Consider the following 72,089-nt stretch of genomic DNA (forward strand, 5'->3'; position numbering starts at 1 on the left):
AAGGTTAGTTATGAGATTAATTCTAAATACAAACTTAGTCACACATTCCATTGGATGATGGTTATTATTTCACCCTCTATTATTAACTATTAGTTTCATTATGAATGGAGAATTTAATTTTATTTTAACGCACTATTAAAACTGAGTAAAAAAAGGTAAAAAAAAACATAACAATTAAAAGAAATTTCATTATTAATGAAGAAATTTAATTCAAATTATTTTCATGAACATTGAAAACATATAAAAAGATAAAAAAAAAACACATTGATTAAAAGAAATTTCATTGTCAATAAAAAAAGATAGATGAATTTGTCTTAATGAACGTTGAAACTATCCAAAAAGGTGAAAAAATCACAATAATAAAAGGAAATTTCATTATCAATAGAAAAATTTAATTGAGTTTGTTTTCACGCATCATTAAAGTCACGGATTTTCATGCACCGCTGAAACAACTTAAAAATGAGAAAAAAAATCATAAAGATCAAAAGAAACTTCATTATCAATGGAGAAATTTGACCCAATTTATTTTAACATACTATTGAAACCACTTAGAAAACGTGAAGAAAGTCACAACAAACAAAAGAAACTTTATTTTCTATGAAGAAAGTTAGCCGAGTTTGTTTTCATGCACTGCTAAAATCACGTAAAAAGGTGAAAAGCCACAAATATCAAAAGAAGTTTCATTGTCAATGAAAAAATTTGATCGTTTTAACACACTATTGAAACCACCTAAAAATCATAAAAAAAAGTCACAACAATTAGAATAAGCTTCATTTTCAATAAAAAAAAATTAGTCAAGTTTGGTTTCATGATCACTAACACATGTAAAAAGATGAAAAAGCCACAAAAATCAAAAGAAGCTTCATTGTCAATGGACAAATTTAATCAAGTTTTCTTTCACATATTGTTAAACCACGTAAAATGATAAAAAAAAAAGTCACAAAGATCAAAAAAACCTTCATTGTCAATGGAGAAATCTGATCGAGTTTATTTTAACACACTATTAAAACCACAAAAAAAGAGATGAAAAACCCAACAATAAGAAGAAACTTCATTTTTAATAGAGAAATTTAGTCAAGTTTGTTTTAACTTATTACTAAAATCACCTAAAAAGATGGAAAAAAAGTCACAACAATCAAAAGAAGCTTCGTTTCAATGGAGAAATTTAGTCAAGTAAGCTTTCACGTACCACTAAAATCACGTAAAAAGGTAAAAAATCCAAAAAGATCAAAAGAAGCTTCATTATCAATGAAATAGAGTAAAAAAATCACAACAATCAAAAGAAACTTCAATGTCAATGAAAAAATTTAATCAAGTTTGCTTTACACACCAATGAAATCATGTAAAAAAGTGAGGAAACCACATTAACCTAAAGAAACTTCATTGGCAACACAAAAATTTAGGTAAGTTTATTTTAACACGTCATTGAAACTGCATTAAAAATGATAAAAGTCACAACAATTAAAAGAAGCTTCATTTTCAATGGAAAAATTTAGTCAATGAGTTCTCTTGCATAGCTAAAATCACATAAAAAGGTGAAAAAGTCACAAGGATCAAAAGAAATTTCATTGGAAATGAAAAAAATTGTTTACTTTTCACACCAATGAAACCATAGTAAACTCCAACAATCAAAAGAAATCATTGGCAATGCAAAAATTTTGGTAAAGCTTATTTTAACACGTGCATTGAAACCATGTTAAAAAAAATATGATAAAAGTCACAACAATAAAAGAAACTTCATTTTTAATGCAAAAACTTTGTCGTTTGTTTTCGTGCATAGTTAAAACCGCATAAAAAAAATGAAAAAGTCATAAAGATAAAAAGAAACTTCATTGTCAATAAAGAAATCTAATCAAGTTTACTTTAATACACTACTAAAATCTCATAAATAGAATAAAAAAATCATAATGATAAAAAAACTTTCGTCAACAAAAATATTTAATCAAATTTTGCTTTACACATCAATGAAACCGCATAAAAAAAAGTGAGGAAACCACAACAATAAAAAAAACATAATTGGCAATCCAAAATTTTAGGTAAGTTTATTTTAGCATACCATTAAAACCGCGTTGAGAAATATAATAAAAGTTACAAAGTAAAAAAAATTAATTGCGAATAGAGAAATTTAATCATGTTTATTTTTAAAGCACTACTAATTCTAAATAAATCTTCATTTGTGGATATATATTAAAAAAAAAGTTTCTATATAGTATTTGTGGATATATATTAAAAAAATAGTTGTTACATTATACCAATTTTAACGGAAAGTGTATAATTTTCTTAATAAACACTACAATTAGGAATTTTGGTTTCTTCATTGGATCCGAAACTATTTTCATAAGTTTTGGTTTAAGGTTAGCTATGAGATTAATTCTAAATACAAACTTAGTCACACTTTCCATTGGATGATGGTTATTATTTCACCCTCTATTATTAACTATTAGTTTCATTATGAATGGAGAATTTAATTTTATTTTAATGCACTATTAAAACTGTGTAAAAAAAGGTAAAAAAACGATAACAATTAAAAGAAATTTCATTATTAATGAAGAAATTTAATTCAAATTATTTTCATGAACATTGAAAACATATAAAAAGGTAAAAAAAAAGCACATTGATTAAAAGAAATTTCATTGTCAATAAAAAAAGATAGATGAATTTGTCTTAATGAACTTAAAACTACCCAAAAAGGTGAAAAAATCACAATAATCAAAGGAAATCTCATTATTAATAGAGAAATTTAATTGAGTTTGTTTTCACGCAAGTCACGTATTTTCATGCACCGCTAAAACAACTTAAAAATGAGAAAAAAATCACAAAGATCAAAAGAAACTTCATTATTAATAGAGAAATTTGATCCAATTTATTTTAACGCATTATTGAAACCACTTAAAAAACGTGAATAAAGTCACAACAAACAAAAGAAACTTTATTTTTTATGAAGAAAGTTAGCCGAGTTTGTTTTCATGCACCGCTAAAATCACGTAAAAAGGTGAAAAGCCACAAATATCAAAAGAAGTTTCATTGTCAATGAAAAAATTTGATCGTTTTAACACATTATTGAAACCACCTAAAAATCATAAAAAAAAGTCACAACAATTAGAATAAGCTTCATTTACAATAAAAAAAATTTAGTCAAGTTTGGTTTCATGATCACTAAAACATGTAAAAAGATGAAAAAGCCACAAAAATCAAAAGAAGCTTCATTGTCAATGGACAAATTTAATCAAGTTTTCTTTCACGTATCGTTAAAACCACGTAAAATGATAAAAAAAAAAGTCACAAAGATCAAAAGAACCTTTATTGTCAATGGAGAAATCTGATCGAGTTTGTTTTAATGCACTATTAAAACCACAAAAAAACGTGAAAAACCCAACAATAAGAAGAAACTTCATTTTCAATAGAGAAAATTTAGTCAAGTTTGTCTTAACTTATTACTAACATCACCTAAAAACATGGAAAAAAAGTCACAACAATCAAAAGAAGCTTCATTTCAATGGAGAAATTTAGTCAAGTAAGTTTTCACGCACCACTAAAATCACATAAAAAGGTGAAAAATCCAAAAAGATCAAAAGAAGCTTCATTATCAATGAAATAGAGTAAAAAAATCACAACGGTAAAAAAAAAAACTTCAATGTCAATGAAATTTTTTAATCCAGTTTGCTTTACACACCAATGAAATCATGCAAAAAAGTGAGGAAACCATATTAATCTAAAGAAACTTCATTGGTAACACAAAAATTTAGGTAAGTTTATTTTAACACGTCATTGAAGCTGCATTAAAAATGATAAAAGTCACAACAATTAAAAGAAGCTTCATTTTCTCTGGAAAAATTTAGTCAATGTGTTCTCCGCATAGCTAAAATCACATAAAAAGGTGAAAAAGTCACAAGGATCAAAAGAAATTTCATTGTCAATGAAAAAAATTGTTTACTTTTCACACCAATGAAACCATATAAAATAATGAGTAAACTCCAACAATCAAAAGAAATCATTGGCAATGCAAAAATTTTGGTAAAACTTATTTTAACACGTGCATTGAAACCATGTTAAAAAATATGATAAAAGTCACAACAATAAAAGAAACTTCATTTTTAATGCAAAAACTTAGTCGTTTGTTTTCATGCATAGTTAAAACTGCATAAAAAAATGAAAAAGTCATAAAGATAAAAAGAAACTTCATTATCAATAAAGAAATCTAATCAAGTTTACTTTAATACACTACTAAAATCTCATAAATAGAATAAAAAAATCATAATGATAAAAAAAACTTCATCATCAACAAAAATATTTAATCAAATTTGCTTTACACATCAATGAAACCCCATAAAAAAAAGTGAGGAAACCACAACAATCAAAAAAACATAATTGTCAATCCAAAAATTTAGATAAGTTTATTTTAACATACCATTAAAACCGCGTTGAGAAATATAATAAAAGTTACAAAGTAAAAAAAATTAATTGCGAATAGAGAAATTTAATCATGTTTATTTTAAAGCACTAATAATTCTAAATAAATCTTCATTTGTGGATATATATTAAAAAAAAAGTTTCTATATAGTATTTGGCTTAGCCTTCCTTTAATGGCCGAATGAGTTGTGTCACCGTCACACAAATGTCTGAAAGTAACTATTCTACTGATACATTCTCACCAACCATTTTAAAAAAGTCTTGAGTGACAGCCAAACCAAAGCGATCTCACAGCAGAGACAAATAATAACAAGAGAGAGAGAGTACAACTAAATTTAAAACCACACTATAAAGAGAAAGCAAAGCCAAACCAAGACACAGTCACAAATGTAACCACAGTTGAAACGTAAACACATTATTATTTCTTTCTTGTTTTGCCTATTACCTTTGGTTTCTCTCTGCTATAATATGTTTTTTTTTGTCAGATTTCGATTATTCTCTAAGTCCAAGAATTCAGTTCAATAACCCTTCATCATTCAAAGCTACTTAACTCATTTCACAGTTCACACACCATCCTAACCCAACCAAACGAACCTTTTTTCTTTCCCATAATTTAATATTTGAAATATACTAAGCAGCACAGCACAGTAACTGTTTCTTGCTCACTGGGTTTCCGCAATCTACATGCATTCAAATTGCTACTAGCCTCTGCCAATGACCTCGTGCATTTAACACCCTAAACTTAAAAAGCTGGTTAATTTAAGGGTAGTAATAGTACTAATAGTAGTGTAGTATATTTAAGCCTCTGCCAAATGAGTTAAAAGAAGCTGCTTGCAATTATGAAACTTTACCTGAGTGAGTGGTAAAGCCGCAAGAACTGCCCCATAAGGTGGCTCTATTCTGCTGTTTTTATCTTTTTTCCCTCGTTTCAGAAGAAAAACGAGATAAGCACGCTGCTTTAATTTGGAAGGAGTTACAAGGAACCTTCCCTTATTTGCTGCCCCTTTAAGCTCTTCTTTCTCAATTATAAATCCGCAAGAGAAACCAAACCCTTTCATCACATTGCTCAACTTTTACTACATATTAACTTGGTATGTTTCAAACACCAAAGTCTCTTCTTCTTCCCTTGTCTCAACTTTAGTTTTAGCTTAGTTCCTAACTCAGTGTTTATTTGTGTGTGTGTTTTAACAGATTAGAAAAAAGATGTTACCTCAGAAGCAAGCTGAAGAAGCCATGATGTCAAGCCTCACTCAAACGATGGAGCGGGAGGAGGGAGAGGAAGTGATAGGGGAGACCTCAAATTTTAGCTTTAAAAATGCTCTCTGGCATGGTGGTTCTGCCTACGATGCTTGGTTCAGCTGTGCCTCAAATCAGGTAACAGTATGAGTCATGAAATTCCTACAAACATGCTGTGGTATGGTTATGCAAATAACATAACCATACTCCTTAAGCATGTGGTTGGTCCATGTTTATAAAATAACATAAATTGGGAGATATCAATAGTTTAAACGGGTCTTAATACTTTGCTTGATTATTTTCTGGCTTAGTAGGAGATAACTGTGCATGTGGTTTGGGGCTGGAAATGTTTTGCGCACGTTGCAATATAAATCATAGAGAAAAAAGTCAATGCAAGTATTCTGATTCGTGGGTAAAAGTATTGTTTCCTCAAACGTAATTTTGGACCTGAGAACCAAACATGCACACATATGTTCACCCAAAAAAATGAGTCAAGAAATTCCAGTCTCATGATATGAAATGAGAATCTCAGCTTGTACACTGTTGTGGTCTCTTCTAAAGCAGGAGAAAGTAAAAAAAAATGATTTTTTTTTTCTTCTTCTTCTGGATTTTATGATGTGCAGGTTGCTCAGGTTCTGTTGACTCTGCCTTACTCATTCTCTCAGCTGGGAATGGTTTCAGGCATCATATTCCAAGTGTTCTATGGCTTGCTTGGGAGTTATACTGCTTATTTAATTAGCATTCTGTACATTGAGTACAGAAGCCGGAAAGAGAAAGAGAATGTCAGCTTCAAAAACCATGTCATCCAGGTTAGATATCAGACAACAAGTGAAAAACTTCTTTTTCCCCCTTTCCACCCTATACACAGTGCCATTTTGTTTTTACTCAGAAATATGGAACAAGTTTCACTTCAATTTTTTTTTCTTTTTTATTTTGCAGTGGTTTGAAGTGTTGGAAGGCTTACTGGGTCCATACTGGAAAGCTATTGGGTTGGCCTTCAACTGCACTTTTCTCCTCTTTGGATCTGTCATCCAGCTCATAGCTTGTGCAAGGTCTCAATTTCCTCTTATAACATAATTGTATGTTCTTTTTTTAATTCGAACCGACTATAACTTGCATGTTTGGATTATATTCAATTTTTCCATAATCTATTCCAAAATTACGATGAAAGTCAAAGTAATAAATAGTTATTTTCACTTTTTCAATTTTCCATTATAATTTTGGGGTCAGAATGTGTTTAAACCCTCACACCATGTTAGTTAGAATGTCTAGAGCACGCTCAATAGAAAACTTTGGTTTGTACTAGATGTGTATCTAACATATGAGATGTAGTATTATAAAAAAATTAACCCCTCAATTTTATATATGCTTTAACTTGTCGTTATATACAGTAATATATACTACATAAATGACCACTTGGACAAGAGGACTTGGACCTACATATTTGGAGCTTGCTGTGCCACCACAGTGTTCATCCCATCATTCCACAACTACAGGATATGGTCCTTCCTTGGTCTTGGCATGACCACCTACACTGCTTGGTATTTGACCATTGCAGCCATTGCTCATGGCCAGGTAAGCAAAACCAACAACCTTAATTGTTTTTTTCTCTCTGGTGGGGTTTCTCCCCTTTGAAATTGTTTCAACTAAACTTGCTTAAAAAAAACTTTTTTCATCAATTTATAGGTTGAAAATGTGAAGCATTCGGCCCCAAACAAGATGGTTTTGTATTTCACAGGCGCCACCAACATACTCTACACTTTCGGCGGGCACGCCGTCACAGTGTATGTACTTTTTAATATTTTTTGCTTATAATGTTGGACAAAACAATCATGATATTGTTCTTTATTGTCTAGGACAGGCATCAAAGATAATTGGAGAATTTCACTGCACGGTCCCTTTCCTTTCTTCAATTGCAGCTTTATCCTGCATTCATTCTAATGACCCTTGGAAATAAGACAAACATTATATGTAGCACTTTTGAATAACCATAACGATGTTGTCTTGGCTCACGGTTATACTCTGTAATTAGTAATAAAAAATTTCAAACCCAAGTTTAACTTTTTTCTAGTTAGTGTGAAATTCGATATGTGGTGTTCGGATCTTGCTTGCTTTCCCCCGAAGACTCCATCAATTTGATAAATTTTTTATCATTTAGAAGTATAAAAATAATAAGGTAGCGACATTTTACCCCATGGTACGTTCTACTTATTTATTTCACTTAAGTGAAAGGTGCAAGAGACACAAAAGTTCGAGCATAAATACACACATTAATTATGTTTGTTTGTCTTTCCAGCTTTATCCACCAAGAATTGTTCGATGGTCCAACTAGATAAATGGTGCCAAAAAGCGTGTGTTTACTGTTTGGCATTAAAATGCACGATTCTTAATCTAACTTGGAAATTCTCATATGGGGAGCTTCTTTTTCTTTTTAGTACTACATACTTCATATTTTTCAGTAAAAAATATGACAAAGTCTATTTCATGTTTCTTTTTTTTTTAACAAGGGATCCAAATTTTGACAGTGGAACAAGTTATACAGTAAACATTAATACGGATCATGTGATATGACTATTGCAGGGAAATCATGCATGCAATGTGGAAGCCTCAGAAGTTCAAATACATATATCTTTATGCAACAGTTTATGTGTTCACCCTCACTCTACCATCTGCTATTGCCGTTTACTGGGCCTTTGGTGACCAACTTTTGGATCATTCCAATGCCTTCTCGCTCCTCCCTCGCTCTGGCTGGCGTGACATCGGTGTCATCCTAATGCTCATTCACCAGGTCCATATATGCATTTCCCTTCCTCATTATTTGGTTCAAAATCAAGACTATTACATGTTTTTGGTCTCGACTAATTTTCACGTAATGGAATTTTCAATTTACAACAAAGAGTTAATTAAACTCGCTTCTATGTCACGTGAAGATTAATTGGGATTATAGTGATATAGGTTAGGATGATATAATACTTTCTCCTCCCAACAAGTTTGACGATAAACTAATATATGAAAAAAATAATATATAAATAATTACCTAATCCAATGGCAAAATAACTCTGGTTTTAGGTTGTTATTAGTTACTAACTGATAATTGGTGTATTCCTATGTAACTGGCAGTTCATCACATTCGGGTTTGCTTGTACGCCATTGTATTTCGTGTGGGAGAAAGTGATAGGAATGCATGACACAAAGAGCATATTTTTTAGGGCACTAGCGAGGTTACCTGTGGTGATACCAATATGGTTTTTGGCCATTATTTTCCCTTTCTTTGGGCCCATTAATTCAGCTGTGGGGGCCCTTTTGGTCAGCTTCACCGTTTACATCATCCCTGCTTCTGCTCATATGCTCACATACAGATCTGCCTCAGCAAGACAGGTATATATAAACATAATAGAAGCACGTTCCTTAGAATGAACTAAGACATTGAAATTGTCCTCTTTACGAATGATCTCAAGAAAGGAATAAGTTAATTTATGATGACAATGATTTCTAATTTTCATTTTGTTTATAATAATTTCCAAAAAGTATTTCTTAATTTGAATTTGCAGAATAGCAATTATGTTCATTATGTTTTATGAATTTTTACACACAGTTACATATGTATCATATTCTATATTCTTTAAGAATAATCTTATACACATATCGTATTTGTGGTTGACATTATTGGCCCATGAACAGTTCAAAACACAAGTTAACAATTTGGAGCTTATTTTCTAATTATGGTTATTTTGTTTTGGTATTTTAAACAGAATGCCGCGGAGAAATTGCCCTTCTTTATCCCTAACTGGACGGTGATGTACGTGGTGAATGCATTTGTGGTGGTGTGGGTTCTGGTAGTGGGCTTTGGGTTTGGAGGGTGGGCCAGCATGACAAATTTCATCAAGCAGGTTGACACATTCGGGCTATTTGCCAAGTGCTACCAATGCCCACCCAAAGGCCCCCCCTCCTCCAACCACACCTTGCATAACTGAAAACTATGTTCCTTTATATGTATGTAGGGTGGCATCAGCATCTACCCTGTGGAGTTTGCTGTAATATACTAATATCTTTTATAGTTTTATCTCCATATAGACACATTATTGTGATTGCTGATGTTCCCTAGTGTAGTAAGGCAATATAATATTATTGCTTTTTGGAATATAATATTCATACAACAATCTCTTATAATAGTTCGTACATTACTTCTTTTTTTCTCCATCCCTTTTCATCAAATTATTCTTCTTTTTTTATGATCTATTTGATAGAAAGAGAAAGTAAGAGAAAACAAAGACGATTACCAAAAATTTTCTTCTACTTGATTGGAAAAAAATAAAAGAAAAAGTTGATTTTTTTCTCCATCCCTTTTCATCAAATTATTCATCTTTTTTTATGATCTATTTGGTAGAAGAGAAAGTAAGAGAAAAAAAAAAGACGATTACCGAAATATTTTCTTCTACTTGATTGGAAAAAAATAAAAGAAAAGGTTGATTTATAGAAATAAAAATTTTAATTTTTCCTTCCTTCTATTTTATTTCTAATTGAAATTTTAAACTTTCCTTGCTTCCAATCTACAGTATCTTGAAATTTTAAAAAAAAATGAAAACAATTATTGTATAAAAATAATTTCTCGTTTCTTTAATCATATGGGCTCATCATGAGCATCACTAAAGCTAGCCCTAGCGATTGATGTTTGGCATAAAGCGACATCAAGTAAAGCATGCACAAGTTTATATTATAGCTTCAATTTTTAACAAGACCATGCTATCATTTTTCATCATTATAGCTAACATTAGGCCATAGTGTTGTGCATGATTTTGAGAGTGGAACCTGCGGGATTCTAATTACTCGTGCTATATCTAATTTCATCAAAATAGACTATTTCCGTGATAAACAAAATTCAATGAAAGGGTGGTGCGGAAGTGAGCTGTATTATTTCCAAAATATGTATCAATTTATAAGTATGTTTTACAAAAGTACATATATGAAAGAATAAAATTTGATCGTTTATAATAATTTTATTCACTTCAAACAAAAGTCTGATAAATATATATATATATATATATATATATATATATATATATATATATATATATATATATATATATATATATATATATATATATATATATATGTAATCTTGCTACAAAAGAAACGCATTCCTCTCTTTAAAAACATTAGGGGGGCTTGTAGTGACACAATCGGTGTCACATTCCATATAATATCATGAACTAAAGTAGACAGTGGTATTGGTATGTTTAACAAGCTAAAACAGTGACATTCACTTCTTTACTTGTTTATACATAAGAATTAAATTTACTAAAATGGTATCACCAAAAAAATTATTAAAACTAAACTTTATCACTTCAACCATTTGCATAAAATAGGTTAAGTTTACAATTTTTAAGTAGTGAAAAATTAACTAATTAATATTCCATTATATTTTACCGCCTTTTATTGAAATATAATGTTATTAAAATTATACGTAAAATAGTCACTATTTGATTGTGTATCTATAAATGATCAAATCATGCAAAGTTTTAAATACATAATCAGGATAATACATATTACATGATTTAATAGTTATTGAAAATATACATACATATATATATATATATATAAAATTTATTAGAACTTCAGTTTTTTTTTGTTTATAATCATTTAATTTTATTATTTTTATTGGTTAATTATCATTTTTAAAGTTTAAGATACTGAGTATTAATTAATATTTTATCAATTATACCTTCACATTCACCTAAATTTTAATTATTTTACACATTTATCATAAAATGACCGAGAGTAGAGTAATACTATGGTGTATAGTTGGGTTGGATTAAATTGGATTTAGAAAAATTCATTAATAAATCCAATTAAAAAAATTTAAATTGGATCAGATTTGAGTGATTTTGTTATCCAATCCAATCTAATTAAACCCATTAATGATTGGATTGAGTCAATCAGAAATTTAAAAATTAAAAATTTTAAAACATATATTTTTTTAAAAATTATTTAAAATGTACAATATAATTATATAAAATATATAAATTTGTTGAATAATTTTTTTCATTTTTTTTATTTTTTTATTTTATTATAGGATAAATTGTAATTTTAGTCTTCTTAGTTTTTTAAATCTGTGATTTTGGTCCCTTTAATTTTAATTGTAACATTTGATCCTCTAGTTTTATAAATTGATAATTTTGTTCCTCTTGTAAATTATTAACTAATAATTATAATTAATCGAATTATTAAATTAATTATAAATTAAATAAAAAAATTTAATCATCAAAAACTTTAACAAAAGATTATGAACCCTAATGTAGTGGTGTTGTTGGGGGAGTCGCGCGTGACGGTGGAGGTGGAAGAGGTATAGAGAAGAAAAAGAGCACAATGTTGTGAAGAATTAAAGTTAATTATTTTTATTAAAGTTTTTAATTCATTTATAACTAACTTTATAACTCTATTAATCAAAATTATTTGTTAATAATCTACTAAGGGGACCAAAACCGTTAATTTATAAAACTAGAGGACCAAATGTTATAATTAAAAATCAAGAGGATCAAAATCATGTATTTGGAAAACTCGAGAAACCAAAATTATAATCTAGCTTTCATTATATTCTTATTAATATTTTATTAAGTCACGAATTGACAATTCGAAACCCCATTGTCCAACTCAAATATAATTAGGTCTATATTGGGTTGAGTTGGATTTAACTAAATACTTTTAAAATTCAACCCAATATAATTGGGTTGGATTGAGTCGTGGTTGACCTAGATCCATGAACACTCCTAAATATAGGGATGTTCATCGGTTTGCGTTGACCCATGAACCAACCTAACCAATTATTGGGTTGGATTTTTTAAGTGTTCAGGTCGAATCCAACCTAACTCAATTAAGATTTGATCATATATGGGTTGGACAATGAGTTTAGTTTTTTTCAATCCGATCTGACTCAAACTATATAATTAAATTTATTATTATATATAAACTAATTATTGAATCTAAAATACATTAGCTTTTAGCTCACATAATTTATTAAATTATTAAATTAAATCGCCTATGATTTTTTTCTTTTTTAAGTTGTTATTTTTATACCTATCTTAATTATGTTTATATTTTCTCATGCAAATACAATAATTTATCTCTATCTAAAATAAAAAATATTATATTAGTATTAAAATTATTAATTCTATTAGTCAAATATTATTACAATTTTATCTTTTAAATGCATTTAGTCATTATATGTTTACAAACTTTAGATAAAAATAAATGATTATTTTAATATATTTAATTTTTACAAAATATAAATAATTTTTAAATATTCAAACTTAATTAACTCAACTTGATCCAACCTGTATCATCAGATTGGATCTACAATATTTGAACTAATTCAACCTAACCCAATATTTTAATCAAATTAAATAATAAATTTAGTCAAATTCAACCCAACCTAACCCATAAATATTCCTAGCGAGATTGGAATATAATTGTCATGATACTCCCAACTATTTTTGTTTTTATATCCTGAACTTCATATTATTTGAGGATTCTATTGAAATTATAATAAATGATAATGTAGTATATCATTCGTATGACTTCTTTACGGTGTAATTATTCATATAATTTAGAAAGAGAAAAACTAATCGCTTATTTAACGAGTGAATAACATATTCGGAAATTTATAAAATAAATAACAAATATTTTTGGATGTCTTTGTTGTTGGACCTGAAATTGGGTGGCAAAGTGAATCTATTTACTTTTGAACTTTAAACTCGGAGACCATTCTGAAGGCTGTTGTTTTCTGCACCTTCACGTTGTTTGTTTTTTGTATTTTTGTCGGAATGTTATTTTTATCTTTTAGATTGATAATTCTGAAAGTCAAAATATGTAATCAATCCAAAATATAATTTTACATTCCGAAAATAAAAAAAAGAAGTAGAGGAAGCAACTTGGAGGTGCATGGAACATCAGCCCCGCATTTGCAATATGACTTTGATGAAAGCTTTCGTTTTTTTGTCCAACAAATTAGTGCTTATTAGTGAATAGAGATAATGTAAATAAGATACAAGAAAGTGAAATGCCTATCGAGATTGACCCAGTACAGCACTCGGCACCACATGAGAAAATTTTCATAGTATAGGCTTAGGCTCCTCACTAGAAAACACTACAGCAAGCATCGATGCTACTACATGAGAAAATTTTCAGAGTCTAGGTTCAACACTAGCAAACAAGCATGAATGCCACTACGTGAGAAATCTTTCATACTATATATATAGGTCCTCACAAGCAAACAACAAGCATGGATGCGCGGCAAAATTTCATAGTTACTATAGGTTCCTAACCAGCAAACCACAAAAAAAAATCCATCTCAGCCATTAATCTAAAATTGATAAAACCTAATGATCTAAAATGTTTCCCTTGGTAAGGGGCATAGACACCCTAGTTATTTATTAATAATTGAAATATTATGATTGATTAAAATCTTATAATTTAATAAAGCGTTGTCACCCAGAATTTACTGAGAAATTATATGATGGTTCTTTCAATTAATATGGTTATTATCTGTATATTTGCTTGCTTAATTTTGGGCAAACACTTTTAAAATGTTAAAATTTTTACATTTTCAAACTATGCTTGGGAAGCCTGAGGGCTGAGGTTGCTAACAAGTCTGTATATGGTACAAAATACCATTAAAGCCTATGCCAGCAGTAACAGGCACCAATGCTGGTGGGTCCATTACTCGCTAGTTTGAATGCAGCAATTGTTCTGGCTAGTTTCCGGAAATTGTTGCAGCAATTGGTTAGCAAACACCAAACAGTAAACACACGCTTTGGCGCTTTGCTATAAAAAATCCACGCCACTGCCAAAGCACATACACATATACACACTTAGCAAAATCAATTGGATAGAAAAATATTCACTTAAATCGACACAAACAAGTCGTGATAGTTTTATTACTTTCATATCTCTTACTCTCAATGTCACCTACGGTCAATTTTTAACACATCTATTTCGCAAATTCTCTTATTTTTCATCCACTCCCTCCATAGGCTTATAAAGCAGTCAATTATCAGAAAACAAAAATAAAATAAAAATAAACTACGAAGTGAAGCCTAAAGGCCTAATGCTATCTAGGCGAATTAGTCGAGCATTTACATTGACATGGGATAAATATCTGGCTTATTGTTTCCAGATAATAAGCTCAATTTCCATAAATGGAGGATAAACCTCGGTTTGTTTCAAAAAATGAGCATTACCGCTACAACATATAACCCATCTACTTAAAATCAGAGTGCCTCTCATTACATGAGGTTACATCACTTGATTCACTTCCAAGAAGCTTTACATTAGTACAAGCATGGTTAGCTCCATAAGCAAATCCGCTATGGCTGAAACCAGGATAAGAACGTTGATGCTAGTTAAATATGCAGAATTACCCAGTGTGAAAAGTTTACCTGCCCCGTACACTGGCAGGGGATTGACCACATCTCTCACTGCCAATATCATCATCTACCTCACTGCTATCTAAACAAATGCCATTTTGGTTTACACTCAGTTCGGAACTAGCATTACTGCTTGTGGCATGAGGAGAGCCTGAAACACTAATTGTTCGGCCATGATGAGATCCAGACCTCACGCTATACAAAGAAGATGCTGGAATGTTTGTCATCAAAGGCCGTAAATTGCCAGGAATGGTTCTCCGTATATCCTATTCAAAAGATAAGCAAGCAAAATGATAAGACAAGAATCATCCAACTCAATCAGTTCTAATCAATGTAAGCTTATCATTTAATAATTAATAAAAATCACGATGTTGGATGAAGGTAATAAATAAGAAACATGAATATCTAAATTTTAATACAGCATGCATCAAGAAAAGGCAATTAGCAATTATATGAGAAGAGTAGTGATTTATATGCAGATACGCCATGACAAGTTTATTTGCATCTGGAAAGACAATAAATAGGATGCAGAGAAGATGCGCACCATATGTCTAATAGCCATATCCAAGGACTTCTTTGAAAGTGTTCTTCCAAAACCTGAGCTATCTGGAGATGAAGCTGACCTGCCAGACAGATTACTATGGGGAGAGTTTTTGTCTTCAATCATTGGAGGTGCTAGTTTTCGCATATTTATTACCCTCTCGACCATTTTGTTGCCCATTACAACAGGACTAACATTGTCATTTACTTTGGAGTGCCCACGGTTAACTGCTGGCATGGAGTTTCCACTGATATGAACGCTGCCATTGGAAGCCCGTCCTCTTGAAGGAGAGCATGATTGTCGCCTGGGTCTTCCACTAGAAGAAGGCTCAACAGATGAAGACCGGGAAGTGGGAGCTCCAGGCCTGCCCCTAGTTGCTGACAGTGGCCTGTCAGGTAATGTTGTTCTCAAATTAGGTGGGGCATCAAGTGAAAAACCTGGCATCTCAGATGGCTTCCACGGTCTTGATCTCACTGTTGGTGAAGTGCCACGTGATGGTGGTGCTGCCTGCCTTGAGTTCACAGGAGCCTGCTTTCTTGCTGTCACATGAGTTGGCTGCCTTGATGTCACAGAGGCGGGCTTGGGGCTCAAACAAGCTTTAACTGAAGAAGCATATATACTGGGTTCACTCGATGAAGAGGGTCGCCGGGTTGGAGTAGTTGCTCTTGATGTGGGCCTGGAAGGAGGTAAAGTAGCCCTGCTAGTTGGAGTTGAAGATCTTGCAGCAGATCTTGACAAAGGTGTAGAGGATCTTGATGGAATTGTTGGTTTAGTTGCAGGGACCGGAGTCTCAGTGGCAGAAGCCAAATGCTTAGTGGCAGAAACTGCAGGCTTGATGGTGGAAGTTGTGGTCTTGGATGTTACCATGGATCTAGTAGGTGTCGAAGGTCTTGATGATTTTAAAGATGTGGTTAATGTAGGTGTCAAAGGTCTTGATGATTTTGAAGATGTGGTTAATGTAGGTGTCGAAGATCTTGATGATTTAGAAGAAGTGGTTAATGTAGGACGCCCAGTAGGTGTTGCAGGTCGTGATCCTGGACCCCCTGATGATGAAGGCCTCCTAGTCCCACCACTTGAAGAGCTCAACCCAGGAGAGGAAGTAGGTTGTTTAGATACTAAATTAGTCCTCCCAGCAGGCTCTGATTGATGATTTGCTAACTAGAACCACAAGGAAACAATTTAAAAAGAAGATTGAATTTCTGACACCAACAACCAAGCCAATTCTCACTAGGAGAGACCAGTGACAACATGGATCAATAATGACCATTCGGCTCTATCAAAAAGTAAATTTACAGTAAAGCAATAACGGATCTTTACTTTGAGAATCACTAAAAAGATAAAGAGCAACGCTGTTTTTATCACTAAAAAGTTAAAAAATACTTGTTGAATCTAAAAGTCTCAATACATATTTGAGGCAATGTGATACTTAGATATCAACCAAAGCATGTTATGGAAAATCTGTAAAAAATTCAATATCATGAGAAGCTAATTTCATAGTACAAGGGTATCATTGTAATGAGAGGCAGTATATACTAAAATAATTTCTAGCAAGTCATCAGTAGCCCAAAATACAACTGACAAAACATATTGATCACATGTTAAACAAATCAATTACTTCTGTTGAAAGTCAAAACCGCATTCATCATGCAAACTGCATAACAATAATGATATTTCCAACAAAAGAAGTTTTCTAAAAACCAAAAGTTACAAGGAAAAGAAACCAGACACAAAAGCTTCATTGCCAATAATGATACATCTACCAATTATCATAAAATAATTTACATGGTCTGAAAGCTTCATTGAAAATGCTTACCCTGGATTTTAATGCTACAGGACGTGTGGTTGGAGTACCAAGCCGACTCATAACAGTCTTTCGACTTTCCATTTCCAAAGAAGGAAAAAGGGGAGTACCAGGAGGAGTTAGAAGCCTGAAAACACATTAACTATGCTAAGCACCAATTTGAACTATAATCACTTGTTCTGGTTTTACTTTGTATTTAGAGTCAGCTAGGATAAACTTCTCAATAAACACATAGGAGAAGAAAATGAAAAGAATTAAGGAGGTAAAATGTTAGATAGGGGAACTTATGAAAAAGTAGAGAGAAATTTTATTCTTTTACCTCTTTGATTCATTATATTGTTTTCCCTCTTTTAAGTACTAATTGAGAAGTTTATCCAAATTGGCTCTAAGAAACATTAAAAGGCCATTTGGTTACATAAATGGCTGGTGGACTAAAATAAATTATCAACAATAATAAAAACCAATGTGATGCACAAGCAATAGGAAATAAAATATTTTATAATTTTTTTTTTGTAATTTCAGGATATTTTAATCGGTTTATGCAGCTTCTGCTTATGGGTGGATTTTTAAGTCAGATTTATATTAGGAGTTCTACTGTCTTCCTCGTTAAGGCATTCAAAGGGTTCCTAATGGGTTGGGTTAGTGGTAAGTGTCATGCATTACATTTTAGGAATTGTTTTCTTCAACTTCCTCTAGCCACTATTATTTGTTGTTTAAGGTAAGTGTGCTGGAACTAGAATTAAGAGAAACTTATTAAATAGCCTTTATTATAAGCAAAATTAATTACATTTGACTGAAATATTGAAACACTCAAAATATAATTAGCACTTTATTAATCTTCTCTTTCATTTGATAATAAAAATAATAATAAATAAATAAAAACTATCTCTTAGATTATTTTATAACAGAAAACACGAGATAGAATAACACTTTTCTAAAATGACTGAAAAAAATGAACAAAGGGAATAACTTGCTGGCTACTAAGTGATGACTAGAAATTGTAGCTTAAAACAGAGTAACTTACAATTTTGTAAGACATAAGGCTGAAAAGGTCATCTAATCTAAAAGGCATTAGCTAGATTTATAAAGCTAAACCTCAGCCTTTATATGAAGACCTTTGTCTTAAATCACGAATTCAGAATCATTAAGAACATTCTCAACTCATTCTTCTCTCAGTCCTTCTCACAGTGTTTGGCTGAGACTAGTAAAAGGGCTAGTAAATACAGCAAAGCCCACATAGGTGCGGGGGTTGCAGGGTGTGGTGGGATGTTATGATCCAATTTCAAAGTATGGGACTTGAGTCCGACATTGGAAATATGATTCAAGAATGGGATTTATAAGGCTTGGGGTTCTACAACTACAATAACTAGCTTTTGTGATGACAGTGAAGCGATTCTCGCAAGGTTCTTATCAGATACTAGCAACAATACTCTGTTTAAATTGAAAAGGAAAACCACGAGGAACCTTATTTAATGAGTGTGTGTCCTCTAGAACTCAATAAACCTCAGTAAGTCTCTCCTATACCTGACGTGACAAGGAGGGCCACCCCTATTTTTATTGATTGTAGTTAATTATACAACAAAAACTCCATTATTGCACTAATAAACACAATGGAAACTTGTCAAAAAACACAATGGCAAGAGAAAACATAATGAAGAATATGGAATCAAAATGCTTGCTTACTAGAAAGGGTATCACATACCAGTCATAGTCATTCTTATCATTCTCCGAATTGAGAAAATCATCAACACCAGTCTTCCGCACAGGAGCCGGCGTAGAAGACGAAATATTAAAAATGGGATTAGCACCCCCATTAGACACTGCAACCATGAAACATACAAGTTAACAAACAGAAATTCAAACAACACAATCATTTTCTAGTTCTTCATCCACTTAAAAGTCCTAAACCACATGGCAAACTAACATATACACAACTTCACAAGCTCGTCTCAGTTCACTAGACAATGCAACGAAGCAAATCCTAAAAAAAAAAAAAAAAACTCATCACCATAAAACGAAAATGAGCATAAATCTATACCAAGAGCTGCATCGAACTCCTCGGAGCTGTTAAGAAGAAGATCATTGCGCTCCTTCTCGCGCTTCTTCATCTCCAGAAACAATGCGAGCTCTTCCTCCTTCTCCTTCATCACCGAAGTCCTCAAACCCCCAAATTGCTGCTCCCTCTGCTTCAACGCAGCGTGCATTTGCGATTCCTGAGCCCTGAAACTCCGATTCATCCCCAAAATCCAAACCACACGAACCCTAAATCCCTCAAAAACCCCAACCGAAAAACCTAACCGAGTTTGTTTCTCGTTCACCTCACACACAGAACCAATAACCGTTGTTTCCTACACAGAGAACTCTCCAAGAGCCATAGAAAGAAGAAAAAGAGCTGAATCTCTTCGCGAAGTTCAAATCTCGGCGTGGAATACAAAACGCTCGCAGCTCGAACAAAACGACATTGTCATAAAGAGAGAAGAAGAAAAAAAAACGAAGTGTATTCTAGAAAACGCCAACGTCGCGTGGGGAAGGTGGGAGTGAGAAGCGCGTGGGAGAAGAGGGATCGGAAAACGGGAAGCTTGAGTTTGACGGTGAAGAGAGAGTGGGGAGTGGGAGTGGCGGTGAGTGGTAATAAGAGTGATTGTTGAGAGGCAAAATGGGGAATATAAGTGGAAACGACACCGCGTAAGGTAGAGTTTCCTATCGTTTGGTGCCACGTTTCGTGGTTCGGTGGATAATCACCAAAATGCCCCTCCTCTTAGAATTTCTATTTTTTGAATTCTAGCAACGGTGACTTTGCTCCGAAGACATGCACCGTCCCCAATTTGAATATTTTAATGAGCTTTGGTATTTATTGCTTAAATTAATTATAGAACAAAAGAAAATACTATATTGTTTATATTTTTGAAATGGAAATGTCATATGAAATTGCGTTTACGTTGTTCAAATGTTAGTCCAAATATGTAATCGCTCCAAACACTAGTAATCAAAATACTCAGTTTTCCTAATTTCTTTCTAGTATTAATATTTTTTTCTAATTTTCCTTAGGTGTGAAATGTTCTGGAAATTGTTATTCTATGGTACTTTTTTTTTTAATATATATCTCCTTGCCGTGTGTGGTTAGTAGTAGGTTTTTTTTTCTTCCAGTCTTCTAGACTTTCATTTGAAAGAGTTTTTTTTTTTTTTTTTTTATAATTTGTTTTGGTTTCCGTGGAACTGCACATATTAGTATTTTAGTTTAGTTTATACTCCAGTAAAAGTTGTCTATTGGATAATTTATTCATTATTAGATTAGATGACGGAGTAATAAAATTTGTTATTTATTTACTATTTATTGGATACTTCAAGGTACTATGTAATAATTTTTCACTATGTTTGGAGGCCTAGGAGAGAAACTAGCAAAAGTAAGCTAGTAGCAACAATTGTTACGGAGGAATAAAAAACATGAATATTTTAATAAACTTGATATTTATTGCCCAAATTAATTACATTATAAAAATATTGTTTATTTTTTAAAATGAGAAATGTCACGTGAAATTGTGTTTACGTTGTTTGTGTTAGTGATATATTTAGAAGAGTTTAATAACTAAGGAGTAAAGCTTAGGTCAGGTAAAGGCTGGTATAAGAACCAAGGAGAATCTTAATTATTTATTTTTATTCAGGGACCAAGGAGAGTCTGAGAGGAAACAAATGAATATTTGACATGTAGCCCTTGAAATAAGCATAAAAGACAATCCTTATCACGGATGAATATTTGGCATTAGGCCTTTGAAAAAAGCATATAACAAAATCATTATCTCTGTATTATAAATTTTGTTGGAAACCTCATAATAACCTGTTGCATAGGATTTGCATGACATATTGTACATAGTATTTTTACTTTTAATTTTTATATATGTAATATTTCTATCCTTTTTTATATAATTAAAGTTCTTTATACTACTATTATATATATATATATATATATATAGTAAGATAAATTAAAAAATATATATATCAATTTTAATATAAAAAATACGATAACAAAATAAAATTATAGACACATGTAACAATGCCTGTGTTTTTATTATTCAAAATAAAACATTTTTTCATTAAAATTAATGTAATGCTTTGAACACTTTTAATTATTAATTTTTACATTTTAACATTATATTTTAATATTTTTTTGCTGTGATTTATGTTAACTAATGCTTGAAATAAAATAAAGGTAATATATATATATATATATATATATATAAATACAAAATAAAAACATTTACTAACAGAATAAAATATTTAATATACTAAATATTTGTTAACTACTATTTGTAAAATATTATTAAGATCTTTTAGTAATATAAATGCTAATTATTTCTCTATAGAGTCTAATTAAAAAATATTCATAAACTTAAAAATATTTATTATAGTAAAATATAAAATTATACTATTTAAGATATGTTTTCTAAGTAATAGTTTAAAACATTTATGATATTAAAGGATAAGATTCCTGACATTATTGTTCACCCTTTTATGTTTTATATCTCTTATTAATTTTCATATTTCTGGTCATCATCCTACTTTAAAGAAATTCCAATTAAACATAATTCGAACGTATCAATAAGTTTTACTTTAGGAGGATTTAAGACTTGCCGTGTTCAAGTTTGTACTTAGTTTTAAATATTATTATTGATTTTAACATTTTAAAAGATAAAATAAATTCTTAAAACTTTTGTCATTGATTTCAAAATCTCATTTAATTTTTTTCTATATTTAAAGTTTATAGAAATAAAAATAAATATTTAAAGCTAGTTATTGATTACGTTAAGAATTATCATGAGCAAAAAAAATCCCTGAAATATTTCTTTACATTAAAATAATATATATATATATATATATATATATATATATATATAATTTGTTCATCTTTTAAACAAGAAATATAAAATAAGAGAAAAAAATATATATATATTAACTATCTTCATTCAAATATAACTCATGTAAGATAAAATTATTAATTTTTATAATAATTATTTTAAAAATTATATCAATAATAATGATTTATTGTTGTATAATGATATAAAATTATTTTACCTTAACCATACATAATTATTAAACTCATAAATTAAATTATATATATATATATATATATATATATATATATATATATATATGAATTTGTTAACATAAACATATTTTTTTAATGAGTATATTAGTAAGTTATATAATTTTATATTTTAAGATATTTTTTTAGTTATAATTTACTAATGTCATATTAAAAAAATAAAAATGTGTAGGTTAGAAAAAAATCATATATATATATATATATATTTGGTTTCATCAGAAATTCCAACCTTTATTTACACGTTACGAGAGACTCTTCTTTATGCTAGACCCAACTCAGTTGATGTAAAATAATTTATATTGAGCATGCATAAAAATATTAAAGTCTAGTAAAATTATTACAGTAAATCTTGAACAGTAGTCTCTGTACAAGTGATGAAAATTCTATATCCGATTACAAAGAAACAAAAGTGTAAATAATCACTCTTCTAATCAAAACTTGCTTCATTGAAGAAAGAAACAACCCTCTCTGATAAAGAGCACTATATATATCTATCGGCATCAATGGTTAACCACTGATAGGCGTCGTTATGCCCCCCAAAACCCAAGAAGAAATGGCGAGTAGCAGCAGCAACACTCCGAAGGAAAGCGTGGTTGACGATCGGGGAAGGCGTCGAACCTCTTGTGGCTATTGCAGATCCTCTCGTGACAATAGCATCTCTCATGGTCCCTTTCCATCTCTCTCTCTCTCTTCAATTCAATTCTTTCTTTCTTTCTATCTTTTTTCTCAACTGAGTTTTCGGCTCTTTATTGGATTCGGGGCGCTTCTCGTTTCCCCCGTCAATTTCTTTCGTTTTCTGACAGTTCCCTTCCCCCAATTGAAGAAGTGGTTGGTTTTGTTGATAGAAACAAAGAAGAATCTTCTGCGGAAAACGATGGTGTTTAGTTTTTTTTTTTTTTAATTTAAACGTAAATGTGTCCATCAAATTCGCTTTGCGTAGTTTGTTAATCACTTTATCTTGCCATGACTATGTGAGCTTAGACTATGAATGGTTCTCATTTATTGTTTTCAAAGGTCCTTTGTTGTTGGTGGACTCATAAGGTGGACTAAGCCTGCAAAATCATAAATTCCCCAAGCATTTGTTTTTTGTTTTTTTGTTCACTAAATTTAGTTTTATTGTCTAGTAATGTTATGTGATCGATTGTCTCAAAGCCCCTATAACAACAAGTCAACAACAATAATAGTCTTATCCCACTAGGACAGGGACCCTGAAACAGCTAATTTGATTGTTAACATTTGTGTTATTGATATACATTTTGTGACTGTGAATTTGCACTTGTGTTATGGCCGTCGTGCTAAATGAATGAGGGGGCATATGATCTACATACATACATGTCTTCTAAAGCTTAATGATAGCATCGAGTTGTTAATGCTTAAATGGGATTAAATGTCGTTTTTCTCTATGTTTTGATTGTTTTCTTGCCGAATCAGGACTTGCATTAATGTAATGAATCAGTTTTCTAATTAGTTTGTGTTTTTTTTCCCTCTTGTCATAGGCATGTGGGCACATAGCCTTACAGTGGATGACTACCAAGGTCAGTGCAATTTGTTCTTTGCTTATGCTTCACATTCTGCTTAGTTCTACATTGCTCTGTTTTTTTTTTTTTTTTGCATTATCTAATTTCCAATAATGATGTAGAAAATTCTCGAGGCTTAGATTAGCAAGCCTGATTTTTGCATCATGAAGTGTTGTAGCTATGTGACATACTTTGGAACTTTATATTCTTTATTGCAAATCAAAATCGGTGCTTGTGGTTCAATATTTTCCTCTTTGAAGTGTTGATGTGTGTGTTTAAAGAAGTTTAATAAAAAGCTTCCTGAGTAAGCTTTTAAAAAATTATGATTTTCCCCCAAAAGAAATGTTCCTAACTAAAGTGATTTTTTTATTAATTGAAATGGTGATCTTTGCTTCATGGTTCAATGTTTCTCTCCCTTCTTTCTTGGCCTTCACATTACATAATGTTCCAAACTTCTGTTCTTGGAGAGATGTATAGCTCGTCTCACTTATAAAAACTTTGATTTGGTACTCTAAATGGATTTGCTGGTATGATTTTGTTCAGATTAATTCAATTCAATTCAATTTCATTTTAGTTTCTTTTGCTAGATCTTCTTGATTGTGGCTGGAGAAGGTCTGGATGTTTTCTTTATAAACCAGAGATGGAAAGGACATGCTGCCCTTCTTATACAATTCGCTTGAAAGCAAGTAACTTTGTTCCTTCTAAGGAGCAACTTCGTGTATCTATACGAATGCAAAGGTATGCTTGTTTCATATGATGTTTCTTGAGGGTTTGAGGTACATTTTTCAATAGAAACTGTTGAAATTAGAAAGTGTTAATTTTTGAACTTATAAGTTTAGATTTTTTTTAAGCAGCTTTATAGGCATGATATGAGAGACAATTGACTTTTAACATATTATTTTACAAAAGGATTTTTTTTTTAACCTTATTCTATTGTCTTTTGGGGTTGGGGAAGGTGGGTGAAAATTTGAAGTGCATCAATATATTACCTTAAGATGCTTTTTCTCCTTTCCTTCATTTATTTGTGTGGGAGTTTTCAAGAAGGTTGAGTACATTGTAATTGTATTTTTCTAGTACAAGCAATTCACTTTATTTGATATTTGTAACCCATAAACAATTAAACATGCACATTTTCTCTGTTCTACCTTTTTCATCAACAATTCTATCTGCCTAGGTTTTTAGATGGAACCTTGGATGTAAAAAAAGTCGATGTCACGGAGGACCCAACCAAATCAGGAAACTTCTCCAGTCCTATGTCAGAAGAATCCTTAGCTGCTGGCAGTGAAAACAAGGATGAAGTTGAAAAATCTTTGCATTTATCAAACCAAATTGATAATGTAATACACATCCTCATTGAGAGGGGGGAATTTGCCTCTGGTATTCAATTACCAAAAGCTTCAGTGAAAAGAGTTTCACAGGGAAAAAGGAAGTTACTAGTCAATGGATCAGAAGATCTCTTATATAGTAGCAATATAGCCTTTCAAATTGCAGCATCTATAAAACGAGCACAATCATGTGACAAGGTTGTCAATGATTCCAAACCATCAAGAGTTTGTGAAAAGGAGAATGATTCATCTCCTAAAATTATTGCAGAAAAGCTAGTAGCTTCTTTAGATCCAACTGTGAAAAATTCTGGTTTGTCTATCAGGGCTTGCAATGGACATATCAATTTTTATGCTTCTAGTAAGCAAGTTTCCTTGAACAGAAGTGTTCAAAATGCTCCAGTTCCTAAAAATTCTAGAATGAAGCATTACAGTGGAGGAAATTGTTTGATTGGTCAGGTAAAAAGGCGAAAGCTTGAGATCCGTTTAAACAGATCCAGTTTTGATCCAGAAGAATTTGCTTTGTACAGAAGATATCAGCTCAAAGTACATAATGATAAACCACAAAATGTCACAGAGAACTCATATCGCAGTTTTTTGGTTGATACTCCATTAATACAAGTTTCTCCTACTGGTGGTAGCACAGTTCCTCCTTGTGGTTTTGGCTCTTTCCATCAACAATATCTAATAGATGGCCAGTTAGTGGCAGTTGGTGTTATAGATATCCTTCCCAAATGTTTGTCAAGTAAATATTTGTTCTGGGATCCAGACTTTGCCTATCTATCACTAGGCAAGTACTCAGCTTTTCAAGAAATAGGTTGGGTGAAAGAAAACCAGGTTTATTGTCCTAGTCTACAATACTATTATCTTGGCTATTATATTCACTCTTGCAACAAGATGAGATACAAAGCTGCATATCACCCTTCAGAGCTTTTATGCCCTCTTCGCTATCAGTAAGTTATTCCATCTCAGCATGCTAATAAAAACCCCTTCTTCATCATGCTTGCAATTTATTCTTGAATTTGTAGATCATTTAGTTTGTCTCAAACTCTTGGGTTTGCTTTCAATTATATCCATTCACAGCCTATTTGACTACAATTCTTGGTGTAAACCCACTTGAGGAATAGGTAATGTAAAAATGATTGTTGTGTCTTCATAGTTTTCTGGGATACATATATATATATATATATATATATATATATATATATATATATATATGTATGTATGTATGTATGTATATGTTACATTGGTCTTACTATGATTTTTTCCCTTGAACTTTGATCACTTTTTTTCTGCTCCCCATTTATTATATAACGCTGACTGCAATGCACGATCTCCAGGTGGGTTCCATTTGACATTGCAAGGCCTCTGCTTGACAGAAAACCTTATGTTGTCTTATCAGATTCTTCCATTTTACAAAATGGAGAGTCATCCCTACCTCAAATTACTGACGATGTAATGGGAAGGGATTTTGATGATGTTGGCCAAGAAGATGCAAATGATGTTCCAATGCTTGATGAAGAAGAAATGGTTGATTCTGAATCTGAATGCTCTGATGATGAACCTGACCTAGAAACCACTTCAGATGATGATCCAGAAATTGTTGATGTCAGCAAGGTTTTGCTAGGGATAAAGGGATCTCATGTGAAATACAAGGTATGCTTAATGGTTGGTGAATAAGTACTATTATTACTTACTGCACTTTAAGCACCCGATTGTCCCTAAATACTACCTCTGGTCCTATTTATAAGGAACAAGTTGTAGTGTATTTACATTACAACTTGTTTCTTATAAATAGGACTGGAGGTATTAGCATATAACATTTGTTTCCATTATAAGCTCAAACCCTATTTCAAATAGCCTGAAAAATGCTATGATATAGTGGCATAAGTTTGTTTATCAAGCACCTCTATTATGGTCAAGCAGATAGATATGCTGGTTAAATAAACTATGGACTTACTAAGATGACTTCCCAAACACATTTTTATGTTTTATTTACATTATTCATATATTTATGCAGGAAATGGGGAAAATAACAATGTTATTTATTTTGAAAACAAAAACTAAAGTGAAAATCTGACATTTTTGTAATTAGTTGTAAAACTTGAAATGAAAGCATATAATGTGTTATCAAACCGTACAGGATTCCATGGGGATACTAGTCACATATTGCTTGATTTGGTAGACCTTGTTTAACAACAGCTAACTGCTGCATGAATGTCCCTTTCCAGTCTGACTTCACCTTTGTCTACTTTTTGCTTTGCATATACCGCCCTTTTCATTTCTGAAGGATCTGTGGGTTGTCTTTGATCCTGAGCAGCGGAGTTACTTGGAGTCACGATTGCGGAGATACAGGAAGGTTGTGGGTCCAGCGCTATCCGAGAGAATGGTCCATTCGCTCGGATAATGTTAATGTTGGTACTTGAATTTAATAAGATGCTACTGTTAATCTCCCCAGGAAAAAAAAAAAAAAAACTCTGCAAAGAAGATTCATGTATTCTTCCTTTGAATGGTCTGACAATGTTGGCAATAGCAATGTTGTGAACCCATAAGTTTTTGGTTAATGGACATTTTACATATCTTTTTTTACAATCAAATTTCCCATGCATTTGCATATATAGAATTCGATGTTGTATTTCTTTTCTGGCGTTACTTGCTTGAGTGTGGAATGCAATGGATGTCTTGATGTGTTAGTAACTTCCAGATCTCAGTAATTTTTTTATGCTTTTTTTTATAATCAAACTTTATACTTTATGAAAGCAGAGGCATAGGATTTACCCAAGACCATTAGACCATGAAATTAGTGGAAGAAATGGATTTAAGTTATAGTTTGTTTCCAGGGTGCTTTATTGGTTCTTTTCGTGGCTCTTCGTGTTGCTCATTAGAGTTTGTAAAGGATCAAAATGAATTATATCGGAATTGAGGAATTCTGATTTCTGGAACTCTGTAGCCCAACCTTGTAAACTAGACTAGGCAGAAACGTTGAGGTGCGTCGACCTAATCTCTAAATTGGACTAACAATTTAATTATGTTGAAATGGATATTTAACTAACAGTGACATCCCTGCTATATCTTGCATGGTACAAAACAATTTAATTGGATTGCATTCGTAATGCATAAGTTGCTTAAGAAGACATCTACTTCCTGTAGGAGTAAGTATTCAATTACTTATTAATATTGAAATTCATTAATATAATATTTTGATTTAAAAGTTCTCATAAAGTAATTGAACTCTGTAATTTTTTAAAATTAAACATTATTTGATATTTCATTAATAACAAACATTTGCCTTATCAATTTCTCAATATTTTTGTAGGCACCTATAGGCTATAGGGTTTGAGTAGAATTTCCATCCCTATTTGTGATTATGATGCATTTTAATTAACATCTGATGTTTTAGTAAACATTTGCAAAACTAATTTTAGTCAAACTTGATTTTGAAAAATTAGTTTTAGTTAACATAATATAATTTTACAAAATTAATTTAGTTAATTTTGAAATGGATTATTTAAGTTTTTTTAACATAATATTGGTGTAAAATATATTTTGCCGATAATTAATCGTCATTGAAAAATCTAGTTTATTACTTATAATGGTATCTCGTATCTCAATTATATTTTTTTTATTCACAATGAACTTAATAGCTTAAAGAAATTCAAACCTCCCTCAAATCAACGTGTTAATTACCCTGAAAAACTTAATGTAAATTTTGTAATCTAATACAAAGTTACTTTTTTTACTTCTTATTATAGCGAGATTTTAAGACAATTAATTTCACTCGACAATATCTTAAAGAAAAATTCTATATTTTTACTAAAATCACATTTATTAAAAGACAGAATCAATTTTGATATTTCTCACCTTAGTTTATTTCTTAATCAAACCTAATTAGCCCATATTCGCTTCAGAAAGCTAATTACAATTATAATTTTAAACTTAATACCAAACCCATGAGGAGAAGGAAAAAAAACAAAACAAGAAAGAAATGTTAGTGCTACCAACAATAATCTAGAAAAAAAAAAAAAAAGGGAATCAATAGTAGCTATTCATAAATAGGAAGAATTACTTTCCAGCCCATTATATTGACTTTGGTGGTATTATCTTGTGAACTTGTCATGTTTTCCGATCAAAATAAGAATTTTACCTAATAACCTACGTATTAAAGGTTAGCTCAATTTAATAAGATGAAATTCTAATTTTGATTCTTGAAAACTGTATCACAACAAGAACCTGTAGTATATTGACTTTAGTGGTAGTATTGTAGTATCTTATATCCCACTCAACCACTAATGCACTAAGACACGAATGCCAATATGTGCATATCAATCCGGTTATGTCAGTATACATTCAAGCAATATTGTACTATTTGACATCAGAATTGATGAAAATCCATTTCAAGAAACTTGAGTAAATTCAACCAACAAAGTTTTGGTTATATTACATTTTTTTTTCATCAGTCTTTTATTTCAATACATTTCATTTAAAAAAGTAAGAGAGAGTCAGAGACAGGGCACTTGAAAGGCTTTCTTCATCCAAATACGGTGCTACAAACTGAAAAACAGGACAAATTAGAAGTTTGAATTAGTTTTTTTATATTTAAAAAGAAAACATTATGATCAACAATTAGATGTACTTAAATAGCGTTACTGACAGGGTTTGGCAATATGTTCAACTATGTTGTTTTTGAGAAATTTCCTATATAAATCCACATTCATTGAACAACACAGGGTTAAGGAATGTACAATTGAGAATGGTAGGATGACTAAGCATCATCTGCATCACTTCCACCAACATGTGCCTCATTGCTGATCAAATAATTGCTTCCATCAGGACCTGACACTTTGTACCTGCCCAATAATAAAACTTATCTAAACCACTACATAATACTTAACACTCAACATGACTTCACTTTGATTATGTTATTATCATTTTCTATACACAGCATTTCTACTGACCGTTCAAGCACCGATTTTCCTTCCTTGTACTTCTGGTTTTTTTCATATGCAGTTTCCTGAAAAGCACCACTTGAGTAACTAAAAACTACATAAACACAGGCAAAAAAACCATGATGTTTGAAGGAAGCACTTCCTCATAATCTTACATATTTCCAACCCACAATCGATCCACAACCCACACAGAAAATGTCAGCCACCGTATGTAACCCGGTCATCATCGGTCTGTCCTCCATTTCGCCAACAGAAACATTCACACTGCCAAAGAATAAAAGTTTAAGCTGTATCTGTGAACAGAACCAACTCAAAATTATAATGTGACAGCTTTAAAGGTCAAAGAGTCAAGAGGCCATGAATAACTTAAATGTTTCGGTCAACACTTTTGTTACACATACTATAAGATCCACAATCACCTAGACAGTTCATAAAACTGATAGCAATAATGCAATGGTCTTGTCGTTGGTGTTATCAATGGCAGATGGCAGAAGGCTAAAATTCCGCCACATAAACATGCCACTGTGGCCTATGGCACCGCCATAGCAGGTCTCCCTTCACAAATTGCCTATGGCGGCTGGCAAAAATCTGCTATGCCATTCCGCCATGGCGCCGCTATATAATAACAATGCTTGTCACACAGTTGTGATTCGCATACAACTGTATGATTTCATAAGTGGATTTACCAGCAGAAAACAAGGACAGTGTTGTATATCCTCAAACAAGTTTTTGGACAAACTACATATCAATATTCTCTCTCTTTTCTTCTCCTTTTTAACACCATAGGTGACACAGTACTAGATTACCAAGTTTTATGGTTGATGGTCTTGATACATGGGAATGTTTACTACACAATGATAAGGTGCCCAAAATCAGGATAACTTCTTACACATTATTGAAGAGATAAGCTTTCCCATGTCTGCAATGGAATGTCTGAATATAACAAAGGAAAAAATGATAGTCAGATAACTTGTACTTACTGAAAGCTCAATTTAGAATTGGGGCGTACCAGCAACGAAGTTACGAAAGAAAACATGAAATACTTAATTTTGGAAAAATAAACTATAGTAGCATACATTTTCTTTACAAGATAATGTACTCCATATTACAATCCATTAGGTAGCCTAGATAAGATGCACTTATCAACTGATTGAAATAGACTTTTATCTCATATTACTTATAAATAATAACAGAGGTCAAAGATGCATCTGTGCAACCAAAGTGTGTCTAATTTTAAACATAAGTGCATTAGAGGTAACAAGTTGCAGCACTTGGAGATGCAAATGGAAGCCAATGGCACAAGTCGATTGAGGTCATTCTGCGATCTAGGTCCGTAAACAGGAACCTTGAGTGAACACAACCAATAATTGATCAATTAAAATGCTACTCGAGTTACTCAACACATTCAGTTTTCTACAACCAAGATAATAAATATGGTGTAAATTCTAGTTGCAAAGAAGAGCAACATTACTTGTAGGAACACTCTTCTACTTGTAAAGGGTCAAGAAGCATAAAACTCTACTTCATTTATTTGCATATTTACAAAATTACGGAGAAATCAGATTCAGAATAAAGTCACTTTCCACAGTTTCCCAGTGATATAATATGTTGAACCAACCATGTCTCAACAGAAGGAAAAATCTCTAAAGGACATGTATCGTTTTTCTGTATAAAGAGATCCATAAGTTTACCTACTTTCTTCTCCAACATTTTCTTAAAAAAAAAAATCAGAAAAACACAGCACTGTATTAATGTACTATAGTTCAGAAGTAGATAAGAGAGAAATACCACACCTCTCCATTTACTACTAAAAACAATAAGCACACACACATGGTAATCAAGATCTCCATGAATTCAGGGGCAGGGCATAAATAAATAGCTAAATAAAAGTCTAAAACCACCAAAAGCATGACATGAGAAGTAATATCCATTTCAAAGGTTGTTCTAAGCTTAGCGCATTAAGCTAGCAATTGGGAAAAGAAGAACAAAATCCTCATCTCCTTTAACAAAGTGTAACGATTAAGGTACCACTGAGAATTGTCCATCCAGCATCCACATGTGTAAACATGATTAACTTTGTTTCATAAGTAGCTAAGAGTAAATGAAGGTGATTGCATACAATTATCAAACTTTACTTGTGACACTAATAGTCATGGTTTTAAATTGTGGTTGTGGTGACAATTGTGGTCGCATTAAGAAAGAAGGAAAGGAGGGAAAGATCGTGGGTTGGATTCCTCCTGTTGACACAAAACTAACAAACTAACAATTAATATTTGCCGATAGAAAAAAAAAACCGATGGTGGTCGCGTTGCAGTGAGCCAAAAAAACCTTTACATTGCGGTCAATTGCTGGAAAATGCGGTTGCAATTGCCATCATTATTCGATTGCGGAGTGTCAAAATAGCTTGAGGTTGCGGTTGCGGACCGCAATTTAAAACCATGCTAATAGTTAAATATGTTCCACAATTGTGTCTCTAAGTTATTGAAATGTCTGGTTGTTAAGTCAAAACATCAAATTTGGTTGTAAAAGTAATAGCAAATTAAGGAAACAGAAAAGCATCATCACAGAGCAAGATGATCCATTTGAAGAGATGAATGAAGAAGAAAAGAAGGGAAAGGGGTGAAAATGAAACCCTGGAGTAGATGTCATCGTAAAGCGCAAGATGGGTATGACAGTGTTTGCAGCTATAGATCTTTCCTTCCAGATTCACCACAAACAACCTCCCCATTACTCTGCACAGTAACCAAAAACAATTCAGATAAAGAAGAAGAAGAAAGACGAAGAATGGTTGAAGATTATTTACCCGTGTTGTGTTTTGTCGATTGCTACAATGTAGTTGCAAAACAAAAAAATGTGGTCTTAAAAGTAAGAAGCTGTTGTATATTTGTATTTATTTATTGTGTTTTTTAATGTTTGTATTTTTTGATGATATTTTAATGTTTGTATTTTCATATTTGTTGTTGCCTTTTTGTGAAGGCGATAATGCATATGATGACACTGCACTCACTGTGTAACAAGGTTGTTCATTTCGTTGTTTCTTATATTTTATTTATTTTTTTAACCATTTATTATGCATATTATTTTTTATTCTTAAAAATGAAAGAAAGTATAAAAATTTATAATCCCAACTGATGTTTAACCAATTTAATTATATTCCGATCATTTACGATGCACATACAGCAGCATTCCTTGCTTTACACACCTTAGTTGTTCTTAAATAATATCTTTAATGGTCGATTCACTTGTCATCAATCACCAACATATTATATTTACTAGTTAAAAGGGGTTAGGTAATGCAAGTTTTATTTTAGAAAGGTTAAATTAGTAAGTAGGTTTCTGAATTATTTAGAAATATTTAATTAGATTTTTAAGTAAATAGAAAGTTTGTAATTGAGTTCATGATTTTATAAGATTTTGATAATTGGATCCTATGTTTTTAAAATCACTACAAATTACCATTTTTTAATGAAATGTGGGTTATGATGGATAACATTAAATTTAGGTATTAACGAAATAAACAATAATTTATTTTGCAAACTAAGGATTTGCCAAATTGTTTTAGAACATCAATCTTAAAGGCCCATATTAAAAAAATAAAGGTATACTTTTTTTATCAAAACACTTATTTTATAGCATTAATAAAGGTTATTTAATAATTTATTTTTAAAGTAGTTAGGAATAATTAATAAGGTATTTTAACGAGTCTATGATTTTGTTAACAAAAAATTTAAAGGAGAGGAGAGAATATATTTTAAAGAATAAAATATGTTTATAATTATTGATTAGAGAGGTTATGTAACGTAAAAAATTAAAATTCATAAATCAATCCTTTTTTTTAAAAAAAAAAACAATATTAGCAGAAGTGCAGAACATTGTTGAAAAATTATAAAGAATCTCAATAACAACAACAAAACTACTACTACTACTGCTAATAAATTGACTTCAGAAAAAAAAAATTATGAACCCGTTAATCATAGAAGATATCTGTTGGCATCATTAATATTTGTCCGTTGCATTAATTCTAATTAATTAGAGTTGAATAAGATAAAACCATTTAATGAGATAACAGACTTTTAGCATTTTTTATTCACAAGACTAAAAATTGACGCTATGAAACTAAGCTCCTTGTTATATGACTACCAGATATTGATAGGTATGAAAGTCCTTCCAAGTTATTTTTCTTAGGAAGCTTTCCAGCTGACTTTAAACATAACCTTTTAAATTGTAATAAAAAACATTTAAAGTTTTAAATATTTTTTTAAACGCTGAATTAGCTTCTTTAAAAAACATACTTGGTAAAAGAAAATATAATGTGAGCAAATCAAAGACTAACTTTGTCAAATACACTTAATTCACTTTGCTCATCTCATGAAGACCCGTCCTACCATCATGTATACACAAAGATTCCCACATATGAATTTTTTTAATGCTCAAAATCCCCCTAAATAAACTCTCTACATTTTTTTTTATCAACTATTGAATAAATAGACTTAGGAAGAAAGATTTCTTTTTTTTTTACTGAATCTTAGGAAGAAAGATGGACTGTGTGGCTTATGATAATAAGCCTTGTAGCATTGATTTGATCGAGGTGACTCTTCCCGTAAAAGATAGTTGTATAGCTTTCCAAGTGTTAAGTATTAAGTATATAATTAACCTTATCTACAATGAAGGCCTTTGCTTCCTGCAACCCCCCTTTTTGCTTCCTGCATCCCCCATTAATTTGAAAAAAATAGGCAACGGACAAATATGCCTCACCCTCCATTAACTTAACCTAGCTTCTTCTTCCTTTTCTTCTATGCCACAAACACCTCTTGTTCCCCCCTTCCTCGCCACCCCGCACCCACACACCTCTAGTTCCAATCACTATGATTTGTAAGTCTGTGATTTGTAAGTCTTTTCTATATCGCTTATACTTTCCACCCCTTTCACAATCCAACACAACAAATATCTTTCGTCCAAGTTGTCATTTTGATGTATGTGACCTTAAAATGACAACAACAAAACCCATTCCAAATGCAACATCCCAAGCCCATTTCAATAATTCATCTTGAGTAGAAAAAACCTATATACAAAACATACAACATCAATATGTCAATGTACAATATTTTTAAGGTATTTCAAACAAAAAACAAACACAAAATAATTACCTTTGTAGTCATGAATGCTTTGCTACAACCAACAATTTTCTCAGTCTCTTATTCATAATCTTTATGAATATCTTCATCTATTCTAACGTCATTATCCATGTCAACTTCCATATCCACTTCATCTGACATCTTCCTCACATAATCTTCTTCCATATAAACCTTTGAAAAGCAACAAAAGTAAGTTAATGAACAAAAATTATCCAACATATTCAAACCAATTAATAATTAATAACTAAAATTAATATAAATACCCTAAACCAACCTTCCAAATAAGGCAATCAACAAATGAAAAAAAAATTACACCAGATTGACTAATCCAGAACTTCAAAACAACAATTTCAAATTCTCTGATCCAGAATATAATATAAGTTTTGGATCAGGCAATCCGGAATTGATGATTTGAAGTTCTGGATTAGATGATCCAGGAAACACAAAAATTCCATTTGGATAAAACAATTCACAATTATTATTGCACAATTCTGGATTGATTGATTCATACTAATTAAGAAATGCAGATAATTTCTGGATCAATAAATTAGTACTCGTATAAAAACAAATTCGGATTATCAAATCCATAAATGTTATATTTTTGAATTATTTGATTTGGTACTAATTATTACACCATTCTGAATTCATTGATCTGGATTTGTATAACAACAAATCTGGATTGTCTGATCCGAAATTATGTTACTTTTACAGTTTTAATTCTAGATTTGCTGATTTGGACCTATCCTAAAAAAAATTTCTAAAAAAAATTCCGGATAAGTTAATCCGATTATAATAAACTAACACAAAAGTATAAACAAGAAAATTAACAACTCACCTGTGCAAGTGAACCTAAGCAACAAAAATGGTTACACCGAATGAACAAATTAAGAAGACAATGTTTAGACATGGAGAAGTGAGGAAAACAACCTATGGACAAGTGAGGAAGACAAGATTATTTGGCCATTTTGAAAAATTGGGAGGTGCAAGAAGCAAACAGGGAGGTGCAGGAAGGAAAAGCCTACAATGAATTGATAGGTACTTACTCTTGGCCAAAAAAAGATAGGTACTTGCTTTTTTTCCCTCCTATGGAGCCCATATGACCATTTGTACTTTCCTAAATCATTTGTCCTCCGAAACTCCAAATCAACTTTGATGTTTTTTTTTTGTTAAGTAAGATATTTCTAAGTCAAAAGTTAAAGATTAATTTTTGGAGGTATTAAAATTTATTTAAGGAGTTGACATTTTTTAATAAATATTTTTTTATACACATGAATCAGAAATTAAACTTATGATCACATGTTTAAGAGACAAAATTATCTATCAATCATGTGATCTTATTAGTTTCACTTAATATCAAATATTTATTGAAAAATAAATTTGGATTTTTTCATTACTAACCTTTTGACCAGAGCTGCTACAAAACAAACTTAGGAAAGCCTAGATAAGCTCAACTAGAATTGCCTTTGCATTAGTAAATAACATTAGATCATTCACGAAAATCAAGTAAAAAAGATTACGACCTTTTCGAGAAAGTTGGATAGGATTCTAAAAATCATTCTTCATAGTCATATTTATCAACTGAAGAGTTTCTCAAATCTTAATGCAAAGAACAAGAAGATAGGAAAATAGAAGATTTCTCTTACGAATACCTCTAGATTAGAGGTATAAAATTCTACTAATGCCTCACTACTTTAGAACACTTTCATCCTAGGAATGGAGATGCAATTCTAAATTAGACCTACAAACTTTTGGACCATACCTATATCTTCTAAGGTATCCCGGATGAAGGACCAAATCAACCGACATGTCATAAGGCTTCTCAAAATCAATCTTTACCGCTATCCAACCGGTCTTTCCTTTTCTCTTCCTTGTGAAATGAAAAATCTCTTAAGTGTGATAATAAAGTTATCCAAACTTTGCTTGCCTAAGATAAAGTTATCTAATCATGTTTTACAAGTTACAGTTCATAGCTTTACCATAATGTTCCTTTTGTTTGGATCTTTTATGTACTTATTCAATTACAGAATTGTGAATGGTCATTAATTTAACAGGTATATAATAATTTTTTTTTATTTCGCTGTTTGTTTTTCTATATTATCAAACAACTTCTAAAGTAAAAAAAAAAGTATAAAAATAATTCAAATTAACTCAACGTCATGCGAATTATTTTTCTATTCCATTTTGACAGTTTGCTACGTATCATGGTCAGTAATTTAAGAAAGAAAGAAAAAGCAAATGATAATAAACATCATCCTTTTGTTTTTTGTGTTAATAAGAAACACCATGGCTTCCTCTAAAACCTACCTTACCCAGTTATGCCTTCCCATCGGAGACTTGACCTCGCCTATCTCCCTCTTCTCCCCTCTATTAGGTATCTAAAATTGGGTAAAAAAAACATTTCCTCTCTATCATTGTGTTAATCTCATGAAAAATAGCAAAAATATAATTATGGGAAAGAGAAATGTTGACAATATCATCTTAATCTTTTTTAATACATTTTTTTATTATCGATTAAATTTAATGAAAATTCTAAAATCTTGTAAGTTCTATTTTTTATTTTTATAAATTCTAATCAATAAAAAACGTGTTAAAATAAAATCTTACTAGCACTCTTCTTATTCCAAAGTTATTTTTAATAAGCATAGGTTTCACCAAAGTAGAAACAATTCTGAATATCATACAGAAGCATACAACAGAGTACAAACATACATACATAATTATACGTAGCAGTTTTCATCATCTTTTGGGTGTACAGAAAAGAATTAATAAAATTAGATGAGGATGTGGATAACTTAACCGAGGAGAATGAGAACAAGGTTGAAAGTTTTCATTTATAAAGTTATATTATATTGTTATATGATGTCACTTGTTGAAGGTAGCAAGAAAACTGATTGGGCCTTTTCCTGTCACAGCAGCTTGAATTGCAAAGATGAGGAAGACCACCATGGCTAAGCGAGAATGCTTGATCTCAGCAAGTTGAAGTCTGGCTTTTTCTTCAGGGTCGTTGGCCAAACCCAGAGGATCAAAGAACCTGCCACCTGGGTACAACCTTTTCTCTGGGTCAAGTTCTGCATTTCTTTGAAACTCTATGTACCCTATCACTATCACCTCAATCCAGATCAGTGTGGTCAATGAAAATGGAAGAGGAAGTCCCAGGTAAGATGATCCTTCCACTAGCTCTACCTGAAAATTAGAGTTACAGGAGCCAAACAATTAGAATAAACTTAACATGTTCTGTATGATTTATTTGAGTTAATTTTTTTTGCTCTGTTCAGAGACCATGGCAAGAGGTTCCTAAGAGACGAATTCCAGTTACTACTTGACTATAACTCACTCAAGAAAATTTTACATATAAAAAAAATTAAATATGATTCTTCTATTAAATAGTTAAGATTTTGTGACTAGACCTTCCACCTTTGTGTTAGTCTTATGGATTTTTAATTTAATTTAATAGTTATGCATTTTTCAGTATTTTTCATTAATTAAAAATTATAATCAATACGATTTTTAAAATAATTATGATAAAAATGAACAAACTGCTACTATAGATGATCGTTTGTATAATCATGGAACCGATTTTTGTGTATCTTTCTCACTGAATCAGCTCGTGCTTAATGCTATATGGAACCAATTTTGAAAGAATAATATGTCATTTTGAGTGGTTAATACTGTTCATACAAAATCAATTCTTAATGTAAACTTGTCTAAGACTTATATGTCATTTTGTCCATTTAGGGAATGAGGGAAACCCTACAAAAAGGTGTTAAACGCGAAAAACCAAATATAATGTGGACTTTGTTTTATCGTTCATGGCCACAAGAGTCATCATCATCATCTTCAGCCAGCCATATAATCGCACTACAGAAATTATATTAGTACAATTTTTTATTATAAAAAAGATATATTATGTAAAAAGTGATAGAAAAAAGTGAGTGAGATAAAATAGTTAATTTGGTGAAAAGAAATAAAATGTTATAAAAATAAAATTTATTTATTTTATTAAAAATGTTTTTATTTTGTTTATTCATTGAAAATAATATAAATGTGAGTTTAAAATGATTATTATATAATCAAATAATAATCAATTTAGCCTCTAAATTACATCTCATAATTACCTTAGTTCTTTTTTCAATTAAGAACTGAAATTTTTAGGATTTCATTCAAGTCCTTAAAATTAATCTCCCCCTCATTTAGTTCTCTAAACATATTTTTCAGACTTAATTGTATTTTTGGTCCAGTAATTATCTTGTACAATTTTTTAAAATTATAATTGTGTCAATTGGGTCCTTCAAGTATAGCAAATATGTAAAATCTCTTAGGTTTCAGTTGTGCCAATTCAACGGGTTTCAAAACTGTACAATTTTAGTCTCTTAAATTTCATCCTTGTGCCATTAGACAAAAATTTTACATTTGAAAATTTGTAATAATTGGGAAACTAAAATTGCACAATTCCAATATTAGGGGATCCAGTTGATGCAATTGAAATCTAAGGGACTAAATCACATATTTACAAAACCTAAAGGATCCAATTTACATAATTGGAATTTAAGGGACTAAAATCGTACTATTGTAATACCTAAAAAATAAAAAATGCATTTGAAATTGGTAAGTGGAACAAATGATGCATTTTTAATAGGTTACATGTTCGAGTCCCTTCTATTTCTCTCTTTTGGGGATGCTTGTTTTATGAGATTATCTTACATTTTTTGGAATATAAAAGCAAGAATGTTTAATCTTATATTTGTTAAAATATTTTTGGGTATCTTTCATTTTCAAGAAAGTTACATCCTCATGTCCACATAGTTTTTATTCTCATGCTAATGGGGAGGGAATGTGACAAATTATTTTTAACTCCACAATAACTTTCATTTTTACTTTTATTTTTCATTTATTATTATAAAACTTTAAAAATATTCCTAAAAATGTTAAAAATTATATATATATATATATATATATATATATATATATATATATATATATATATCAAGAAATAACATTTCCTAAGAATCCAAAATAATTTTGTGAAACAAACACTCCTTAGAATGAGATAAATATAATTATTTTCATAAATGTTCTTTAAAACCTAAGATTTATCCAACCTTACCAATAAATGAGATTGTAATTTTTGTTGAGGCTAATAGTTACACATTTATAGTCTAAAATATATAATATATAATGAATTGTGATTCAATGTGAATCTCAAATGTATAGTTTATTTTTTCAATGTTTGAATATTTTTTAATGTATTAAATTTAATCTTTTAAGAAAATATTATATTAATTTGTTGTAAATATCTGGTTGCATTATATGCAAGTCAGTCAGTGGATAACAATAAGACACGTCCTAGGTATGTTACTGTTACCTTCACTGACATGGGGACCATGTTACGTTGTCCGTAACTCATACACACAACACAACAAAACACCATCATCCCACAAAGTAATAAGAATATCAACATCGTCATGCAAATCCTATTGTCCTGTCACAAAAGTTTCAGCATCCAGGTTTCCACACGCAGATATCCGATCACCGTGTCGTTAACGAAAGGAGAATCAAACAAATAAAAGCGTAAAATCATGCTAAAGAATAATAATCACAATTCTCAACCACCAAATGTTCGATAAATTGCCTAATTAAAAACAATGCTGAGTTTCTAAAAAATGGCGAAACCCAAAACAAACAGAGCAAAAGGGTATTCAAAAGCAGAATCTTTGCAAGGAAAGAGACAGTAAAACTGTAAAACGTTACCTTTCCGGCGTCTTGCCATGCGACTCCCGTGAGAGCCTCAACGGCCAAAGCACCGAGAGAACCCAGCATTGCCCACCTTCCATGAATGAGTTCGCACTCACGGAACCTCTGAATCCCGAAAACCTCCGAGTAGGGCTGAAACGGCGTCGGCTTAACCTCGGCGACCTCCACCCTGGTTCCGATCACATCGCCGGCGATGTTCTTCGCGAGGTTCTGGTCCAGCGAGTCCAGGTCGAACTGCAGGTACTCCGCGGGCTTCGCGAACCCGAACGGGTCGAACCCGCGGTCGCCGATCATGCTTCCATCGAGCCACTCCGGCGGCTCCGCATTCGGGAACCACACCAGCCGGTCTCCGGAGGGTTTCACTTTCACTTCCTTTTTCTTCGGCGGCGGCTGCGGCGCCGTCTTCTTTTTGCCGAAGTTCAAGAGCGCGTGGAATCTTCCGTTGTTTAAGGTTGTCGTGTTAACGTTGTTGAGACGGGTGCCGAAAAAGTATGACGTGGCGGCGGCGGCGGTGGCAGTGGCCATGGCGGAGTTTGGAATAGTAGTTACGTGTTTGTGGGTGGAAAAAGTGTGGGAAAGGGATGTATATATATGTAAGTGTGTTTATGTATTTGTGTTTCAGTGTGGGGGTGAGTTAATTTTGTGATGGATGGAGTGTGTGAGCATAAAATGTGGCTTATCTCTCAGCCTTATCTGCATGGTTGTGCCTGAATGGTTGGTTGATTGTTGCTTCACATTTATTCTGTGGACCTCAAGGAAAAACACCATTTTTTACATTTTCACATTTTTGTTGGTTTCCTTTGATTTATTTTATGCTAAGAAATTAAAAACTTAAAAAAAACAAACTTGTGTTAGCATTATCCTTGCGTGTATACACTGTATTCACTATTCACAAACATAACATCAGTTGCGTAAGTAATGCAATTTTATGACACTAAAATTCAAATTTGGAAACATCAGGTCAGGTCACTATGAGAAGAAATTTATTCAATCTATCCCTTTGCCACCATTATAATGCGATTTAGTGAATCTAGCTTATGTTAAGCATGAAATATCAACTAGACATTGTTTAACGCAGAGACAAGTAAACAAATTTATGAACAGTCTTGGTATAAATTATGACTAAGCTGCATTGGTGACGAACACAGATGTTTACAAGTTCAGATTTTGAATGATGATGACAAATTTAAAATCTTCTTACAAATACTTACTTTTTTGGTAGCATATGGGGGGTGTTTTACTGTTTTAGGCTTAGTTTTCGGTAGCAGGGATTATCATTGTATTTGTTTCTTTTTGTTTGTTGTCTGGTTTGTTAGGGTCAGGTTATTCTGGGAATGGAACTGTAGTTGAGTACCTTTCTCTGTTTATAACTTGCTCCCTTTGGTTGTATCATATTCATAGGGTATTTCTTGTACCCTTTCATCTAATATATATTCCTTTGTTTTTGCTGATAAAAAAAAAATAGCACCCAACTAGGTAATCGCAAGGTGATGATGCTACCCGATGTAAGACTTTTGTGCCTAGTGGTATTGTGGTATGTGAAACAGGGTTGAAATCATGAAAGAGCACTTTTATTTCTTCAATTTTCACTTACATTACCCAGCAAGGGAAGTGAAATCCATTTTCAGTTAGCTTTAAGCTTTGCTAACATGAAATAACTTAAGGGGGGAAAAGAAGACGAAATATGAACTTTTGTTTATTTGCAATTTTAATCCCGTTCATTTTTCTTCGAAAATCATTTGAACAAGTATTGTGCAATTATAAAGAACATGATGCAGGTATAGTTAATGCATCGTTATTTATATGTATTTCTAGTCCTTCATAAAGTATAAATGAATTAGACTATCTTACCTTTTCTTAATTATTTTCCTTGTTATATAAGAAAATCCTTGTTATATAAGAAAATCACTAGAAACTCCTTAATTCATGCACAGCAAGGTTTAATTTTGGTAAGAGAGCTGCAAATGGTTCAAGGCAGAAAATAAAGCAGAGTAAATTTCAAATGTGTAAGGTACAAATGATGACAGTTCATAATAATTAACATAGTTTGATAGTTTCAATTTTTTTTTAAAAAAAAGACTAAGCTATTGTTCAGAGATGGCCCTTTTACCCTGAACTTTTAAGTCAGTTAAATATACAATGATGTATTGTTCATTACAATGTTCTAATTTCTAACTAAAAGTCTAAAACCAAGTAGTCTGATTGTAATCTCGTTTATCATCTCTGCTATGAGTATATCATTTGTTGCAATGTGTCAACTAATGTACGTGTTTTACACGATTTTTTATTTATGTGCAATAGTGAGTTATTGAAGTGCTTCCTCTGTTAATCTGTTATAAAGCACAGTGAGAATTTAACGGTTTACTTGCTTTGTGTGCGATCCGTTTGTCATGATGCTTGATTACAAACACAACATTCATTTCATTTTTTATGTCTGCAGTTTTTCGTATTCTTTTTTCCCCCTTGTTTAAAGTTTAAGAGAAACAGTTACAAGGGCATCACTATATCAAAAGCTTCACATTGACAAGGAAAAAGAACTGCAAGTGCATTGTCTGCAACAAGTAAGAACAAGCACATAAAGTTGTGGTGATTGCTTTTTGCTCCTTTGTCCTGGATTGCCTGCAGTACCCTATTTCTCATGAATCAGGTAGTTGAACAGATGAAGAAATCAACATTATTGCTGGGAGGAGGAACACCTTCAAATTGTTGTTGACTTGCTTCTTGTTTCTTTTGTATCATGGTTTGTATGGTAATGTTATAGCACGTGATGATGATAGTACTATGGACTTTTTTTTGCTCACAGATTCTTGTCTTGTCTGGCACCACATATAGATAAAAAAGCGATACTATGCATGCCTCCGATCACCTGTCAAATTGCAAACGTTGTCATTCTTTTTTCATACAGTTTTTTAAATTCGTCTGACATTTATGCACTTTTTCACACATGAAGGCAGACAGGTTATGATGTGCATATAACTCTCATTTGAGTATTTGCATAAAATCTTAAGGGTGTCGTTCAGTAGAGAGAGAAAAAAAAAAAATTAAGAACAAATATTTAAATTAAAATAGCATATGAAAATGCAAGATTCATATCAAATTTTTGAAACTTTTCACTCATTTCTCTTTCTTTCCTCACAAACCGAACGTACCCTAGGCTTAAACTTCATCTGTTAGAGTTTTAGAGTCTAGTAGTCTGCTGTGAGATAGTTAAATTAAGATGTTATTATGTGTAAAAGTCTAAAGTGTATAGTGATAAGGTTTCTGCCTTGTGATTTGGCCAGAAAACAATCTCTTTTTGTTCATGTGTATATGTTTGGAAAGTGTCTATGAAGTGAGGTCACAAGTTATATCTGTGGCCAACTTTATAAAGTTGTATAGCTAAATTGCCTTTATGTTGATTAATACGGAAATGATTGAATTCTTGATGCTGTTATGTACTTGTATCATGTAAGTTGCCTTGATGTTAATGTTGCATATGCAGTCTTTAATTTGTTAGTCTGTTGCCTATAATGGTTCTTTTGTTTTTGCTTTTCTTCCTATATTGGCGTAACACTGTTACAAACAAGGAAACAAGACTATGAACTGAGACATAATTACATAAATCATTGAAGTTTTCAGAAGGGTAAAAGTCTATTATTCATTTGATCAGTATTATCCCATAATCTGGTCGATGAAGCCCAAATATCAGAATTTATATTCATTGACAAATGAAGCCCAGGAAGTTCATGGAGTTGAGAATCTGTGCACTTCTTGCCCACCCTAAGAGCAAATGTTCTAAAACATTTAATTATCAAATTAAAATATAAAACCTCATCATATTGATCTTAAAAATCCCCAAATTAATCTCTAGGAAATCTAAAATGCATCACTATATCTATTCATTCTTCCAAAGAATTGACGTGATGACATAAAAAAAATTTATTTAATGATAAATTAAATCTTTGAGAGATTGATTTTATAATAAAATTCTTAAATAATATATAGTAATTATTTTATACATTTAATAAACTAATTATTTAACCAATTTTTTTAAAGAACTTAGAGTATGTTTAGATGAAAGAATTTAAAATTCTTTAATTCTGAAAAATTTTAAATGTTTCAATTTAAATTTATTCATTTTTAAAATTTTGTGTTTGAATAAAAAATTAAATTTCTTCATTTTTAAAATTTTATGTTTGGATAAAGAAATTGAATTTTTTCATTTTTAAAATTTCCCACTTCCAGCAACGACCCATCCTCCTTGCAAATTCCCCACTTCCAGCAACCACCTAGGTTTCCTTTCAATTTTCTCCCTTTAATTGCAGTCCCCGAAACACTCAATCCCCAATGGACTCCAAACAATGCCGCTTGCAGAAATCCAAATTTTCCATCCCAACAACTCATGACCAATGACGGGGCAAGAGCCACGCCCGACGACTTCGGCCGCGCCGTCACCCGCCTCGCCATGGCGTAGCTCTGTGACGCCGCGGGGTTCCATGGCGCCACCGCCTCGGCTCTCGACGCCTTCGCCGACATCGCCATCCGCTACCTCCTCGACCTGGGCCGAACCGCTGAGTCCCACGCCAACCACACTGGCCGCACGCAGTGCACCGTCTTTGATGCAATTCATGGCATGGAAGACTTTGAATCGCCACGAGCCTTCATCGGCGCCAGCGGCATCAGAGAGATCATAAACTTCGTCGAATCTGCTGCCGACGAAATTTCATTTGCCCAACCGATTTCTAATTTTTCGATTGTTCAGGAACGACGCCACATCATCCCGAGTTTTGATCAGATGGGTGAGGCTCCACTGGCGAAGCATATACCCGCGTGGCTACCGGCGTGAGAGTGGTTGAGAGTGAGAGAGAGCGTAGTGTGTGCGTGAGAGGGACTGAGTGAAGAATTTTAATCCCTTTATTTTTTATGAGAATTTGAAATTCTCACAAATTAATATATTAAAATGCTTTACAAAAATAATAACATTTTAATTATTTCTAAAATATCCTATCCAAATAGATTATTTTATAAGAATATATTTTAATATATTTGTTGAAATATTTTACCTGCTTTAATTTCCTCATCCAAACATACTTTTAGTGCCTGCATGGAAATGAATCCCAATGTGATTTTCACTTCAAACAAAACTCTACTTAGTTCTCTTTTTTTAAAATAAAATAAAATAAAATAAAACTCTATTAATTCTAACTTTTTGCATTTTTCACATGATGAACTTGACATTTTTGGGTGTAGAACGTGTTTTCAAATATACTCTTATACAACCACGCATTTGACTTTAAAGAGCCAACAAGAGTACAAGATTTACTCTAAGGGTAAAAGGAAACTTAACTTCATTTTGCCGTGACCTTGCTCAGCTTTTTACTATAGAAAGAAGGCACCATGGCAAAAGGAAGGGTCACGCTTAAACGGGAAAAAAATGTTATTTTCATGACAACGAGTCATTTTCCTCAAATACTAACATGAGGTAAAGCTAGTACCTTGGCTTAACTCCGACTCTCACATGCGCCATGCAATGCATTGTTATATGCTTTAACTCAGCAAAATATATACATGAACAGTGAATGGATCATGGACTTTTTGAGGAACCAAGTTAATTAATTATGAAAACTAACCACTTTCCAAACCCATTAGTATATCACCATGGTTTAATTTAATCAACCAATAGGGTGTGAAGAAAGCTAGAAGAGTGGGAACAAAAATTAGTTAAACCAAATTTCTTGTTATAAAAATATTTCAATGAGAAAGAAATTAATTAAAGCCATCATTCACACGTGTTGGGTGTCGGAGAGTGTCACCGGAAAGTCAAGAATGTTGATGGCCTTGGTTGCCAGGGACATGGCAAAGTGGAGTACATGGGGCCATCATCCATGAAGCAAAAAGCAAAATCAATTAATATAGGAAATTAGAAATACCTCCCACAATGGTTACACATTCACCACTCTAATCTAATTTTCCAGGCGTGTTTGTTCGTTCGCTGCTAATAATCATGATTTCACCTGTAATTAATTTATATAGTCCTGTGACAAATCCCATCCTCCCCGATATTAATTATTCCCAATGTCAGTTCCAAACTGTTACTAATCCTCCCAGGTTAGTGTACATCTTTCTAAGAACTTGGACATGTTGGGGTTTTGTCGTTCTGATTTGCACGTACGGGTCATCTAGAATTTATTTCCTTTCCTTGCTTAGTTCATACTGAAGTAATTAATCCCAAATGTTGTCCTCATCATCCCAAATAATTAAATCTCCTATATCTAGTTCACAACCACATTCTAGGTTTTTATTTTTCATTAATTTGAGGGATATCATTATTATTCTTTAATTTATAAAATATAAACTTAATTAAATATAATTTTGTTTCCTTATTTTTTTTTTCAAATCTATAATTTTGATTTTCTTATTTTAGAATAAACATTTGGTCTCTTATTTTTAAAAATTTATATTTTTGTTCAATTTTCAACCTAAACAAAATTGAAAATTTAATAAAAATTGTGAATTTTCTAAAATAAAAAAATCAATTATCTTTCTTTAAAATGTAGAAACCAAAATTATAAACCGAAAAAAATAGAAAAACAAAAACTATGTTTAAGCCTAAAGCATATTTTGAGTTATTTTTTTTATCTTTCACAAACACTTAATTACCACTTTTTTTTATCACATTATATTATTAATTATATTAATTATTTATCTTTCTTCTTTACACTCAAAAAATGTTGAAGGATCATTTAGCTAACTATTTGAAAACAAGAAAAAGAAAAGTACAATTGATAAAAGTCATATGGATAGGACACCAGTAGCATTACAGATATGATAGTCAGAGATGTGAATGGCATATTAGGATACCATAATAACTATTACTATTACTACTCGATGATTTAAGGAAAAGGGAGAAATTGAAGAGCATGTTGCCGACCATGGATGATACCTTGTGAGCCATATGTCTACACTTTTGTAGCCTTTGCTCCCCCATTTATTTAATTATGCACCTTGCAAGTCATCAGAAGATGACTAGTAAACTGAAACGACGTACTTTAGTCTTTTCAAGTTTTAATCACTTTCTTTCAAGACCATAGATTATGTGATAGTAAAAAAATTGATAACCAACTTATAGATAGTCGATTAAAGAATGATTAGAGTGAAGGAAATTTTCAATGCTTGCAATGTTGGATCGAAAGGATCTGACACCAAAGGACCATAAGTGGCAATTTTAAGCTAGGACTTTGTCCAAATGAACATTAATATTTATTAGTTGGAGACAAAAGTAACCATAACCTGAAAGATTAACAGTAATTTACCCCGCAATTAATGTCAATCAAGGTAATCGAATTATCACTGGTTTAATCACAAAGTCTTCGAATAATTATTGGTGTTTATTTAAGAACACAAATGCAAGGTATTTTTCCAATAGCCTTGTCCAATCAGAGTTCCTCCAATGCTTTTGTTACCTTAAAAGTAATAGAGAAGGTGTGACTAAAGAGAGGAAGATGTTTTTTGTTCACTTTCTCATTCTGTTTTAGCTTTACGCAAACTCTCAATATCTTTGCTTTCAATGCCAATGTTTTTTTACAGTGGATAAGTGTTTGGAGACATTAACCTTCCTAAACCCTTTACGAGGATAAACAAAAGGAAGGCAGTTGGGTGAAAAAAAAGTAAGAACTAAGAAGATTATAATATTCTCATTAGATGAAAAAATAAATAATAAAGCATACACTTTTCCTTTCCATATATAGAGAGGAGAGAATCAAATTCTAAGAGTTATTTGTTATCATTATACTTTTTTAGTTAGTAGTTAAGATTAATTATTTATTATAATTATGAATAATAAACATGGGAAGTATTATAACCATTTACTAGTATAAACACTCACATGTATCCATATAATAAATGTTCTCCCAATAAAAACTACTCGTTCATTAAAGGCTTTATTTTTTTAGCATCCAATGAAGTACGTTAGCTGCTAATTAATAGAGAAATGCATTACTTGTAGCCTGTAGGTGTTAACCAAAAAGATAAAAAATAAATCATTAATCCAACCAGATTACAACTTTTAATGTAGCATTTTAGTTGTATACATGGTGCATATATACAACAACAAATATACGACATTTAATGTGAAATAAGAGCTTACAGAAAGATGCTACCAAGAAAAGCCCAATAGTGGTTACAATAACTAAAGGAAATTAATTAAATTAAAAAAAAAGGATGAAAAAAACAAATAATGAAAATAACCGTATGTAGAGCGAAAAATAACAGCTATTCAAAGTTACTCTTACCGGGCAATGCATTGACAAATAGAATAGAGTGAATGAAAGATGAGTAATAGATGCATATATGGTGGATGAAACAACAGAAGGAAAACGTCAAAAAACAATGAATAATTAATGACAGTAGCCGATTGTGGCGTAACTAATTGCATGCATGTGAAGCTGTTCCCCGTTCTACCCACCGTTTTATAATTAAACTGCAAGACATAATGGATGGACATGGACATATATATGTGGATTATTACATCAAATATAAGAACCACCTAAAATTTGGAAAATGAAAACTGAAAAATATGGGGCGCACGTGCGAGGACTGACATATCACATAACCAATATTCGTGGGAAGAAGGAAAGCAGGCAGACATGGGAAAGTCTTAAGATGAGAAGACACGTGTGGATAAAGATAAGATCTCGTGTCTCATGGCTGACCACTGACAATCTTTGTGTTCACTTGTGACATCATTGTCTCATGGAACTGACATGTGCTTGTCAGACTGCTCACAATGGCAATTGGGAAGGGAATTAGGAAAAGAAAATTTATAGATGGACACCCCATGTCAATGGACACACAGATAGTGAAATAAAGATAAAAATGAAAAAAATATAAGTTTTATAACTAACATAATTTGATATAAATAGAGAGATAAATCAAAAGGAAATGTTTGTAAGGTATATAAAAAATATGAGTGTTCATGAATTATCATTTCTAGAAAAAAACATAGATATATGAATATGTTATAATAATATTTATTGTACCATGAATGATCATTGACTACTCGAATGTGATTCAATTAATTTTATTTCATCCTGATTGCAAAATTTGTATCAAACCATTTGAATGTGAAAAAATTTATATATTTTAGTATCCAAATCAAAATCTATATTTTTTAATTCCTTAAATTCTTTAAATATTTTAAGTCCAATAACAAAGATAACTTTCCTACTATTCATTAATTCTATTATTATTATTATTATTATTATTATTATTATTATTATTATTATTCGATTTACTGGTATTTATTTAACAGTGTAATACCAAAGTAATTAATCTCCACTCCAGACACCTTGAGCAGGATTATTTTCTGTTTTGACGGCAGCTTGGATTTGAGAGAACATCGTAATTCAATTTTAGAAACTCAAATAGAAAGTGGGATTTTGTCCAAATCCCGCAAATCGTGGCTCTTAATCTGTCTCTAAACCACTAACCTACCTACTATATTCCTTATCCTTTCACCATGCAACATGTAATGCAACTTGCATCATCTGCTCACTATAATCAATGCAATTTTTAATTAGTATAAGAATAAGATCACAAAGGATTGTGCAAAGAAGATTCTTCCTCTCCATCCATCAAATTAAAATAACCAACATTCCCTTGAGAGTATTCTTAAACATATTTGAGTCACAGAGAGCCAATGAAGTGCGTAGATTGATGTGAATGCGTCATATAGTGCTATGTTTAGCCTTGAAACAAGAGAATGCAAAAGTGTATGGTAGTTAATTAGTACAATTCTATATTAATTAAATTTTATATTAACAAACATTTCGTATAATATATGAGTAATTTTTTATTAAAATAAAACTAAAATATATAATTTAAAAGATAAGTATTAAAATTTTAAGAAAATTACATATAATTAATTTAAATAAAATATCAGTAATTAAATACTAATTATCATAAAGTTATGTATCGCAATTAAATTAGAAATATTTGTCTTAAAAGAAAAAAAATGAAAAAGTAATGATATTTGGTAATAATTTTAATAACTATTTATGATTTTATAATAATTACTATAGTTATATTGATAAAAAAAAATATTTATATTAAAAATAAATAATTAAATGGAAAATAAGAAGATATGTTTGAAAATGTGTTTTGCACATGGAACATATAATACAACGAGGTGCTAAGAATTTGTGAGGAATAATTAATATTTGAAAATAAAGAATCTAATTTATAATATATGAAGATTGATGAAATCAAATGTATTAATTCATTTAACTAAAATAATAATAAAAAATGTATATTGTGTAGAACTCACTATGTAATCTAATTATTTTAAAACTAAAAAGCTTATTGGGGATCATGATCAATATTAATGTGTGCTGTTTAGTGGGTGAATGGCTTTCATGTCTCTTTATGGGGTCCATGCCTTTTGTTTTTTGGTCATATAGGGAAAATGTGGTTGAACCAACACGTTATCATCATTCATCACCTCGTATATGACTGCCATTATGCACTTCATTATACTCTTGTTTATCATATTAACTAATTAATGATAATAATAATCTATAAAGTATGCCTGACATTGAAAAGGGAAGATCTCTGATTTTCAAGTCACTTCCAGCAAAAACTAGAACTATGCGGTTAATTAATATGAGAATCAATTAATTTTTCCAAACAGATTTTTTTTTCAATTTTTAAATAATATATATAGAAAAAAAAACCTACACCATGTAATAAGAATGCATTTGTTTAAGTTTTCTTTTTTATATAAAAAATTAAAATATATATTAACAAGTTTGACCATGTGTTTTTAAAACATCAGAATATAAAAAGATAAATTTTAAAGTATTTTAAAAAGATTAGTTCCTCTTTATCAAAAAAAAAAAATATTAGTTCCTAAAACAAAACATTTAAAAAGAAAAACTTGTAAATTTTTTTATGCTTGAACAAATGAACATTAACCTGGAATTAATTGGGTCTCACAGTTAGCAGGAAATTAACGAGATTTTAGCTGCATCAGAGATTGATTTAACAATTTAATAATTAAGGGTGTTTATTAAGTGTGACTTGTGAGATTGATTTACCAATTTAATAATTAAGGGTGTTTATTAAGTGGGATTTGTGAACTCAAATTGATTCAAATCGATTCTAACAATTTGAATTGAGTTATGTATGTATTTGGGTCAAAACCAAATTAAATTGATCAAAATCGTTTATATATAAATTATGTCACAGAGTTTAGATTGATAGATCTATTAACGGTTGAATCGATATGTAAACCCATAATTAAAATATAAATTTTATTATATATATATATATATATATATATATATTAAAAACTAAAAAAATAATTTGACAATCAAGGAAGATGTAGTGATCTATTATTTTCTTTAGCACTTTTAATAAAATAATAATAATTTAATAAGTTGGGAATAAATCTACCTTGTCACCGCATAAAGCCAAGAACATGTTGTGATAAATAATTTTTTTATGTAATTAAAATTTATTATAAATAACTTGTGATATAAGATTAGTTTTAACAATAGATATTTTAAAAAAATTGAAATTAAACTTTAAAAAAATGAAAAGGATAGAAAGAGATAAGAAAAATCCATAAAAAAATGTTAGTTGAAGATTTTTTTTTAAAAGAAATACTTTCATTAAAAAATAACTCATAAAATTGGACTAATTATTCTCCTATTTTTTTCTTTTTATGTAACAAGAATTAATTTTAAAATATTTTCTCGTGTTAGGATAAAATCAAAAACTCTTTTTTTTCTTGTATAGGACTAAAATTTGAATTTAACCTAATTTTTTAATAGTTATAAAAATCATCCGAACTCATAACAAGAAATAATTTTAAAATATATTCTCGTGTTGGGATAAAATCAAAAACTCTTTTTTTTGTATAGGGCTAAAATTTGAATTTAACCTAATTTTTTAATAGTTATAAAAATCATCCAAACTCGGACTGAAAGGAGAACATGCACTTTGTGTGCTTTGTTGTGCCGCTTTGTTTCTCATTCCTTAACATTCCCTTCACTCACTTCACAACAAACCATGTTTCATACTTCTTTACATTGAGTTCCAATTTTCAACTCTCGAATTTTCTTCACCAACCAACATAATTAACAATTCTTTTTATATACCACTTTTTTTTATGGTATGTTGTGCGTATTTTTATAAATATTATTAAAACTTCATGTGGTATCAAAGTAATTATTACGGTTAGATCATTGAGATTCATATTTGTTGATTTGTTTGATATCTAGGAAAAATTTGTTTTTTTTTTTTAATTTACACGAATCCTAATTTAGTTTTTGGAAAAATATATTGCGTTGATATGGATATTTATCCCGATCAAGATTTTTTTTATCAAGATGCGGTTATTTTATTTTGAACAGTAGCCTCTTGATTTTATATTCCAAATCAATAGCATATTTTTTTTATTCTAGAATTGATTTATCAGGATCATGTATTATTTTATTTATTTTGAGTTTGATTCTTAGAATGATTTCCTCAAGGATCTTCACGCAGTTAGCATGAGGTGTTGGAATAAAATTAAAAAAAAAAGATGAAATCAATTTGAAATTGTCCAATAGAGGTGTAAACTCTGTCATGTTTTACTATGAATAGGTTCTTTAGAATGCTCAATGAGACAATTGGAAAAGAAAAGTGGTATAGGGAGTCTTAATGACTCATCTCCAATTCCACCCATTTGCACTCCTTCTCCATGTAATACTCAAAATCCATCACAACAAGTGACAAAAGCTCCTTCACAACCACAAGGACATAAACTCCACCACAACAAGGGTAAGGATAACAACCTGAATCTGCACAAGCAAAAGTAAGAGAAAAAAAAAACTATTAGACCTTTTTTGGGAACATTTTATTAAGGAGGAAGATGGTTGGACTTATTGTAAGCACTATAATGCATCATATTCAGTAACTAATTCTATCCATGGAACCTCTAACTTGAGAATACATGTGTTCCAAAAAAACCCACACATGCATGTTGATAAAAAGCAAAAGACAATTGTTTTTGGAAATGATAGTGAGAGTGACCCTACTAAAATTAGTATGAAACTTGTTGATTTTAATCAAGAGCAGACTCTAATAGAACTTGTAAAGGTGATAATTATTAATGAACTTGTCTTTAAGTTTGTTGAAAATGAAGGATTTAGGAAGTTCATGGAAGATGCTAAACCTAAATTTAAAATTCTTTCTCGTGTCACTATTATTAGATATTGCATGCATGTGTTTAATGATGAAAAGGAGAAATTGAAACATGCGTTGTCTACAAATAAATAAATGGTTTCACTTACTATGCATACTTGGACATCAATTCAAAATATGAATTACATGTGTGTGACAGCTCATTACATTGATGAAGGGTGAGAATTGAATAAAAAAAAATATTAAAATTTTGTTTGACTTCTAACCACAAAGGTGAAATCATAGGGATAACCCTAAAGAATTGTTTAAAAGAATGAGGGATTTTAAAAGTTTGTTGTGTAACACTGGATAATGCGAGTGCTAATAACTTGGTTATTTCATATTTAGCTAGAGCATTGAGTGTTTGGAATGGGTATACTTTGTTGAATGGAGAATTCATGCATATGCGATATTCTGGTCATATTTTGAATGATGTTGAATGAAGAGTTCATGCATACTTTGTTGAATGGAGAGTTCATGCATATGTGAGGTGCAAAAAAATGAGTTAGATAAGTATTTGGAGGATGATGTTGAAGATGACCATGCTGAGTTTGACATTTTGAATTGGTAGAAATTGAAAGCATTCAAATATTATATTCTTTTCTTTTGTATGACTAGAGATATATTGGTTATTCCTGTATCTACTGTGTCATTTGAGTATATATTTAGTCATTTGAGTCTATATTTAGTACAAAGAGTAGAATTTTAGATTCATTTCATAGTTCCTTGAGTCCTACTATTGTTGAAGCTCTCACTTGTGTCCAAAATTGACTTAGATCTATTAAGCAAAATGTTAATTACTTGCAAGTTGAAATAAATGAAGTAGAAAAGGTTGAATCAGGTGTGTAATCTATTATTTCATTTTTTATATTTGTATAAAATATCAACTAATTTTTGTGCCAACAAGGTTGTGCTTAAAATTTTAGAGTTTTTTGGTTTGGCTTTAAATACTATGAGTATTGGGACTCCAAGTGTTGAGGCTTCAGGTGTCGGAAATATTAGCGTTGGAACTTAGTATTACTTTTAGGTATATTGTTATTTGTTTTACCTTTTTTCATATTTATTTTTTCTACCATGTTTATAATATTAATGAATCATATTTTGTTCATTTGTTTCGGCAAATCTGGTTGCAACAAATGTGGTTGTAACAAATCTAGTTACAAGAAATTAATTTTTAGGAAATAATTGTGTTTCAACTATCATAGTAAATCTCGTTGAAGAATATTTTGTTTTAATTTGTATTAATCTATTTTAAAATATTATGTTGATAGTGTTAAATGAATCAATTTTACTACTATTAGATATTTAATAATATTATGTTAATTGTGTTAGATATTTATAATTCTAAGAATAAAAAGATCAAATTTAAATGGATAATCGGTTGGCCTGAACAAACTGTACATGAATGAATTGGATTAAAAAAATTATCAAAACCGAACCATACTAAACCAATCAAATTTGATTGAGTTGAGTTCTAAACTTGATCAAAACTTATTCGCATTGGCCCCACAAACACCCCCTATTGACAATAGTATACAATTTAATTCATTCTGAATATCTGTACATGTAAAGCAAGTTGTTAATTCACAAACCAAGTCTAATTTCGAAAATAAACACCCCTGTGAACCACGTAAGTTATGATCATAGCAAGCCATCGAATCGGGGGAAGGGTATATGCTGCAGGGGCGAGGATACAGGGATTCTTCTTTCCATATACCTTGGCCTTGTGCTTCTAAACACTTGGAGCTTGTAGCTTTCTTTTTTTGTAATTATTTAGCACCTCTGGTGCGTTTTAATATATATTGCTTATTGCCGATGAAAAAATATTATGTTTGAATAAATTTTTTTATGAATATTTATAAAATTAAAAGAAGAAAAAATTAAATAAGTTAATTTTAGCTTATTTAAATGTTTTTATATTAACCTCTTCGTAAGCTGATATTTAATTTATACATAAAGTTAATTTTAAATAAAAAAGTTTATGCTTATTTTCTTCTCCTATAAATATTTATGAAAAAATTATTTAAATAATATAGTATAATTTAGGCTATCAGAAAAGTCATATTAGTTTTATATGATTTGAGCCGAACAATGCACATGCATATCACTTGAAAGAAATGAGGGATCAAGTATAAAAGTGATTATAAGGATATTATGTAGCTGCATATTTTTCTTTCCCCTCTTTCGGTAAAATACTAGTCGGTAATTGCAATCCATAATCTATGGACTACAGGCATCACATGGTCAGCTACACATTAATTTTGACTCCTATTTGACATGTTATGGGTTAAATGATTAATTGTTTTTAAGAGCATCTATGATATATAATTACTTGTATAAGTTATTTATTATAATTTTGTGGGTCTTATAATTTTATATATATGAATTTATGTATTTCTTTAAAAAATTCACTCAAATGATTAAAATTAAATTGTTAAAATGAGTGTTTAAATTAGTTTTATAGGTCCTATAATACTTAAAAAAATATGTTATTCATTACTATAAAATATAAATTTAACATCGCTACGTTAATATTAATTTTTGATAAAATTGATGTTAAAAAACGCAATGACATAATAATAAATAAAGTGAATTTGTTAACATCGATTTTTTTAAAGAGTCAATGTTAATATGAAGTTGTTAACATCAATTTTTAAAAAATAGATGTTAAAATAAGTGCGTTAACACCGATGTTAGAAAATGACAAGTTAACATTACTTTATTAACATCATTTTTTCAGTAAAAACCGATCTTAACAAACTAGGTTCTTAAAAATATAATTGTTTTCACGTCCTAATTCACTTACTCTTTCGTGCCTCTTCCTCTCTCTCCGTTGTTGTGCACCTCTTCTTCTCCGTTGCAGTTCCTCCACTCACGATGTCGTTCTCACTGCCTCTCGTACATCCACTCTCTTTCTCTCGTGTCATTCTCACACCATCACTCTTTGAGTTAATGTTGTATATTCATCACTCGTTCCTTTGGCTTTTAAAGTGGAATTCAAATGTTACAAATGCACTACATCAAAAACTAGATTTTTTTTGTTTTTCTTTTTCCTATCCATGAGTTTGCGGTGAGAATGGAAATATATGTGCCCGTAAAAGATTGTTGCTGCATACTATATGAAATGTACGTACTAATTAAAGTCAGCATATATACGTGACGCTTTTAAGTTTGCACTCAATATATAGAAGCAACTAGTAAGATATATGCTAGTCTGATTTGTCAATAAAAGAGGTTTGCCATAACAAAGATACTACACCAAATACTTATAACTTGGCTAGAAGGAGCGTCCATCTTTTCTACTTTCTAGCTATTTCTAGCTCGAAGAAAAAAGGCCAGTAAATAATGTATAAATTAACACGGTTTGAAAGATGAGAAAAATTAATCTTAACCATTAATTAACCCTATATTATAAATGACTACCACTATTTGGTACGAATTGAGACCAAAAAGAATTATAAAATATGTCAAATCATTTATTTAATCTATATTATCATTTATGTCTATTTCTAAATTAACCCTATATTATAAATGACTACCACTATTTGGTACGAATTGAGACCAAAAAGAATTATAAAACATGTCAAATCATTTATTTAATCTATATTATGATTTATCTCTATTTCTAAATTGAATTTCAATGATTGTTTTAAAAAAAATTATCAATAAATAATTTTATTTTATTAATATATAGGCTATTTATTCTAAAATTAAAATTAATAAATAATCTATAACATTTAAATTTATCATTAATCAATAGTATACACCAATTATCAAACGTTTAAGTGTTACTTAAGAAGTCATCTTTATCCATCCAAAAGAATAAATCAAAGGCCTATTAGACATATAAATAATTATTAGATTTTCAATGTGTTTTGCGAGTTTTAAGTGTAAAGTATAAATTTATTTATCTTATATCAACATTTAATTTTTATTAAAAGGATAAAGGCAAAAAAATTAAACACTAAAATAGTTAATCATAAAAGGTTTTATAGTGTCGTGAATTATTGGAAAAAAAAAATAAACCTGAAGCAAGTCCAATGAAATGAAACAATTTATCTTTCAAGTTATAATAATTCAAACTCTCACTCATTATGTTAAAGTAAAATAAATGTAATTTTTCTATCAACGATCTTAATAAAAAAATGTTTCATTAATTTAATAGCTTAAATAATTTATTTATATAAAAATTATCTTAAATTACTCTATAAATCCTTTTATTTTGATTTCAGATCTTACATTTGGGTTTGGCCAAGTTGGGTTAGATCTAAACCCATTTTCTAAACATAAGTACCATAGAGCTTCATCATGAAATACATTATTCATGATAGATATAGTTCATTCATTATTATTCATTTCATGTAAAGTCTTACTTTATATATCCAAAGTTTCTCATAAATCTCACTTAGCATTCAAATCTTTAATTTGTAGGCATTTTTTATTTTCTTGTTTGCATCGTGATCACGACATTCCTTGTTGGACATTATAGTGACCATCTTTACATGTATGAATGTTTTTCGTAAACTTTTGATGCTCTTTTTTGTTACCAATGCTTTTATAACTTGTTGACTATGATTGATGACTATTGTTTTATATACAAGTTGTGTTCATTATGAGTGAACCTTAGATTCCCGTTTGAGATTCAATACAATGATTATTACGAACAATTTGCATTAATCATTGTTTTGAATCTTGAATTGTGTCGTTTGGATAGTTTGGGAAGAGTCCTTTATTAATAGTATATTCATACGTAAAGGTGAACTTTCTTTTCTTAAATTTGATGAAATTTTGGTTAGTGTATTTAACTTTGTTCTCTGGGTGCATACTTGATTGTGGTAGAATTCATGTCACCACTTTCATGTCATATACTTGGAGATCAATGCGAAATGTTGTCAAATATAAGAAAATAAAGTTAATCTTTACATATGAGTCTACTATAAATAAATGTCTTCCTGAATAGGATAGGGTCACACCTTTAATGAAAAAAATGAGATTTTTATGCACGGAATCACTAGCTTTGTGAGTATCACAGAGTTATTAATTAGATGGATCAAAGTTAGATGAACGCAAGTCGCATGACATATTTTTATTGTTTTAAACTTTATATTTACGCATTATTGTCAAAGTTATTAAGTTAGGCTAATATGTAATTGTTATAGGATGTTTGAAAGAAGGCCCAGTCCATTCAGAAACAAAACATTGCCCCTCACGTGTTGTTTCGTGGGGATTATGATTATCTAGAAGAAAAGTTGATGGAGGAGAAGAAAAAGAAACGATTGGAGGAAGCAGCCAAATTTGGGAGCATTTACACCTTCGTCAATCCTTAATCTCCCATTAGACGACATGTGAAGTGAAAGATGGTCCGCACAAAAAAATCTGGTCAAATAACGTCTGAGGCAGTAAAGAACATTACAGATAGGATTGTAAGTGACTCTCATATGTCAGTGGTCATTTTTTATAATAATTGTTGGATGAGTAAACCAAATTTGTTTCATCTGTTGACTATAGGATTCCTTGGAGGAGCATGCCTCCCATAGACGTCAGGATGTACTGCCTATTGCCATCAGGCGACCAGAACACCCTGGTCATGTCCATGCTGGTGGAGCTAGTGTCATGATCAAACAATACTTTGGACCGACTTCAAAGAGCCCTCGCACGTCTGTGTCCATGGCTCCCGAAGACTTGTAGCAGCTGACACAAAAAATCAGGCACCAACTGGAGGAGTCAATCACATAAAAAGTGACTCAAAAACTAATGTCTTCTTTCAGCCAGATGTAATCCCAGTTGCAGTCACAAATGCAATCACAAGGACTCGCACTGCTTCCTGAGCCTAAGGTTGGTCCTTCTACTGCTCGTGTCAGCACAAAAGAAAGTTGTGTTGATCCCTTGGGGCAGGACCCAAACATGGGTGACTTACAAAAATGTAGGTTGTATGTCGATGAAAATCCTCCCTGCTTGGTTGCCCTTGGAAGAGTTTGTGAGGCATTGATCATCGTCCACAACATTCCTTTAGGCAACGATCAAGTCAAGGTTGGTGTTAAGGAAGTCCGAGATGTTGATGCTTACGTACCTGTACCCACTCAAGAGGTTCAGTTAATGGGATAAACACTTAACACCTTCCTTGCTTGGCCGATACATCTTGTAAAACATTTTTCAGAACATGTATTTCATTTTGTTGTTTTTAAGAATTATTAAAAAAGGATTTGTTACAAATAAAGTGTTGATTGTCATTCACTTATATTTATTAATTTTGTAGGATAAACAGAGATCTGAGGGACCAGCGAAACCTGCAGATAGGCCGGATCCTGATGTGAATCCCTTATACCTGATGACATTGACCATCCTACAGTTTTTCCTCAAGCCTTTGTAAGTGTCATGGGATGCTACCGTGTTTAGAGTGTATAACGATAACTTCCCATTGTACATAAAGCATGAAGATCTTTCTGAAATTGCACACGGTATTCAATGTCTCAACATCTTTGTTATACAATTATGGATTTTGTAAGTCACTTTACATTATTGTATATTAGCTAACTGGTTGTTTTAAATTCATGCATAATTGAATTTATTTTAACAACAATAGACATATGACTGAGACAAGTATGCGAGCAGAGAATGCCTTTGTGTATGGATTCCTCGAGTCACAGTCCATACAAAAATCTGGGTAATCACAATTTGAATCAGAAGATTATATTAAGAAATAGATGGAGAATTCATAGAAAGATGTCTACTTAGGAGCCCACCTAAATGGGTAAATAAAATTGAACAAATCAATTTAAATCATGTATGTACTATAATAATTTAATGTTCTACAATGCAGTGCACATTGATAAATGGTCGTTATATGTCCTAAGGACAATGTTGTCATCTGATTTTGTCCTTGCATAATAGGTCTGACAACTACTTGAAAGGAATTATTAACATGTCAATTGTATTTTGTAATACATTTATATTATGATTAGTATTTGACATCAATATTTTAATCGTACAATACGCATGCATGTTTCTCTTAATTAGTGTTTTGAAGGGATTCAACGATAGTCAAGAAAGTAAATCCAAGGCTCGTGCTAGATGGATTGTAGTTAAAGTAAGAGATTTAAACAATATTTGTTGCCTTAAAAAATTATTACTCTGTACATTAATTTTCAGTTAACTTTGGATATCTAAATATCTTATCCAATTTAATCTAATAAGCAAAAAAGGAAGCAATGAGTGCGGATGCTGCGTAATGCATTGGATGCCAACAATAATCCTAGGAGGTTTCAAGGATAATTGAAAAACGGTAATTGTTTACTTCAAAACTAATTCAATTTGTTATAATTGTTATTATTTATACTTATTAACTTATGCTTTATTATATCATATATTATTTCACTAATCCAAGACCATCGGAACCAGAGACCATGAAGGCAATTCACATTCAATGGACAATATATTATCTAAAAGTTAAAAATGAAACACTAGGTATTTAAGTAATTTTAGAATTGTAGAGTTATTTTAATTTAGATTAGGTTATAATTGATTTTATGTATTGACTTTCATTACTTTAAATATTTCTTTTAATTGATAATATATATTCAATTATTATGGATTTCCTGGTAAAAAATGTATGGATTGGTTTTGTTTTTCAATTTGTAGGTTAATTTTGGATAACTAAGAAAATAGACAGGATATTAAAAAAATTCCAAAAAATAACATTGATTTTGAGAAAAATCGATGTTGTTTTCTGCTCACCAACATCGATTTTTCTCTAAAAATTGATGTTGTTTTATATATTTTACATTTTTTTTGGTTATGTCTTACTATACGATATCGATTTTTTAGAAAATCGATATTGTGTTGTTTAACTTAACATCAATTTTCTAAAACAAATATTAACGTTGATAATTTTAACATCAATTAAGAATCGACGTTGAAAGTCCTTAATAATCGATATTAAAAGTCTATTTTCTAATAGTGTTGGTATAACATTATTTAGTATTTAAAAAGGTAAATAAATATATAATTTTAGTATATTATTATTAGAATTCAATATAATAATATTTATATTTACTTAAATAAGTCAACTTGTTGGGTTTTAAATGCTTTTTAAATGATTCAAAATTTGAGTTTTTTTAACTATTTTGTTTTTAGAAAAAAATCTGGATAGTTTATTTCCTAAAAAAAATGTTAGACTATAATTTTGAATGAACTAACCTATTTTCCCTCAAACAATTAGAAGATGTTTGGTTTGGTTGTTTCCTGTATTCATTTTGACTTGAAAGTTTGGTTGTTTACTATATTCATTTTGACTTGAAAATAGAGAATGATAACTGAAAATGAAATAGTTGACTAACGATAAATAATTTTAAAATCACTCACAATCAATTATAAATTTGATATTTTATATTTATTGTTCCATAATAGAAGAAATAATTGACTGAAAATATTTCTACACCAACCAAAGGAACAAAACAAGTAAAGTACATAGGCAATATGGATATGCAACGTAACAAATTGGTCATGGTCCTCTTTGAGCTCATTCAGTGTTTAATGGCTTATTCCTTTTGAATGAAAAAGTGCAAAAAGAAAAAAGAGGATGGGAGAAAAAGATAAGAAAAGAGGAAATTTTTCATAGTTTCCTTTCTCACCCCAAATCTTATCCTTGGTTTCAAAGAGAAAAAGAATGCAATTTAGATTTCCCATTAATTTCATAGACAGGGAAATGTGGGAAAAAATGTGGTCAATATTTAATAATGTGGGTTTAGTTTTCTCAATAAATTACTTAAAATAAATAATTATTTTTTACTATTTAAAATAAGTCTAGAAATTGAAAAGAGAAAATATCATGAGATAATTTTCTTTCTTTTCCCCACACGCATCGTTTTCTTCTCCTTCTAGAGAGTCTGATCACTGGGTACACACAGCACAGGTACCCCCACCCCCTCGTGCGCTCCTTCACTTTTCCATTAATGCCCTTTTTTTTCTCTCTCCCTTCAACTTTCAACTATTAGGTGTGTGATTTTCACCTTACAAAATTCTAATTTTGAATATATTTTTATTTCATTTTATGTTACAAAATGATTTAAAATTGAAATAATTTAAAATAATTTCTAAGTTAAATCTATAATTTTAATTTAACTTTATAATAAAATATTAAATCATATCATTTTAAAATCAATTTTAACAACAATAATTTTTACCAAACCAATTTAATTCAAAATCAATTTTTTTTGTATACACAGACTGAAACTGCTTTATATTTATTCACATATTCACACTTTAGCGCCTTTTAAACTTCTTTTATTTCCTTCTTCTTCTCTTCTCTGTTACAGCAATGGCTTCTTTGCCAACACTTCTCTCGTTCGCCGTCATCTTCTTCACCGTCGCCCTCTTATACCTCCGCCGCGTGTTCCGCCGCCGTCAGTTCCGCCTCCCGCCGGGGAGCCACGGCCTGCCGTTGATCGGCGAGACGCTGCAGCTGATATCGGCGTACAAGAGCGACAATCCGGAGCCTTTCATCGACGAGCGCGTGGAGCGGTACGGTTCGATCTTCACGACGCACGTGTTCGGCGAGCCGACGGTGTTCTCGGCGGACCCGGAGGTGAACCGGTTCATTCTGCAGAACGAAGGGAAGCTGTTGGATTGCAGTTATCCCGGTTCGATATCGAACCTGCTCGGAAAACACTCTCTTCTGTTGATGAAAGGTGCTCTCCACAAGAGAATGCACTCTCTCACAATGAGCTTCGCCAACTCCTCCATCATCAAGGATCATCTTCTTCACCACATCGACCGCCTCATCTGCCTCAACCTCGATGCCTGGTCCGACACTGTCTTTCTCATGGATCAGGCAAAAAAGGTTTGAATAAATTTCTCCATAAATACTCTTACTATAACAACGATAAACACATAATAATATAATAAGTTTAAATGAATTCATTTTTTTCTTAATTTAAAATTAACTTGCATATTTTAATTTTTTCATTTGACCTGTGCATTTATATTAGATATTTTACAAAACTCCGTGGTTATCCAATCAGAATTAAAGTTTTACTTTATTATTTTAAGTTAAACTTTTATTATATGGATTACTAAAGTTTTAAATATTGATTATAATTACTTGCGTAATTACTGAGACCGTAATTATAATTATATCGACCATTTTCGAAAAACCTTGACTTTGTAGTAAGAATTACAGTCACGTTTCATTCTGTAAATCCTTGCGGATTATCAAAAAGTTAAATTTTAATTTTGATTAGAATAAGTGCTTAGAGTGTTTTAATTTTCCCAAATTATCACCGAGCAATAACATGTTGCAAGTATATGTAGTGAGTTAACCCGGTGTATGGATTGGTCGAGTCTAGCTAGTTCACTCACCATCATCATATCATATGGCGGGGGAGAAGTGGTGGACCAGCACCTGCTTTCTGCCCTTCAATTTTATTATCTCTGGATCTAGTTTTGTTTGTTTACTTATTTAGTTGAAAGCTAATTAGCAACTTTTGTGTATGTGTCTAACCGGGAGTGGAAAGTTTTAAAGCTTTCTCTCTCTTTGTCCCTGTTTGAGTATATTTTTGTTATTATTTTTATTCAATCAATTGGTTGATCAGAGAAAGTTGTTGTTAATTAATTTAAGTAATATGGGTGTTAGCATGTGATTGCGATGTACGTAATGGGAATGGGGGTGGTGACTCAGATTCCATGGTTCGGTACAATGAGTCCAATTTCCTTGCACATGAGCCTTTACATCTCGTTAACTTAAATGAAAAGGTTTATTTTTGGGCTGCAAGCGATAATAATCACACTCTGGATATAAAACATTTGGTCATCATCATGTAGGGTGAGCATACACATCAACACATATATAGAATATGTTTGCATATATGATGTAATATAAGTTATGTGGAAAGAGGGGGGCGATTGCTTTTTATTAATTCCTTCAAGTGTTTCTTTTTTATTCCCCAAATTGCTAAAAACGTTTATGTAATGATGATGAAGGTGATTATGGATAATTGTTTATAACAATACAACTTTTGCTTGTTTTGGGTTACTTGCAGATAACATTTGAGTTAACGGTGAAGCAGTTGATGAGCTTTGACCCAGATGAATGGACTGAGAATCTAAGGAAAGAGTATGTTCTTGTGATTGAAGGATTCTTCACTCTCCCTTTTCCTCTCTTCTCCACCACATACCGCAGAGCCATCAAGGTGCATGCACCTAAATTTCCCTCTCCTTTTTATTATTTTTAATAAGTTTTTCATGGGTTAATATTATTTTTCCTCATTTATTTGTAATACTAATTATATTAAATAATAGAGTTAATAATTTTACATAATATGTGGGTGAATAGCATAAGTGCATAACATATAATTAGTGATATGAATTGACTATGCAGGCAAGAACAAAGGTGGCAGAGGCACTAGCGTTGGTAGTGAGGCAGAGGAGAAAAGAGTATGGTGAAAACAAAGAGAAAAAGAGTGACATGCTTGGGGCACTGTTGGCCTCCGGCGACCACCTTTCCGACGAGGAAATAGTGGATTTTTTGTTGGCTTTGCTCGTCGCCGGTTACGAAACCACCTCTACCATAATGACTCTTGCGATCAAGTTCCTCACTGAGACTCCTCTGGCCTTGGCACAGCTCAAGGTACGTAATAAGCCTACCTACTAAGTACTGTACCTTAATTTCTTTTTTATCAATTGTTAGTTTTGTTATAAATAACAGTTAGGAAAGGATTCAAATCTGCTACCTCTCCTCCTTCCCAATTATATCTCCAAGCAGTGTACCTTATTTAATTATATGATCATGAGAATATTCGTTATTCTCTTTATATATGTGACTTATTAAAGTTTTGTTTATGTAGAACTCGATTCACAGAATTAGTGGCCTATCTCACAAAAACCTATCTACTACACTCGTGCATCTTATTTACTTTTCTTAATTTCTAAGAATTTTTTGTCTTTATTATTATAATTGTGAAATTTTGATGAAATGATTTAGTTGGGGTTTACTGAACCGGTGAACCGTATGGATGTGGCTGCATGGAACCCCACCCTGCACCCTGTCTATGTCCATGACCATGACCACCACAACTCCACCGTGTGGTGTGCTTCCTTTGAAACCTCATTTTCGTTATCTGATCCTCTCTACTCAATGTCTCCACCCCAACCGGGATTGACTTTTCATTATAAAAAAACAAAACTACCATTTCAAAACATAACAAAATAGTTAAAAATATAATTGGATTTTTTTATATGAAAAATATAACATTTAATATAGTCAATATATTTATTTTATCATGATTTTAAATTTTTAATAGTAATTTTATTTATTTATTATGACTGTTGACTTTATTTAGGACAATCATTAAGGAAACCAAATTTTGATAAGTTGTTTATGAAAAAAATGGTTATCTCTACTAATCTAAAATTTGAAAAGTATGACTATGAAGTATGAACTGCGGTATTCCTTTTCTTGTTTTCCCTGGGACACGAAACACAGAGGGAAATATTTGATGTCTGGTTTGTTGTTTTGTGCACGTTAAATATATTCATTTCAAACCTTGTAGTTAAAGCCTGTCGCCTTAAATTTTTCACCGTAGTTAATAGGGTTGAAACATAGTGTTCGATTGTGTGAAAAGTAGAAAAAAAAAGAATGAAAAGTTTCAAAATTTAAGTAAGTCTAACATTTTTACACTTTACTTTTATTTAAAATTTTCATCTCAATCTCATTTTTTTTTTTCATTTCACTCAACCGAACAGTACCAAAACTGATCATGCTTTGGCATGACTGAGAGCAGCCACAAAAAAAGGATATGGGCAATTCATTAGTAATGGTGATCAAGGTCATTTCACCATTGACTCCATATTTTCATTTCGCCAATCAATTATTCTTTGCCCACCGCCCGTGTCCAAGTTTTTTGACATTTCATGACACCATCCATATCACACAATACTTGACATACCAACAAAATCCCAACACAAGTGCTTTCAAATAAATATTTGGAAGACTTTGATTAGTTTTATCAGAAAAAATAAAGTTTTAATAATAAACATTATTTTTATAGCCAAGGAGTTCATTTAACAGAGAAAATTAATGATGATGTGAAAACGTAGTAGAAAAGTAAACAAGGAAAAAGACATAGGAGACATGGCTGGAACCAAGAGGCAAAATTATTACATTCAAAGCTCACGCTTGGTATTGGTCTTTTGACCTGATCTTCCGTGTGTGGTGTTGAAAGACGATAAGACCCTTGCCACCGTGCGTCTGCATCTGCATCATCTGCACTCTGCAGAAAGTACTTTTTGTGTTGTGCAGATTGCAGAAATTGTTTTGCCGCGGAGTTATCTACTTGGACCCCCATGTCCTTGCATTGCTTGGGAAGTCATGTGGCTCTGATTTCAATGACTATTTATGATCACACGATCGTAATTAAGTAAAACGTGACCATGTCATAATTAGTCTCAATCCCCACGTGCTAGCAGTATTAGTAGCATGCTGGATGAGAATAATTTTGAATCCTCCTGCTTTTCGTAATAAATTTTTTTAGCTTGAATCTGGTATCAGCATGTTAATTAGGAGAAATTATTCCATAGTATTGATTCAGTGTTCATGATCTCGACCTATTTTTATGTAACATAGTATAACAGTTTTTTAGCTTACAAGAAACAATTAAGAACACTCAGTTATGGCATCCATAGTAGTTCTGGACGATGTAATGATTTCTGCTATTTAGTGGTTCAGTCTGTCATTTGATGTTGTAAATAAGACTATTTAAGATTTTAGAGTGAATGTCAATGACACTCATGATCAAACTGGAGTATTATATGAGACTTTGATTGTGTTATTTGGCAGGAAGAGCATGACCAAATCAGAGCAAAGAGTCACCCAGGGGCACCACTGGAATGGACGGATTACAAGTCAATGGCATTTACTCAATGTGTAAGTATACAAATGTAACTCAATCCTCAATGTTTAGTTAAATTAACAGTAAGGATATAAAGTAACAACTACTATTAATTAATTTGTCGGTGTTTGTTTACTTTGTAATCTTATCCTTTACTTGTTTTTAAATCATTTGTGCAATACAGGTTGTGAATGAGACCTTGAGAGTGGCAAACATAATTGGTGGGATATTTAGGAGAGCAACGACAGACATCAACATAAAAGGTAGCCACCAAAAAAGTTGTAAAATATATAGCCTATTAGACAATGCACATTTCAATTTCAACAAAGTATGAATGCTTCGCTTCACTTGTAATATAGGTTACACTATTCCTAAGGGATGGAAAGTCTTTGCATCATTTCGTGCTGTACATCTGAATCCTGAACATTACAAAGATGCCCGGTCCTTCAATCCCTGGAGATGGCAGGTACTTTCAATTCAGTCTTTATTACTAATCTAAGTTCGGTCGCACATTAATTTTTATTCTTCAATTACTTACTTGTGGTCAAAATTTACAGAGTAACTCATCAGAAACAGCAAATCCTGGGAATGTTTATACACCATTTGGAGGAGGGCCAAGGTTGTGCCCTGGCTATGAGCTAGCCAGAGTTGTACTGTCTGTCTTCCTTCACCGCATTGTTACCCGCTTCAGGTACGAACATTTTGTATAGTTATGCGTGTTAAATCGTGGATTCGCTCTCCTGCTAACAAAGACTAACAAAACTAACAATTAAACATTTATTGATAAAAAAAAAAGTGCATGTGTGAGTGTTTAATCTATCACTAATGTTGTGCTTTCAATTCATGGCAGTTGGGTTCCTGCTGAGGAAGATAAGTTGGTGTTTTTTCCAACTACTAGGACGCAGAAGAGGTATCCTATTATTGTGCAGCGTAGACATTAGAGAGGAATGACCATGTATAGCAATATGAAAATTAAGAGCACAACAGATAGAGAAGGGAAAAAAGGAAGCTGAGTGTAGATCAGTTTAATAAGTTAATTTTCATCACATGTAAATAAATAATAAAATTCATATCTCCCCGTTCATATATCAATTGTCTCTGCAATGCTCAACAACCAGAAAAGTTGGCAAGAATTTTAACACAATTCAACTTGACTACAAGTTACTTGTTGGATAAAATAAAGACACAGACCATTCAATTTAACTTGGTTTAAGTATAGCCTGAAGTGGTTTATGGATACCAAAGGCATCAAATTGAAAGAAGAAAAAAATGTGGAGATCGCTCATCCATGCATGCAAGAGAACTAGAAAAACATGAAAACGCATTCTACAGTAATACAACTTCATTATAAGACCCTTTCTCGCACTGTAACCCTAAAAAAAGCCTTGTGAATAGCACAAGCAAACAATTGAAAAACAAATTGGTTGATGCTAGGTGCATCCAACATTATTACTGGTGCACCCGATATTTTAAGTGAATGGGCAAAAATATTCTTCAATCAAGTTGATCTGCATGAGTCATACGGATGAACTTAATCCGTATGAGTCATACGGATCAAGTTCATTCGTACAAATCATACGGATTAACCATGGACTCGCGTATCTTCAACGCAGGATAATCTTAGAATTAACAAAAAATACTGGATGCACAAACAATAAAGCTAGTACACCTAGCAACACCCAAACAAATTTCGTTGATTGGCCTGCTCTTAATTATGTATTGCAACGTAACGGAAGGGTATGCCATGGACCCGTTTGCAGCTCATACACTAAACAATTCCGGAAAATTTCGAATTGCCAAGTAAACCAAGCGAACATAAGCAGTAAGCACGATGTTTCCAATTGTGTTCCTTTAGTTTAGGAATCATAACAAAAACAATTGAAATTGAACAACCTTGTGTGTTTCGTATGGGAACACAAGAAAGCCAATATAAATTTATTTATCATTATTATAAATTTATAAATTAACCTACAATTTCCTCTATATTTTTATAAAAATAAATATCACTTTAATCCATTACTAAATCTAAATAATAAACACTAAATGGCCGCACTGCACTGCACAACGACTCTGCATTATATATTATATATTTTTTAAAAAGATAGGGCTCGGCATTATTCTTCCCAACTGATGCTATCTATTGTATTTTAAATTGCCAGTGTTTTACTTTTCGTGAGTTTAATTCATATTTTTTTTAAGAAATAATTTTTAAACTGCAACACTTTTTTATATATAAAAATAAAAAAGGTATTATCTTAATTTTCTAAATGCTATTAGATGCGTGTTTGGATAAAATTTTGGAACATAATTCTACATTCTCTTTCCATGTCTAACCAGTAAAATAGGTGGAAGTTTATTCCAGCTGCTTCTCATTGTACATGGTTAATCACGTCTTACAATATCCAAAACACAGTAATGTTTCAGTTAGAACAGGCAGATCAATCAGCAGTTTCAGTTACAGCTAATGATAATGATTTTGATAAGCAATACATTAACTCTTACTTTGATTGAGCATGACATTAAAATTTTTCTTTTCACATTTTTTCACTCTTTAAGTTGAGAGATTGTTCTCAGGTTGGTATGTTATGGATCCGTTTGCAACTCATACACTAAACAAATCAAGTTACATCATGGTTATGGGCAATTGTAGCCTCGGGCAAGACAATTGAAAAGCCTGGCTCTGGTGCATGTTCCATTCTAAACGGAATGTAAATACCAAGGTTTCTTCTTTCTTGGCATTTCTTTTCTGATACTGACATATATGAAAAGGGAGTTAGGTATTAGTGTACAACAAAGTTTGCTACTTTCTTCTTCCTGTTGACCTTGACATTAAGCTTTTAATAATGTAAATATGTTAACCGTACTCCCAACTTCTTTCTATGAAAATCCCTAATTTTGGCGAGACAATTAAAGTGACTAAATTAGTGGGAGTGCAAGTAGGATCATAGTTCAAACCACACCAGTTCTACTACAGAAATAAAATATAGCATAGGATGCTTTCATGGCATAGGCAGGCTTGGTTCTCTACTGCTTCTTTCTTTGTTTCTCAATGAAGACTCCACAAGTTCAACTTTCTTTGAATTTTCAGTATTTAAAAGTGAAAGTTTTTCAAGCGATGATTTGAGCAAGGACATCTGATCATCTCCTGCATAACTTTTCTTCCCTGGTGTTTTTTGCTGTTGGTGATTAGCTTTCGAAGCTTGCAAGTGCCTTCTCAGCCTTGCACTTACCGCATCAACAGAAGAATGCAAAGCATCCAACTCAACTTCCTTAAAGTGATCTGGAAAAAAAGGGTGTGATTAAGTGCTATTGAAATAGATTCTCAGTAGATAGAAATGACAATAGATGAACCAGAATGGGGAATGGTGTATGGGGTACAGGAAAAGTGAGAGCTAGAAACTGAATATGTCTAGATTCAGGTAGAGATCATGTGAAAAGCATACTATTATTGCAAAACATTACAGTCTTGTTTATATAAACTTCTCCGTAAACACTTGCAAGAGAAGAAAAGAAAGTAAAATGAATTGACTTATGCGGTTGACTTACATAGAAACTCTCATCTAACTTTTTTAGAAACTAAGGAACATAAATTGATTTTAAATCATGGGAAGAACTCAATTCATTTTATCTTCTTATTTTCTTCAATAAGTGTTTATGGAGAGGTTTATCCAATTAGGGCCTAAATGTGAAACTTTGAGAAAAGGTATTCAGAATTTCATTAAAAGGGAAAAGTAAGGGATCAAACATCCATTACCAAGCTCAGATTTAAACTTTCGCTCTGCTCTGGACAGTGGTTTTTTGTGCACGCAAGGTAAGTTCCT

The 72,089-nt window shown here is 31.4% G+C and overlaps 7 protein-coding genes across 11 annotated transcripts in view; 3 read left to right on the forward strand and 4 right to left on the reverse strand.

Annotated features, from left to right (window-relative positions):
* Positions 1 to 5,469: 5,469 nt before the first annotated feature.
* LAX11 (auxin transporter-like protein 11) lies at positions 5,470 to 9,845 on the forward strand. Its single transcript, NM_001255645.2, is given in 9 exon segments — positions 5,470 to 5,501; positions 5,602 to 5,784; positions 6,270 to 6,455; positions 6,586 to 6,698; positions 7,038 to 7,221; positions 7,333 to 7,430; positions 8,227 to 8,434; positions 8,767 to 9,024; positions 9,399 to 9,845. Coding segments are annotated over 8 exon segments (1,440 nt in total). The 5' UTR covers positions 5,470 to 5,501; positions 5,602 to 5,613; the 3' UTR covers positions 9,621 to 9,845.
* A 4,966-nt stretch (positions 9,846 to 14,811) lies between these two features.
* On the reverse strand, positions 14,812 to 20,227 carry LOC100793022 (mucin-17). Its single transcript, XM_003538408.5, has 5 exons — positions 19,449 to 20,227; positions 19,113 to 19,230; positions 17,423 to 17,537; positions 15,613 to 16,767; positions 14,812 to 15,334 (listed from the first exon to the last, which is right to left on the reverse strand). Exons 1-5 carry the CDS (start codon positions 19,645 to 19,647, stop codon positions 15,077 to 15,079), a joined length of 1,845 nt encoding a protein of 614 aa, XP_003538456.1. The 5' UTR covers positions 19,648 to 20,227; the 3' UTR covers positions 14,812 to 15,076.
* Positions 20,228 to 22,911: 2,684 nt separating this feature from the next.
* Positions 22,912 to 27,942, forward strand: LOC100793546 (arginyl-tRNA--protein transferase 2). 5 transcript variants are annotated; one of them, XM_014764236.3, is made up of 6 exons: positions 22,912 to 23,176; positions 24,008 to 24,046; positions 24,616 to 24,766; positions 25,203 to 26,303; positions 26,691 to 27,006; positions 27,671 to 27,942. In XM_014764236.3, the coding sequence occupies exons 1-6, from the start codon at positions 23,041 to 23,043 to the stop codon at positions 27,755 to 27,757; spliced, it is 1,830 nt and encodes a 609-aa protein (XP_014619722.1). In that variant the 5' UTR covers positions 22,912 to 23,040; the 3' UTR covers positions 27,758 to 27,942. The 5 variants fall into 5 exon arrangements, with proteins under 5 accessions (XP_014619722.1, XP_006591382.1, XP_003538457.1 ...); XM_006591319.4 differs by having other exon boundaries at positions 22,914 to 23,176; positions 24,603 to 24,766; positions 27,641 to 27,942; XM_003538409.5 differs by having other exon boundaries at positions 22,915 to 23,176; positions 27,641 to 27,942.
* Positions 27,943 to 29,715: 1,773 nt separating this feature from the next.
* LOC100794068 (protein yippee-like) lies at positions 29,716 to 33,253 on the reverse strand. The gene is made up of 7 exons (XM_003538410.5): positions 33,100 to 33,253; positions 32,929 to 33,028; positions 31,186 to 31,229; positions 30,452 to 30,560; positions 30,306 to 30,361; positions 30,093 to 30,197; positions 29,716 to 29,901 (listed from the first exon to the last, which is right to left on the reverse strand). The coding sequence occupies exons 2-6, from the start codon at positions 33,022 to 33,024 to the stop codon at positions 30,113 to 30,115; spliced, it is 390 nt and encodes a 129-aa protein (XP_003538458.1). The 5' UTR covers positions 33,025 to 33,028; positions 33,100 to 33,253; the 3' UTR covers positions 29,716 to 29,901; positions 30,093 to 30,112.
* A 4,824-nt stretch (positions 33,254 to 38,077) lies between these two features.
* LOC100794604 (chlorophyll a-b binding protein CP29.3, chloroplastic) lies at positions 38,078 to 41,970 on the reverse strand. The gene is made up of 2 exons (XM_003538411.3): positions 41,180 to 41,970; positions 38,078 to 38,614 (listed from the first exon to the last, which is right to left on the reverse strand). The coding sequence occupies exons 1-2, from the start codon at positions 41,705 to 41,707 to the stop codon at positions 38,294 to 38,296; spliced, it is 849 nt and encodes a 282-aa protein (XP_003538459.1). The 5' UTR covers positions 41,708 to 41,970; the 3' UTR covers positions 38,078 to 38,293.
* Positions 41,971 to 63,581: 21,611 nt separating this feature from the next.
* CYP90A15 (cytochrome P450 90A1) lies at positions 63,582 to 69,354 on the forward strand. The gene is made up of 8 exons (XM_003538412.5): positions 63,582 to 64,223; positions 65,422 to 65,571; positions 65,760 to 66,008; positions 68,217 to 68,303; positions 68,453 to 68,531; positions 68,628 to 68,734; positions 68,826 to 68,959; positions 69,119 to 69,354. The coding sequence occupies exons 1-8, from the start codon at positions 63,702 to 63,704 to the stop codon at positions 69,207 to 69,209; spliced, it is 1,419 nt and encodes a 472-aa protein (XP_003538460.1). The 5' UTR covers positions 63,582 to 63,701; the 3' UTR covers positions 69,210 to 69,354.
* Positions 69,355 to 70,958: 1,604 nt separating this feature from the next.
* Positions 70,959 to 72,089, reverse strand: part of LOC100801853 (nuclear pore complex protein NUP88) — a 5,538-nt gene continuing 4,407 nt past the window's right edge. The window contains exons 8-9 of the mRNA XM_003537437.5: positions 72,023 to 72,089; positions 70,959 to 71,548 (exon numbers count right to left, since the gene is read on the reverse strand). The exon at positions 72,023 to 72,089 is cut by the window's right edge and continues 183 nt beyond it. Coding sequence (XP_003537485.1) covers positions 71,268 to 71,548; positions 72,023 to 72,089 — 348 coding nt within the window. The 3' untranslated portion in view covers positions 70,959 to 71,267. The remainder of the gene's footprint in view (positions 71,549 to 72,022) is intronic.

The sequence above is a fragment of the Glycine max genome, chromosome 11 (assembly GCF_000004515.6).
Source record: "Glycine max cultivar Williams 82 chromosome 11, Glycine_max_v4.0, whole genome shotgun sequence".
NCBI classification, from domain to species: Eukaryota; Viridiplantae; Streptophyta; class Magnoliopsida; order Fabales; family Fabaceae; genus Glycine; species Glycine max.

Excerpts from the sequence above, each read along its gene's own strand:
- LOC100794068 (XM_003538410.5), bottom strand. The coding sequence starts at position 33,024 with ATGGGGAGGTTGTTTGTGGTGAATCTGGAAGGAAAGATCTATAGCTGC. Across the intron at positions 30,561-31,185 it reads GCTTATCTCTTCAATAATGT|TGTGAATGTTTCTGTTGGCG; the intron begins GTAAGAAGTTAT and ends ATTCTTTGGCAG. Across the intron at positions 30,198-30,305 it reads GGAAAATCGGTGCTTGAACG|GTACAAAGTGTCAGGTCCTG; the intron begins GTCAGTAGAAAT and ends ATTATTGGGCAG.
- LOC100793022 (XM_003538408.5), bottom strand. The coding sequence starts at position 19,647 with ATGAATCGGAGTTTCAGGGCTCAGGAATCGCAAATGCACGCTGCGTTG. Across the intron at positions 17,538-19,112 it reads GATAAGAATGACTATGACTG|GCTTCTAACTCCTCCTGGTA; the intron begins GTATGTGATACC and ends ATGTGTTTTCAG. Across the intron at positions 16,768-17,422 it reads CTGTAGCATTAAAATCCAGG|TTAGCAAATCATCAATCAGA; the intron begins GTAAGCATTTTC and ends TTGTGGTTCTAG.
- LOC100793546 (XM_003538409.5), top strand. The coding sequence starts at position 23,041 with ATGCCCCCCAAAACCCAAGAAGAAATGGCGAGTAGCAGCAGCAACACT. Across the intron at positions 26,304-26,690 it reads TTATGCCCTCTTCGCTATCA|GTGGGTTCCATTTGACATTG; the intron begins GTAAGTTATTCC and ends CACGATCTCCAG. Across the intron at positions 27,007-27,640 it reads GATCTCATGTGAAATACAAG|GATCTGTGGGTTGTCTTTGA; the intron begins GTATGCTTAATG and ends TCATTTCTGAAG.
- CYP90A15 (XM_003538412.5), top strand. The coding sequence starts at position 63,702 with ATGGCTTCTTTGCCAACACTTCTCTCGTTCGCCGTCATCTTCTTCACC. Across the intron at positions 68,532-68,627 it reads GACAGACATCAACATAAAAG|GTTACACTATTCCTAAGGGA; the intron begins GTAGCCACCAAA and ends CTTGTAATATAG. Across the intron at positions 68,735-68,825 it reads TCAATCCCTGGAGATGGCAG|AGTAACTCATCAGAAACAGC; the intron begins GTACTTTCAATT and ends CAAAATTTACAG.
- LOC100794604 (XM_003538411.3), bottom strand. The coding sequence starts at position 41,707 with ATGGCCACTGCCACCGCCGCCGCCGCCACGTCATACTTTTTCGGCACC. Across the intron at positions 38,615-41,179 it reads CATGGCAAGACGCCGGAAAG|GTAGAGCTAGTGGAAGGATC; the intron begins GTAACGTTTTAC and ends TCTAATTTTCAG.